Here is a 72,089-nt window from a genome sequence, read left to right on the forward strand (position 1 = left end):
AAAACCAGTCTGCCAAGTTTGTGGTGTTTTGAAATTTTGGATCTTTTGGGGAATAAAAACTGGAAACTCAAATGTTTTCGATTCAGATTTGGAAACTACTACAGATGCCCTGATCAACCAGAGACTGGAGCTGGTATCAGTTTCCTTCCTTATTTTGGTTCCGATCGCTGATCAGCAGCTGATATACTGAAGCTTCTCTATTTTCTTCCTGTTTTATAAACGTTTCTATTCTTTAAAGCAGCGCATCATCCGGTGTTTTAGTTCTTCCCAGGTTCAACACACCTGAATCAACGACCGGTCACTAGCGGGTCTCTGCAGAACTTTATGACCTGCTGCGGATATGTTTGGACCCTTTGAACACATCAACACTTCTAAAACTGGCAGAACAACCGGCCCTGGAGGACTGAAGCTGGACACCTTTGCTATCGAGCATAAAAAGGGGGGGGGGGGGGGGTTCTTAAATTTGCTGTTTAAATAACTACTTTAATCAAAACACCTGCAAAACACGTTCCTTTTCCCCCCTGATGTCTTACAGTCCTTGGAAGAAACATCAGAATCAGTCAAATTTGGCATCTGCAGGTCAGACCTAAAAGAAATCCAGAAATCTCACCCTGCTGAGTTCTCCTACTGCTCTCCAATCTGCATTATTTGTTGTTATTTCAGCTTTTCACTTTTTGTTCTCTGTCATTTTTTTTGTCATAAAAGGTACACCTGGTCTGGTGTTCTGTTAGCTGTGACATCATCAGGGGAGGCAGATCATCCACTATTACCATCTACCATAGAAAGTACTCCTGGGTCAATGTGAGCTTCTGTGCTTTCTGTGTCTCTGCTCTGTCTTCTCTAACATAGAAAGTACTCCTGGGTCAATGTGAGCTTCTGAGCTTTCTGTGTCTCTGCTCTGTCTTCTCTGACATAGAAAGTACTCCTGGGTCAATGTGAGCTTCTGAGCTTTCTGTGTCTCTGCTCTGTCTTCTCTAAGCCCCAGTGGGTGGAGGCAGATGAGCGTTCACACTGAGCCTGGTTCTGGTTCTGCTGGAGGTTCTCCTCCCTGTTAAAGGGGAGTTTTCCTCTCCACTGTCGCTTCATGCATGCTCAGTATGAGGGATTGCTGCAAAGCCATCAACAATGCAGACGACTGTCCACTGTGGCTCTACGCTCTTTCAGGAGGAGTGAATGCTGCTTGGAGAGACTTGATGCAACCTGCTGGGTTTCCTTAGAGAGGAAACTTTCTCACCAACCTGGAGGATCTGATGGAGTCTGACTTTGGAAAGCGCCTTGATGATGATGTGTTTCATGAATTGGCGCTATATAGATAAAATTGAATTGAATCGGGGAAGCCTGATGGGAAACTAAACCTCAGTCTTTTAAAAAACACCCGCGGATCGCCGACCCTCCCGGGATTGAAATAAAGAGCCGATGTTCCGTCTTCCTGCTTAAGGAATAATTTTACCGCGCGTGCACGCCGGGCCTAAACACGCGTGGAAACATCATTTCTGCTCCACACACAAAGTGAAGCGGCGCTTCCAGACCGCAGGAAGAGACGCTGAGATGTAGCGACCGCATGCAACACTATTCATTATTAACACACTCAATATAGCAGCTCTGGACACACACACACTCTCAGAGAAAGACAGAAGCCCTCCAGGACCCCCCCCCCCCCCCCCCTGACCCTGCGACCTGGACGCCATGGCAACCCTCTGACCCATCCTGCTGTTGCTGTGGTAACAACCTTGGAGCATGTCTGACCACTGCCCCCCCCCTCCATCTAACACACACACACACACACCCTATAGCCCTGCAGCTGCCCCCTCCTCCTGCTCCACGCCGAGCCGAGGCAAACCGATCGATATTCTATCACACAGAACAGTGGAGCGAGAGAGAGGAGGCCACGGGCCAGCCAGATTACTGGGAGGGGGGGGGGGGAGGTGTGTGTGTGTGTCAGAGGAAGCAAAGAAAGGTTTTAGGGAAGGTAGAGTGTTGGGGAGGTGTGGAGAAAGGGGTTTTAGAGTGCGGGTGTAATCGGGTAGGAGATTGAGAGATGGTGAGTGTGTGTGCGGAGGATAAGAGGAGGATGTGTGTCATAATGAGAGGAGCTGCAGCGCTACGAGGCGTCTCCTCTCCTTTTTATATTCTAACAGATGTTTGCCGGTGGATCTGTGGCAGCGTGAGGGGCCAGGATGAGGAGGAGACTTGATTTAAACCACATTTCCCTCCCAGCTTTGCTGCAGGCTCGTAATGAGCTCCTGGTGTTCTCCAGAATTCACCTGAAGTTTTGGTTTAAACTTGGAACAAAAACCACGGCTGCAAACTCTGCGATATGTCTCAGTGTCTGGCAGAACTGGGCAGGAGGAGAACCAAAACGAGTTTTTTTTTTAACATGGTCTAAAAGGAAAGTATGAGCAGAGAAAGGCCAGATTCCTGTCTTTAGGAGACGGGAAGAAATCCATTAAGATTTCTGAAGCTGGAACGTTTTCTATCAAACTGCCGTAATTCTGGGAATAAAAAAACAGGATAAATATTCTCCTTAGAACGTGCTGTCAGCACAGCACAGGTTTATCCCCTGAGTTTAGTCTTTTTATGCCTGAACGATTCATAGATCAGAAAAGACCTCCAACGATCCTCAAAAACACGAAGAGAAAAAAATAGAGGTATTACAGAATGATTAATATCAACATAAGCAGCAGAATAACTGAGGAAACACAACTTTATGCAGGAAATAACACCAAAGATTAAAAGTAAAAACAAATAATAAAATCCATGGAAACATTATTTCAAATCTATGATTCAGTGAAACGGTTACAAACCCAGCGTTTTATCCCACATGGTGGCTGGAGCCCATATCTGGAGAAACTGGGCGAGAGACGTTGTCCACCCTGGACATGTCTCCAGCCCAGCGACGCAGAGACACACAACCACACCTAAGGATAATTTACAGACCAATTAACCTAACAGTCGTGTTTTATGACTGTGGGAGGAAGCTGGAGTACCCGGAGAGAACCGACGCATGTACAGGGAGAACATGCAGACTCCATGCCGGGATTCAAACCCAGGACCTGCTTGCTGCAAGGCAACAGTGCTACCAACTGCATCACTGTGCAGGCTTGAAGGAAAAATACTTTAAATAAAACATTTTAAAGAACCGAGGTACGATCCAGTTTAACAGAAACACTGAATATAAAACGGGAGAAGATAAAGAAACTAAAACGTTGCTGCAGATTAACTACCTTCCACCTACTAACTAACATAACTACCAACCTCTCTGGTATAAACGTGCACGCAGAAAAGAGCCGCTGCTAATCACCACATGTCAGCATTTTCTCTGCTTAATTAAGGTCAACGACCCCTAAACCTGACATTTAATCCTAGGCAGGATTTTAACTCTTTGCAGGTGAAATATTTGCAGTTTTTGAAATTTTATCATGTAAAAAAAACACCAAAAGAAAGCAAAAAAATGTAAGCATTGCCCTACAAAACTTTAATCTGTTGGAATATTGTAACAATGTTAATAATCACTGCGTTAAAAAAAACAGTCAAATCAGTTTTATTCTCTATTTTGGACATATTTAAGACTGATCCCCACAACAGCCCCACCCACCTACTGTTTATTTTATGGAAAACAACCTTTTGTGTTGCAGTTTTTAAATAAAAAAATAATTCTATAAATTGGGATTTAAAGGATTTTAAGTGTAGTTTTGAGCTGGTTTGAAGTGCTTAAAGAAAAAAAGCTTAGAACTGTTGACTTAAGTAGAACTAACATGTTTTTAATGTGCTTAGAAAGGTGCTAAATGCATCACTAGCACATAAAAGTCGTGCATTTCCCAAATAATTATAAAAAATTAGAGTCCCTGCAAGGATTTCACACATTAAATTGATCCACTGGCAAAAATAATAACCAGACAAAAATATCCCACATAGGCAGGAGGGTTGAAATGTTTTAGCGTCATAATAAAAGTGAGGATTTATTTCCCATTTTAATGTAAAGAGCTGAGCAGCAGCAGAGTGTGAGACCGACGGCTTCATACGTGAACATCAATTAACAAATAAATTAAATATTTCATGCACAACACGAAGCTCATTACAAGTCATCTCAGTGGTAAACTCCCTAATCCCAACAGTCAAATAAATGTAATCTAGAGGCTCAACATTTAAATTAAGATTATAGAGGGGGGGAAAAGACTTATTTGTCTCTTTCTTGTTTTAGGTATTTATTATACTTACAAAAAATGCACCATAAAGGTTTGTAGTTAAACATCAAAAGCATGGGATTTGGACATTTTGAATTAAGAGGAGCTACCAAAAATGTTTACATCAGAAAAACAGGCAAATATGATTTTAGTGTTGAATACTGTCATAATATCGGTTGCAATTAACCCATAAATCCCCACTCTTCCCTATTTTCCCAACATAACAATGTCCCTGCTCCCTTTATCATCTCAGGCACTTAAACAAATATCATGTTTGGGCATCATGGGCAGTGAGAGTTCCTCAAATTGGCCAAATACCATTTCAGCTCCATTTCTGCGCCATCTTTAGGTTTCTGAGGCAGCTGCGTTGTTTCTAAAACTGTCAAAGGATCAACGCAGGTTTTTTTTAAAGATCCACTAAGGAAGGTGTGTGTGTGTGTGTGTGTGTGTGTGTGGGGTGGGGGGGGTTTGGGACGCGGACGGATTGTTGCGGCGAGACGCTGGGAGATGGGATCTACGTTTATCTGTCATTTCCAACAGAGCAGGATGTCGGGAAGACATTTTCAGCAAAAGCTTAAGTCACAGATCGTTATCAGAAGGAAAGTTCACATCACACAGGTGACCTTCTGTCCTCCTGCCGATGGTAAATGTGCTTAATAAGACATCCATCCTTCCATTATCTACACGGCCTTATCCTTCAGAGGAGAGCAGAGGGCTGACACTGGGGGGGGGGAGGAAGGGGCTTTATCCCTTTTTTTTTATTGTCCTTATCTCATATTTATTTTAGTTTTATAAAAGACGTCCGATGCTGCTGATTTACCTCCCACCTCTTGCGGCTGAGCTGCCGCACAGAACGAGGCGTGTTCCTGTGGTAAATGCGTTATTAGCGGCGAGAGGAACATCACAGCAGAACCTATAAAGAGGTGACCCATTTCCCTAGGTTACGTGTGCCGAGCGAGCAGCAGCACTCATTTGCTCTGTGAGCCCTGTAATGGTATTCATGAAACATGAACACCGGCGCTCCCAGCCTGGGAGTGTGTGTGAGTGAAGAGATCCTGGAAAAAAACAAAAAAAACACCTGATTCCCTCACAAGGGCCAGAGCTGTTCTCTCCTTAGATCCAGACTTCTGCTGATCCTCTGCCTCCTCGTGTCTCTGGGCAGAACGTCGGCTTTGGCTCCTGCTGGAATACCCGGAGACTTCCTGGAAAGTCTACTAAACGCCAATGGCTCCCTCTGGATCAGCGGCACCTTCTCACGCCAGCAGGTCAGCCACGGCCTCCTCCACCTTTACCTTTGCTGAGAGCAGCTGAAGCAGAGAACCAGCGTCCACCGTCCTCCAGCGTTTCCGTTCCTCACGCACGCCTTCCCTCTCGTATATTTCCGGATGCCGGAGCCGATGGTTACCGGTTGGGTCGCGGCGACTTGATGGTTTCACCCTGAGCCGCTTCAGGCCTCAGGGGGCGACTAACATGGTCGTTCCACAAAGAGATTCCAGATCCAACTTGTTTTGTAAAGCATTTGAAACAAACACAGATGGCAAAGTGCAATTAAATTCCAAACAACAAATTCAATCAGGTCCTCCAGGTTGGTGAGAAAGTTTCCTCTCTAAGGAAACCCAGCAGGTTGCATCAAGTCTCTCCAAGCAGCATTCACTCCTCCTGAAAGAGCGTAGAGCCACAGTGGACAGTCGTCTGCATTGTTGATGGCTTTGCAGCAATCCCTCATACTGAGCATGCATGAAGCGACAGTGGAGAGGAAAACTCCCCTTTAACAGGGAGGAGAACCTCCAGCAGAACCAGGCTCAGTGTGAACGCTCATCTGCCTCCTGAAGTGACGTAGAGATAAAGACAGAACCAGTAAAACGTCATAAAATAAGAAATTACACGGACATAAACCCAACACTATGGATTAAAAGCCGGAGAGGAAGCTGAGTCTTAAAGCCAGCAGCAGATGAGTCCAGAGTTTAGGACCGGCTCCAGAGAAGGCCCGGTCCCCTCTGGGCTCTCAGCTCAATTACTCTGAGCTATCTCTATAGTTATGCTGCTATAGGCTTAGGCTGCTGGAGGACATCAGGGTCTATTTCTCTCTCTCTGCTGAGTTCTCCTACTACTCTCCTATTTACATTGTTATTTCAGCTTTTACCTTTTTGTTCTCTGTCATTTTTCTCTTCATAGAAGGTACACCTGGTCTGATGTTCTGTTAGCTGTGACATCATCAGGGGAGGCAGATCATCCTCTATTACCATCTAACATAGAAAGTACTCCTGGGTCAATGTGAGCTTCTGAGCTTTCTGTGTCTCTGCTCTGTCTTCTCTAAGCCCCAGTGGGTCGAGGCAGATGAGCGTTCACACTGAGCCTGGTTCTGGTTCTGCTGGAGGTTCTTCTCCCTGTTAAAGGGGAGTTTTCCTCTCCACTGTCGCTTCATGCATGCTCAGTATGAGGGATTGCTGCAAAGCCATCAACAATGCAGACGACTGTCCACTGTGGCTCTACGCTCTTTCAGGAGGAGTGAATGCTGCTTGGAGAGACTTGATGCAACCTGCTGGGTTTCCTTAGAGAGGAAACTTTCTGACCAACCTGGAGGATCTGATGGAGTCTGACTCTGGAAAGAGCCTTTAGACGACATGTGTCATGAATTGGCGCTATATAAATAAAATTAAATTGAGTTGGGCTGAAAAACCAAGTTGAAGAAGCTGGTGTGACAAACGTTCAGGATCCCTGCAGCTTTGGTGTTAAATGACAAAAGTTTTATTTCATTATCTACATTTTAAACAACTGGAAACTACAGGGTGGTGATCCTTTTTGTTTTTGAATTCCCACATTTTAATTTATCCTGTTTGGTGATTCTGTTTTATTGAAACCACCCGTACCGTCGTAGACGACTGGTGACCACCAGGTTCAGGGATGGAACAGTTTCTAGATGATTTATGAAGCGTCTGAAACGGTTCCGGTCTGTTCCAGGGTCGTTTTTCTCTTCATAGAAGGTACACCTGGTCTGGCGCGATTCAAACGCTGCAAAGGTCCAGGTTCTGTTGGTTGTTGTTTTAGATGTGACTGGATGAAAACTGGTTTCGAGCTCAAAATAGTAAGCAGTGGGTTTAAAAATGTCAGTGTGCCTGGAAATAAAAGCATTTAAAGGATTTTAACTAACGCATCTGGAACCTGCCCAGTGAAGAAAACTTTATAATTTTGTTAAATATTTCATAAAAACTGTTAAATATTTACGACATTAAATGAAACATTTGAAGATTTCTGTGTCCTGTGCATCACAGTTTAGTACGACCAGTTTGTGAGAAGCGGGTCGCCTCTGTGCTGCCTGGAGGGGACCGACCTCTGGGTCCGGTTACTCCGGCCCGGGTCGACCGGACCGTTTTCCACGGCTCAGAAACGACGTTTGGTGTTTCTGCTGAAGTCCAAGATGTGGCTGGCTGCTGCGTAGCAAATATCTAGTTGCTAACTTACTGGTCAGTTTGGGTTTGTTATTCTGTTAAAACAGAATTTCAAAGGCCTTTTTCTGTCAACAGAACCTTTTCAAGTGTTTCTGGTGAGTTCAAACCTAAACGAACAATTTATCTTAAATGGATAAATGTTTTGTCTTTAGGGCAGTATGCACGCCGTTTAGCCCAGGAGGTTCTTCTTTAAACTGGACTTTACGCGGGTGGGGGGGCTTCACATGTACCTGGAAACCTTCTTTATCAACCTGCTGCTGATCATTGGCTGAATTTTTATTATTTCAGCTGTTAAATTGTGATTTTGAATTTGCTTTCTTCCAACTTTCTGGTTTTAATTTCCATTTTAAAGCATTTAGCTCAGCAGTGTCTCACTGCCCTTCTTTTAATGCTTTTATCAATCTAATTAACATTTTAATCAACATATTCTGCTCTTAATAGTAAATGACTTATTTACAGGATGCAGCAGAGTGTTTATCATATCTATTGCTATTAAAAACATAGACCGATCTGCTTAATGAAGTTAATGAACTATTATTCTAAACCCAGTAATAAAGAGGGTTTTTAATTTTACAGGCATCTTTTATATAAAGGAAATTACTGAAAGAGTAAAGTGTTCGAATTAAAGACGATTATCTCCATGATGAGATTGAGAGAATTAAGGAAATTCACAGTTTTAAAGCCAAGAACTCCCTTTGAGGTTTATTAGGAGGCTCAAGTGTTTTTCTCTAATAAATAAAACACAGACAACATTTTCAGGGCTCCTGGTCAACGCTGCATTAAATTAGAATTGACGGTTTATTCCTGAGGAGTAAACCGATCCTATGTCTGTTTGTATGAACTTTTTGAGCTATTTTCCTGAAGCTTTTACTTCTTTTGATGTTGTTCCTTCATTTTGTAACCATGATTAAATGCATCTTCAGTCGTGATGCGTTTAATCACCAGATTTCTGCAGAATCTAGTTAGTCTTAAGGTCTTAATGTGAAAGATTTAAGAACAGACAACTGAACACTGCTGCCACACACGAGAGTTGGTCACAGAATTTATTTCCATTTTCTGACATAACTCCACACAAAAACAAACTGGAGACCAAGCTGAAAAAGAGAGATCCTTCTGCTTTATTTCATTTTCTTCGTTTTTTTAGTTGTTTGCTGCCGTTTCAGGAGCTAAGGTACAAGGACCTTATTCCACGTTTTCCACAGATTGAAAGAATGAAAGTGGAGAGAAATCTCTTTTTCCTAGGACACAGAGAGGTTGTCGTCTTTATTTTTTTTAACGGGGGACGGAGGTCAGGTGAGGGAGAGGAGGAGTGAAATCTGGTCAGGGGGACGGAGGGACGCCACAGAGTTCACAGACAGACAGACAGGGACAGATAGACAGGTGTGGGGGGGGGGGGGGGCAGCTAAGACAGGGGATGGAGGGAGAAGGAGGGACGTGTGCTTTGTCATGTCTGAATGAAAACAAGCAGCTCTCAGACCCACTTCAAACTTTAAAAACAAAAAAAAAAACTCCACAAAACTTACAAACAGTTGAGTTTTTAAAAAAACATGCAGTCTGTTAGAAAACGATGAACAGAAAGAAAGACGGGAGGAGGACAGGGAGGGCAGGAGGTGAGCTTTTCTCTCCACCCTGCAGGGGGCGTGAGTGAGCGCTGCAGCTTACTGGTTCCCTCACAGGTAGGGGAGGAGGAGGAAGAGGAGGAAGAGGAGGAGGACGGCAGTGAGTCAAGAGGAGGAAGGAGGGAGGAATGGCAGTGATTACCGAGCTGGATCTGGCAGTTTGACTCCAGGAGGGAAATAAAAAAAACGCTCCGGATGCCGAGCAGAGAGCCGCGGTGGTTCTGGAGAACAGTCGGGTTTTGGTCCTTAGTCTTGGAGTCGGATGTTAGTCGCGCGCAGCAGCGATGAGCGGCTGCAGCCGGCGGCGGAGACACGAGACGGACACCGGCAGCGTTTCTGGCCGACGGTGCTGAACAGACTTTGGATAGAAAAACGGGGACAGAGGGGCGGAGAGGACGGGCATCCTCACGCCTCCTGCTGCTGGTCCTCTCGTTGTCTTGGCAGTTGTGTTTTTAGCTAGTTTAACACATGGAGAGGCGATGGGAGGAGTAAACGTCATTTTCATGTATATTTCAGATATAATGAAAATGAGAGAGATGAAGGGAAGGAGGAGGGAAGAGAGGGAGGGATGAGTTCAGGGAAGGATGCTTTGATTTAATAGTAAGTCTCTTTTTCCACCCAGCCTGCAGAGACAGAAGAAGACAGAGGAGGAGAAGAGGGAGCAGAGCGTTACCGACCCAAACGTCTGATTCTGTCCGATCCGCTTCTACCACAGAAATCAGCTGAACGACATCAATCTCTGTTCAGTCTTCTGTTATCGGACATATTCATCTAAACGCTGCGGGTTCCGCTGGGAACTTACCTCCAGGGTTTCGGCGGAGGATGAGTTTTCGGATCTCGTCGTAAACAAAGATGAGGAAACTGTAGGGGAACGCACAGAACCACCAGCTGGGCCTGGAGGAGGAGAGCATTAAGTGTGAGAGCAGGCGGGCCTGACTGCTGACGAAGCACAGATCCTCTGAGTTAGAGTAAAAGTTTTTATTCCTGGTCTGTTAAACATGAAGCAGGAGAGGATTTAGGACGACAGCAGCTGGCTTAAAAAGCCTTTAGCATGACGTATTGATTTAAACTCGGAGCATTTATCATTCCTTTAGTGATGGTGCTGGGTGTGACGTTGCGTACTTGAGTGGGTACATCCGCAGCGCCACGTCCATCCCCGGGCAGTAGGACAGCAGAGCAGCCAGAGCCGTTTCCTCAAACAGGCCGAAAATCAAGATTTTATTCCTGCAGAACAAACGGAGGACAAACAGTTAAACACGTTTCCATGTTTCCCACAGATTTAAAGAGTGAAGCTGGAGAGAAATCTGTTTCTCCTGGCACACAGAAAGGCTGTTTCCTTTATTTATTACCAGGGCAGGCAGGTTAAAAGCAACTATAGACGTAACTGAGTAAAAAGATGTGTTAGAAAAACCACAACCACGGATTCAGCTCGCCTCTTAGATCTGCTGCTTCCGCCTTTAATCACAAGCTTCCAGTTATAAACGCTGCTCAGCATGTCTGGTTTCTTACTGCCACCAAGTGGCTGCAGGGAGGAACTGCGACGTGTGAGAAGCTGCTTCATGCGTCCAGATCTCTGACCTAAAGCTAAATCTACACGCGCTTGATGCTGATCTTTAAACATAGTAACAAGAATTCAGCATCAAACTACAGAAGTTTTTTTGATTCACACAGTAACCATTTAAAGGCGCAGTAGAGATAAGAGGTTTAGATGATTTTTCCACTCACTTCATGCCCTGCTGGAACACAGAGTTGCGTCTGGTTTTGCAGATAATGACGTCTGCCCACTGCACCACCACGATGCTGACGAAGAACGCCGTGTGGCAGGTGAACTCCACGATCTTACGCTGCTCGTACGTCTGTGCAGAAAAACAAACAAGATATTCCCGTTTCAGAGGCTGATGATCAGACCGCCTGACTTCACACCATCGTCACGTTGAGGTTTTGCTAAAATCACGACTGTAACGTGAACACAAAAGGCATCGTGTTAACAGACGGCTTTGTATTTGAATCAAATGGTTGGAAATCACTGCCTTACAGGAAAGAAAGAGGACAACAGATCCTGCTTCTTACCCACTGCTGCCCATAGCTGTCCTCCAGGTCGTTGTTGGAGCGATCGTCCCAGTTCAGCCGGATCCCAACAAGCAGAGAAGGCAGGAAACCATTTTCAGCCATGATAACAAAATAGGCAAAGAAGCCACCAAGAGCTTGGATCATGCCTGCAGGAACAGAGCGGAGCACGCGTGTTAGCTTCCTGAGGAAAGACGAGGCAAGGCAGCCTTTAACCAGAACTGATCAAAGCAAAAAGACGATTTATTCAACTAAAACTGTCATTTCTGATGTCTGCAGTTTGGATATAGTTCATGTGAACTGGGATCAGGGGTGTGGAGTTTACAGAGTTCTGCTGTGTGGGAAGTCGCTCTTTATTTCTTCATATTTAAGAATTAACTGAGTTTTTGGGAACGAATGTTTGATGCTCTAAAAGTGGTCAGATATTTTCTAGCCAAACGAATCAGAAAGGTCAATTCTTCTCTCACCTTTACTTTCAACCATCTGAATCTTCGTGTTGCAGAACATAAAACAATGTTCTCTGTGCTGTTATGATAAGGCTGTAAGAATCTGTGGTAGCCTGCTAGAGAGTTATTTACCGAGGCGGAGTATCTTCCTACTTCTCTGGAACCAAGGTACGTGCACCGGTGTGATTTTTTCTGTTTTTAGTCAGTTAGCGTGTTTTCTCAGCTGATCCCTGTCCTGCAGAGGAGACCAACCCACCGATCTGTCCATAGGCGATGCTGATGAGTCTCTCGTTGACCAGTTTGTCCCTCAGCGGGTTCCTTGGCTGCCGCTTCATGATGTCGCTTTCTGCTGCTTCATAGGCGAGAGAGATCGCAGGAACCTGAAACAGAACAAACGTGAGCCGTTTGGTCAGGAAGCTTCACTTCTAAAGCCCAAACTACAGAATCAACATTATTAAAATATGTTCACAAAACATTTCATTTACACAAAAAGAAACTACATATTTCTAAAATGCATAGATGAAATAATTTAAATTAGCACAAAAGATTACAGTTCTAGTATTTCCTGCAGACCTTAACCAGCTGGACTGATTTGATTGAAAAAATGATAACTTTTTTGAGAACTTTCACCAAAACGATTCAAAGATTTCTAAGGCTGCTATTTAAGGAAAACATCTTGATGGTCATCAGTCAACTTTCCTCTCCTCACATCAGTGTGGGGAAAAGAAACTAAAGCTGTAAAAACACATATGGACATAAACTGGACCTAATGTTTGTAATAAATCTATAACTATGTGTCCTAACAACTAAAAACAACTAAAACACAGAACATAACCTGAAAGAAGTGACTCATTCACTGCTGTAAGAGCAAATTAAAACCTGCCTGATGAAGAATAATGTTTTTCACATGTCAGGTTCTCACATGAATTCAGGCTGATGTAGAATAAAGTATTAAGCTTTTCATTTTAGACCAAGTTCAGAAAAAAATAACAAAACCAAAATGTAACAAAGTAATTAAATTAAAACAATTTAACAAACTGTATTTTAGCCAAGGTTGTCCAGGTTGGTCCTGTAATTAGTGACCCACGCTGCCACCTAGTGGTGCTTCTGTGTAATTCCTCAGGTGTCATTTATAACAGAGGACTTTGACATAAAGATAAAGTTGCTTTTGCTTCCCTGTGCTTGTGTGTTTTCTACTGAACGCTGTGCTTCCTGGACGTTTACGGACTAAAACCGTTTGCATGTTTGTTTACAGCTCAGATATTCAGATTCTCTGCATGCAGACGCTGAGGTGCTTAGAAACGTTGAATCTTTGGACCCTTGTATGATCTGAACCTGTGAGGGCTGACAGGACGTGAACATGTCAAAGGCTGGGTATCCTGGCTGAGTCGCTCTTACCATGTCGGTTCCCAGGTCGATGCAGAGGATGGTGATGGTACCCAGAGGCAGCGGGATGTTGACCAGGATGAAGAAAAGGAACGGCGTGATCTCTGGGATGTTGCTGGTCAAAGTGTAAGCGATGGACTTCTTCAGGTTGTCAAAAATCAGCCGTCCTGAAGACAAAAAACATGATGAGTAATAATTTAGTCAAGGTTGGCAAACATGAAACATTTGCACAACAACATGCATTTTTTCTTCAGCATTAAAGCAGTTTTAATTGTGTTTTTTAGCCTATTTCTTTGCCCATTTCGGATCACACACACCTTCTTCCACTCCGGTCACAATGGAGGCAAAGTTGTCGTCCAGCAGGATCATGTCTGCTGCTTGTTTGGAGACGTCGGAGCCTGAAATGCCCATGGCCACACCGATGTCGGCCTTCTTCAGGGCAGGAGAGTCGTTCACTCCGTCTCCAGTCACGGCCACGATGGCTCCCTGAGGGACGGGAACAGATTCACATCAGAGCCTGAATATCCAACAGCAGGACTTTTCTGGTTCGCTCGTCTACGTTTGGAACAGACTGTGACGTTTGCCCACTTCACCTACCTGTCGCTGGCAGCCTTCGACTATGATCAGCTTCTGCTGGGGCGAGGTTCTAGCGAAGACGATCTCCGTGTGGTTCTTTAAAATGTCGTCCATCTGGTCCTGACTCACATCTTTAAGATCTGTGCCGTGGATCACGCAGGCCTTGGCATCCCTGCAGAACAAAACCCAGCCAAGCGTCCGGATCAACGCGGCCGTCATGAATCCAGCTGAACTCACTCAACTCGTGAGTTTAGATGTTTGCTGCCCGTCTTACCTGGGGTTGACTTGGCTGACGGGAATGTTGAGACGAGCGGCGATGTCTTCCACGGTTTCGTTGCCCTCAGAAATGATCCCCACACCTTTAGCAATGGCCTTGGCTGTGATGGGATGGTCCCCAGTCACCATGATGACCTGCAGAGGCAGAGGTTAGGGGACATACTGTAGAGAATAGAAACGTTTATAGAAGGGCAGCAATGACAGAGGAATGAGAAATGTTAGTTTTACTTTATTTTGACGTTTTATTGCACAGCTAGACTTTCTAAGTGCATCATATACCTCAGTCTTTACAGCACTTTGGTCTTTTTGTGCTTTATGAATAAAACTAAACTGAATTGGACTGGAAACGGTGTCAGGGTAGAACTGACATTAGAGTAATTGCTTCTTTGAACCTTTTTAATTGTGAAAATATGTCTAACTTCCAAAAAAAGTAAAAAAAAAACAACAACTGGACCTTTTTCTGAAGTTTGAAGATGTTTCGCTTCCCATCCACAAAGCTTTCTCAATTCAAATGTCTGGAGTAGTGTGGAGTTCCAAGCTTTATATTATTGCCCAAAAAGGCCTTGTTCTAGCTTAGATAACATGCAAATTAACCCAAACTGGTCCACCTTACTAATAGGGAGTTGTTAGGGTCATTGTTGGCCTGGCTTACAGGGGAGATGTTGTGATCACCTGCATGGAGGTGAGGGTTGAGGTGAAAATTGGAAGGAATCAACCCTGTTAGCTGTGTTGTAAGTTTTTAAAAGTTGAAACCCGAGTCCTTTTGTTTAAGGTTGTTTTTTTCTCTCTTAACGTAAATGGCTTTAATTGTCCTTTGTCTAACTTGTCTGACCTTGATGTCAGAGCTGAAAATGACCCACCTTGATGCCAGCGGAGCGGCATTTCCCCACAGCGTCGGGCACGGCGGCGCGGGGAGGGTCGATCATGGACATGAGGCCAACAAAGCAAAGGTTGTCTGTCTGGAAGTTGACGTCGTCCGTGTCAAAGGCGAACCCTTTAGGGTACTTGTCCTCCGGCATGAACAGGTGGCAGAACCCTGGAGGAGACGGAGAACAGTCTTTAGTTAACGCTGTTCTCAGTTAATCTATTAAAACGGGCATTTTCATTCATAACTTACAGAAGACGTCTGTAGCAAACAAAGTAATCCACACACACTAAGAAATTTAACTGAATCTGTGCTCGAGTTTATGCTTGGCTTAGTTAAACCTGGGGTTGGTTGTATGACCTAGAAATAACAGTTTTGCTTTCAGCAGCCTATTAAATATTGTTCTTTATACCAATCAATGTGTTCTTAGCAAAGCTGTTTTTAATAACGGGACTTTGCAGTTGTTCTTGTGGCTTCACAGAGGCGGCGTCTCACTCAGGGTTCCCACACCTTGGTGAACATCAAATTCAAGGACCTTTCAAGGACTTTCCAGGACCAATTTCCTCAAATTCAAGGACCACACGTGGCGGCATTTACCTACTGTGACCGCTGAATAGGTTATCATATTTTAATACAATGCAAATTCAATAAAAGACTAAACGGCATAGAAGTTGTTGGGTCAGAAGCAATGCAAGAAAATAGACTTAATTTATAGCCTACATTGATATTGATCATATTCATAGCCTACATTTATATCCACAGTACATGGCTATGCCATACTACATTACATATAAGATGTACATTAGCCTACCGTTTCATGGAATTTTATGGAAAAAAGTGCAGCATTGAGATGTTCAGAATTATATCAATTTGTTTCACTTACTTTCATCTTTGATTAAGCTAGTTTTTGACTTTGACCCTGAAAAGTCGCTAAATATAGCGACAAAGTCGCTGAGTTGGCAACACTGGGTGAATGTAACCTATTGGACGCACGTAGGCCTAAACCGTAGCCTAGCAACTAACGAGGAAGAGCAAACGTACTTTTGCAAATTAAAAGTCTGCGGAATCAACATAATTTTAAAAGATCGTGTGGTAGTAAAATAATGACACGAGTCGTCAACCGTGTGAACCCCACAAAAAAATTCAAGAACTTTCAAGGGCCTTCAATTTATTTTTTCAGATTCACAAACTTTCAAGGATTTCAAGGACCCGTGGGAACCCTGCTCACTGCCAGGTAGAGCTTTTATCAATCTGTAGCTGATCATCGGGTCTTTTACTCAACCTTTTAGAGATTAATGCGTTTAACTTTGCTGTAGAACATCTGCTACCTTCGTCCTAAAATACTGACGGAGACGGGATGACCTCACTGGTTCTCCATGATGCTGAAGATACAGAGAACAGGCAGCAATTTAAGCAAAAATGGTGACTGATCTGATTTCTGACTGCTTTCATTCATTTTTCAGTGAAAATAAACAGGGAACTCAACCTCAATGGCCTCTAGTCATAATCCCTGCAGAAGGAAAAGCGTCAGCTGCAGCTCATTGAAACATTTGGACACATTATTGAAAGAAAGGGAAGAACATGGTCCAGGCATAGCAGTTTACAGCGCTACAAAACCATGAGGCCTGGGCGAAGTTTTGGAGGGAAGAACAAGATGCTGTTGAACTACTTTTAGCATTTAGTACGTAGTAGATTTGTTACAAATCTGAACATGAAACCAGGGCAACTTTTTCAGCGAGGCATTTATTTCAAACACGAAACGCTGCTGGTTTCAGAGAAAGTTTCCCCATTAATCAGACGACCTGGACCTTCATCTGAACGCAGGGAAATGATCAGCAAAACGTTCAAGGTTAGATTGGAGGAACGAGCAGGAGGCGCGTTCCAGCTGCTATTACAGGAAAAAAGGCCTAAATACTAATTTATTACACATCATTTATAGACTATGTTCCTAACAGAGCACTTCTCTCTCAGACTGCAGGTCTGCTGGTGGTTCCTAGAGTCTCTAAAAGTAGAATGGGAGGCAGATCCTTTAGCTATCAGGCTCCTCTCCTGTGGAACCAACTCCCAGTTTTGGTCCGTGAGGCAGACACCCCGTCTACTTTTAAGACTAATCTTAAAACTTTCCTTTGTGACAAAGCTTCGAGTGGCTCATGTTACCCTGAGCTACCTCTATAGTTATGCTGCTATAGGCTTAGGCTGCTGGAGGACATCAGGGTCTATTTCTCTCACTCTGCTGAGTTCTCCTACTGCTCTCCAATCTGCATTGTTTGTTGTTATTTCAACTTTTAGTTATCTGTCATTTTTCTCTTCATAGAAGGTACACCTGGTCTGGCGTTCTGTTAACTGTGACATCATCAGGGGAGGCAGATCATCCTCTATTACCATCTAACATAGAAAGTACTCCTGGGTCAATGTGAGCTTCTGAGCTTTCTGTGTCTCTGCTCTGTCTTCTCTAAGCCCCAGTGGGTGGAGGCAGATGAGCGTTCACACTGAGCCTGGTTCTGGTTCTGCTGGAGGTTCTCCTCCCTGTTAAAGGGGAGTTTTCCTCTCCACTGTCGCTTCATGCATGCTCAGTATGAGGGATTGCTGCAAAGCCATCAACAATGCAGACGACTGTCCACTGTGGCTCTACGCTCTTTCAGGAGGAGTGAATGCTGCTTGGAGAGACTTGATGCAACCTGCTGGGTTTCCTTAGAGAGGAAACTTTCTCACCAACCTGGAGGATCTCATGGAGTCTGACTTTGGAAAGAGACTTGAGATGATATGTATCATGAATGGCAGCTATATAAATAAAATTGAAAGGAATTGAATTAACTTGGTCTGATCTCTTTGCACCTGTAAATAACTTGAGTTTTTACAAAGATCTGGTTTAAGTTTGTCAACAGACCCCTTAGAGGTGTTTGAATTTGACCCTTTTTCCCCGTTTGCTGTCATGCTTACCCAGTACTCTCTCGCCCAGCCCTCCCAGTTCCAGGTAGGCGTTCTGGAAAGCCTCCTTCAGCTCGTCGTCCATTGGCTGCTCCTTGCCCTGAATCATGATGGTGGAGCAGCGGTCCAGGATTCTCTCGGGGGCTCCCTTCATCACTAGTAGGTAGCGGTTGTCATTTTCTTCCTCGGTTTCATGAATTGAGAGCTGGACAGATCGGGCAGGTAATGTTTTAACGGGGGGCAGTTTGTGGCTTCGGCTCCAGGCTACTCCGTGAGGTATTTAGACGTGTACCTGATACTTGTTGGTGGAGTTGAACGGGATCTCGGCGACCTTCTTGTTCTTTTCCCTGATGGCTTTGACCGAGCCACAGGAAAGCTCGATGCACTTGAGCAGAGCCGACTCGGAGGCGTCGCCGGCGACGTCGCGTTTGAGGATGGGGAGAGATTCCTGACCGGCCTTGAACACGGCCCGGTTGCACAGCGCAGCGATGCGAGCCAAAGAAACCCATGTGGTCGAACTTTTGTCGAAGGAGCAACCTGAAAGAGTTAAAAAGAAAAATTTACCGTATGTTTGGGTGTTTCACGTTCAACTAGGATCTGATTTATCATCCAGCCTCAGCTACACCGACCTCTTCAGGATTTAATGTTCATAAACAAACATGAAAACTATCATTTTATTTTATAGTTTGTTGAGAAAATTCTAACTTTGCGGTGAAATGTTTGGCTGTATGTAAGCTTAATTTTAATTTCACGGATGGTTAGAAATCAAGGATAATATACGCTGTGTGTGTGTAGCTGACAAGTGAGAGAAGAGTTGATCTTCAGTTTTACTATGAAGAAATTACTGGACAAATACGTCTTCTGTCAGCAGCCGGTGGGACTTATGTTTATTTTTTTCCTCTTTATGACGCATTTTTTGACTGATGTGACCTATAGTCTGAAAAATACGGTAGTTGTTGAAGAACTGGCAGCAATTCTCCGCCCGGCCCAGGAAACCAGGACTCCTCACCAGACTGGTCCTCCGTTGTGTCGGCCTCGTGGATCTGGTTGTCGAACCACATGTGGGCCACGGTCATCCTGTTCTGGGTCAGGGTGCCGGTCTTGTCGGAGCAGATGGTGGAGGTGGAGCCCAGCGTCTCCACGGCCTCCAGGTTCTTCACCAGACAGTTCTTACGGGCCATTCGCTTGGCAGTCAGAGTCAAACACACCTGGGAGAACGGAGGGATGCCGGAGATGATAAAATGAATCAGTGTTTTATGTGGCGAGCTAACATCACTGGAGCAACTCTGCAGGCATTAAACGTCTGCTAATGAGCAGAGCCATAAGTAGCGATCGAACCCATATAAGACCCACAAGATCCCTGAAGAACTTTATTCTGATCAACATATCAGCAAAATGCACTAAAATCAAGATTCCCTCTGAGACTTAAAACAGCCAATGAAACAACGCAGAGGCGAGAATGAGTGAGGTCATGCAGCAGAGCAGCATGGTATCAAGCCAAGTACGGCAACCCCAATGAGCCAAACTAGCCAAGCAGGCTGAGTTCAGACCATCGAGCTAAAAAGTAACGAGCCTAATGTCTTTACATTAACTAGCTGTTGCCATTGGAGAGAGCCCCGCCCCCGGCCTGGAGAAGAGGGGAGAGACACACAGAGAGGAAACGGGACAAAGACTCAACACACGACAGCTCAGAGAGATGGAGCACAGATTCACCACAGCAGACAGATTATTAAAGCACGACGACACAAACAAAGCAGCAACACAGAGATACACAGAGGAAAGTCACACAGGACAGAATCAGCGTCGCCGCACACGTCACAAAACAACACGAGCCGCAGGTCCACCCAGACACAACAAGCCCACGGTCACACATACTGACTGTCAGTTTTAACGCGTTAACTTTGTTAGACCATAACGCCGACATTTTTTTTAACGCGCATTAATCGCGTTAATGTTTTTTTCCCCCGCCGGCGCTCTCCAGACTGTGTTTTTTTTTTTAATCCTCGCCGCTTTCCGTAGTTCCAAGAATGCTAAAGACTAGTAAAACAGACCTGCGCTCACTGGGCTTCTTTTTTCTAAAGTAGCTTGTACATTTTATGAGTTGCGGGTTGCATTTTTTGGGCTCGTTTCTGAAAGAGAAGTCGCTTATTTGGGCTCTAAAGTAAGTGACGCTGCCGCACTACAGACACAGTGAGTATGACCAGCTGAAATATCACGCTGCAGCGCATCTTCCTAGACTGACATAGAAGCCGAGGGAGTAAAGGCAGGAAGAGAAGCTCTGCCCGTATTTTCTGCAGTTTACGGTTGCAATAACATGTGATAACATGTGAAAGTAGATTAGGCTGTGCAGATCACCATTTTGAGCAGAGATTGGTTCTGAAGGTGATTTTATTTTATTTTTATTTTTTTTTTTACACGCTGATAACATTGCAGAAACCCAACCCATAAACCGTACTTTAATGCTTATTAATTTGTTGTCTTTTTTGTCTCTAAAATTAGTATTACTTTATATGTAAATGCTTAATACCATGTCTGTCTTAGTTTAAGAGACAAAAAAAATATTTCGTAATGAAGTGTTTATTTATTTACACATTGTGTAAACATCAGGGCGTTATGATTAGTGATTTAGCCATTTTAGGCCAGAGTTTAACATTTTATGACACCAGGATGTTTTCATTCCAATTCTGAAAAGTGCTTGAAAATAAAAAAAATTAAATATTTTTTGTGCAAGCATGTTTTTTACTAGTGTCATTTATTGCAAAATTGCATATTAAAATGCCCAAATAGGCTTTTACATTTTCAGAAATAAAAAGATAAAATATTCGATTAATTTTTGATTAATCTTGAGTTAACTATTGAAATTATGTGATTAATCGCAATTAAAATTTTTAATCGTTTGACGGCACTAAAAATTTTTACTTTTTTTTAAACATTATCTAAGAAAGTGATTTTAAAGATTGATATTTGCTTTAATGTCAGAAATCATGATCAAGCGGCTGATTATGTAGAAGTTACACCATTTTATAAACGTATAAAGTATCGATTTTCCTCAGATTCTGTGCAGTTAGAAGCCTGTTGCGTCTCTCTGACTAGATTCATTCTCTATTAATCACTGGAAGTTTTAAAGCAATAAATAAAGAAGTCGCGACATAAATAGGCGAGTAGAAATAATTCAAACTCGACAGACACCTACGGACCGAGTCGTTGCCACAGATTAAAGAGTGAAAACTCACAGTGACTGTCGCCAGCAGGCCCTCAGGAACATTAGCCACAATGATGCCGATGAGGAAGATGACGGCCTCCAGCCAGCTGTAGCCCAGGATGATGGAGAGGATGAAGAAGCTCACTCCAAGAAAGACAGCCACGCCTGTGATGATTTGGATGAAGTGCTCGATCTCTTTGGCGATGGGGGTCTGAAAAAGGATGAACAATTATTTCATTTTTTCCAAGATGGCTGGCGGCTTTTTGGTGTAGAAACCAGTTTTAATCTAAAATGAAACAAGTTCTCTCTCTTTTGTAAGCTCTTCTAAGCTCAAACTCATCTGTCTTGGTTGAAGCACAAACATAAAAACCCCTTTAAACAAAGATTTAATTGAAGTGAGAGAATACGTCCTAACAACGTTTTGGTAAGCAGGTCGATGCTCTGCTGTTTTGGTAACAGGTAATGAAGACGTCACCTTGCCGGTCTCCAGGCCTGAGGTAAGGGTGGCGATGCGACCCATCACTGTCCGATCCCCGGTACACACCACGATACCACGAGCAGTTCCTACAGGACACGTTAGAGAAAACATCATCAGGTTTATGGCTTTAAACAAGTTAAGAAACTGATCAAAATAAAAAAAAAAACCCTGATAGAATAAATGAAAGCATAAACAGAATTGACAGTTTTATCTCTTGGAAGTCAGAACTTGTGTCTCACTGAAACTACATGTATAAATAAAGGTTTAATTCATTTATTCAACTTGGAGGCACAAGACATGAATTTCTGAAACCACTAGAGGGCGCCAAACTTCCCATAACGCTGAACATCATGAGAAGTAAAAAAAAACACAAAGAGGAAAAATCGACATTACAACCGGGGGTCATTCATGGCGTGGCCCCCTCATTGGCCCTCCAGCACAGATGGCTGATGCAGATGGAGACTTTATTTTTTAATTTAGGGCGATAGTATTACAAATCAGAACATTTCTTCAGCCTAAAATGTTTGGTACAACACAAAGCATTCATCTTTTACTAACTTTCTAGCTTCTTTTAAATGTTTTTTTAGTTTGTTGTCTGTATATTTTTTGGCGCTCGTGAACTTTTGACAACTCTGGTTCACGTGAGGAACGGTTCTGACACCCCCGGCCTAAAACGAATAAACAGAATCAACTGGTCCAGACTCCATCAGGATCACAAACTTAGATGTCATCAAACTTCTTTAATCTGAATATGAGATCTGCTCCTTCAGTAAATTCTGACAGTAGATTAAAGTAGATTAAAGCGCTCTTTGGTTTCAAAGCCTCGTTTTTGTCTCGTCAACTAGATTTTTACCTGGAATCTGGATTTAATTCTCCACAGCTACAACATTCTTTTCTAACTGCTCCCATTTCTCACTTTTAACCACAAAGTAAGTATCTGTAATGTAAAATGAATTTAGGGTTAATAATCCGCTACAGAACCCCACCAGAACCTACTGTTTTCCCGCTAAACCCCATTTTACCATCTGCAGACAGGAAAAAACGTTAAATAAAGACCAATTTTCAGCTACCGTCAGAGAATGAAAATTTCGCTAAAAAAGGAAAAATCTATTCAAAACTTAATCAGCTGTAGAAGTTTTACATTCTGACTAAATATTCTCCGGAGTTTAAATATTACACTTTAAATGCAAACATTTCTCTGCCTCTTCTATGTATTTAGAGTGAATTTAATTGTCTTTATAAAGAATATTGAAAGAAAAAGAACTTTAACTGAAAGTGGTATTTTATTCAATAAATCATGATAATAAGTAATAAATTATTCAGTGATTAAAAAGTGTCCTTCATAAACTTTACAAGGATGGTAGCGACACGGGAAAAGGTGGAAACTGTTGCAGGTCCACAGCATCCTGAGGCATGAACCCATAAAGGTGGGGACGTTACCCTCGACACAGTTGGTGGAGAAGAAGGCGATGTTGCGAGTTTCCAGGGGGTTGTCGTGTGTGCAGTCAGGAGACCTGGTCTGAGGCTCCGATTCTCCAGTCAGGGAGGAGTTGTCCACCTGGAGGCGCAGGGAACAGGTAATCAGAGCAAATATGAAAATAAATGACAGAGAGCGACCCAGAGGAGAAACTTTAGAGGCGCCCCACTGAGGAGAAATGATTTCCAGAGTTCAGTTTCTCTAGGGTTCTGCTCACCTTGCAGCCATGGGAGGAGATGATGCGGAGGTCAGCGGGGATCCTGTCTCCTCCTTTCACCTCCACCAGGTCTCCTGCCACCACCTGCTCAGCGTTGATCTGCATCTTCTCTCCCTCTCGGATCACCAACGCTTGCTGGGAAGAGAATCCGGGTGAGAGACGATATCATGGAGCTAAATCTCATTACTGACATCGTTTAATGAAATGAAGAAAGCGGCGGCAGAACTGATCGACTGCTAAAAAAAAAAAAACAGGTTTATCGGACTCATGAAGATGAAAGGTTTTATTTTAACAGCAGCAGAACATAAATTACAGGGTCAGAGAATCAGAAACCAAATCCAGGTTTGTTGTATTTAGACAAATGTCAGATTGAGCGTCTGGTACCTGAGGGACCATGTTCTTGAAGGATTCCATGATCTTGGAGCTCTTAGCTTCCTGGAAGTAGGAGAAGCAGCCGGTGATGATGACCACAGCCGACAGCACGATGCCCAGATACAACTGCAGGGAGAAAACACGAGACTTTCATCCGTTCTGCAGCCCAAACCAGTCAGGTTACATCGCTTTTCTCCTCTGGTAGCAAAATCATAGAATCCATGGAGGACAGATAATCCTGAGAGTAATGGTGTCATTTCAGGACAATGTGAAGTTATCACTGAAAGCGTGGAGCTGTCAGCGGTTATTTGTCCGTCTGTGGTTTTTTAATTATATTATAACACGTTTAATTAGACCGGCACGGATAATTTAACTAATTTCTCCTGAAGCCCTTTCGTCTGTGCTCCATTTCTCACATAAAGTCATGTTTTGCTGGGTAAGTCAGCTGCTGTTTCTCAGCCCTCCCTGTGAACTCAGCCAAATATTTGCTCCTGCCATGCTGAGTGCGTCAGAGCCGTTTAGCCTCGGCTCTCTGCTCCGTCCTGCGCTCTGACCCGAAACAGAAACGGTGCTGACCCGACAACATCCTTCTCCTAGCGGCCCGTTACGAACACCAGGAGTCACGAACAGAGCGCCGTGTGTCATCCTGAGGAGGGGCCAGCTGGCAGCGTTTGGACTAACCGCTCATCCCAGAGGAGGCTGACTCCAATCTGATCTCTGAAGAGACGCCGGGGAGCCTCGGCCTGCATCACTGAGACAGATCCTTCTACAACACAACCATCAGGCATAAAATCATGACCCCCAGCAGGTGAGTTGGAAAATGCTGACTTTCTTTTCCCACCTGTTAGAGGGCTGCGTGTATTCAGCAGTAAGTAAACATTTAAAACTCAGATTTGATTATTCAGCATCAGGAATTGGGGACATGGGCCGAACCATGACGGCTGGTCAACTCGTCTAAAGTGTTCAGTCTCCTAAAACTTAAAACTGGTCCTGGGAAGGAGCAGAGGATGTTAATTTTATATAAACCACCAACTCAAGAGATCGTGTCTCTTTCAGCTGGATAACGGCCCAGATGCAAAGCAAAATGGTTCAGGAATGGTTTAAGGAGTACAACAGCCCGATCTAAAGCGCTGATTTAGCCTCCACATTCCCCAGAACTCCATCCAGTCCAAGCATGTGTGGGATGAACTGATCCCTGCGGCCAGCTTCCATCCCTCCATATGAAAGCTCGTCCAGCAGTGCGGCGTCCACCGGGGAGCAGTCATAATATCGTGTTCAGGCTGCATTTAGTTTGAGGAAAGAGCTGCAAAGCATGTTGATAACGTGCACAGCAGCCTCACGTTGAATTGGAGATCAAGTGAGTAACAATTAAAGCAAGCAAGTTGAACAGAATTCTGACTAGCTGGCTTTAAAACTGGCCAGCAGGTTGTGGTTTATGGTTTATATATCAGTCTAACAGCACCATTCCAGTAAAATTCAATCTTAATAATGTCATGTTTGCATTTAAGGCAGAAAGCTTTGCATGCATGAATGTTTCCCCATCATCTGCCGAGCTTTAGGGCCAACCTTCCACTTACGTTATCCCCAGCCGGCTCGTCCTCTGTCGCAGCCTGGATGGCGTAGGCCAGGAAGCAGAGGATGGCGCCGATCCACAGCAGGATGGAGAAGCCGCCAAACAGCTGCCGACAGAACTTGACCCACTCTGGGGTCGTAGGAGGTGGAGTGAGGGCGTTCGGTCCGTCCCTGGCCAGGAACTCGGCCGCTTTGGCGTTGGTCAAACCCTGGATGTGGTGAAGGAGGGGGGAGGGGTGGATTATCAGACGCTGGTTGATTGCAATCAGTTCAGAACAGAAATAAACGTGGTGGCCACAGAAGCAAAGAATTTAGGATGGAGATTGTTTTTTTTAATCCAGAATATTTATGTAAAAAAAGAGAGGAATTTGTTGAAATTATTTCTTGTTGCTCTGACTCCAGGAAGAAGCAAAATGAAAAAGAAGCAAAAGTTTTCCACCTGATCTGTGCGATGTTAATATCTCACCTGCACGATATCCGTGGTGTATTTCCGGCAAACCTCCTCTACAGACATTTTGTGTTCCGTCTGCAGAGGAAAAACAAACACAATGTTTCATTTAAAGACCCGAATACCAAATGGAAACACTCGAAAGACATTTTGAAGTCTTACAAAGCGCTTAAAAGCATTTCACACAAACATGGACACATTAACACGCCGAGTTAGGGACTGGAGGCAATCTGGGATTAAATGTCTTTCCAAAGAAAGCTTCAAACGCAGGAAGTGGACAAGTTTACATACGATGGGGACTTCTTTCTTCAGGTCATCCAGATCCTTGCCTCCCTTCTTCTTTGGCGACTCCTTGTCATCCTTGTCCTGCGTGGTGGCCACGCGGTAGCTGTCAGAGCGGCCGTACTGTAACACAAAGGCCAGACAGCTAAGATCTTAGTCCCTCATGTTAGGGGAACCTCTGACTAAGACACAGTGGTATTTTTAATAACATTAAGATAATTAGTAGTACAAGTTAGACACAAACTGGACTCAGACATGAGACACCAGACACAGAGAAAACAGTAAAACTGATCCACAGAGAATATTTAATCTATATTCAATAAAGTTCAATGTTATTAAAAAGGTTATTTATTTCAGTAACTCCATAACTATGTGAAACACCTTATGGACATTATTTACACACAGACTGATGTTTTCAAGCCTTTATGTATTGTTAATTTTGATGATTTTCTAAGAAAAAGCTAATAAAAGCACAACTTTTAAAATTAGAACATCGCATCAGACCAATAACAAAAGTTAATACAGACGTGTTTGCTTAATGAAAAGTATGTTTAAAATCTGCTTAAAAATTATTTTAAAAAGGTAATTTTAATCTGATGTCTGATCATAATTGGACCACGTTCTGACTGAATACTACTGCAGTATGAAAATCTAAACCCTATGAATTTTTTAACAAAGTAAGACCTCATGATAAATGTGAAACAATGAGAACGGGAACTAAATGTTTCCTGATTAGATTTAAGCATCATTACAGCAGAAGAAGGTCTCAACAAACTGTACAATTTATCCTTTAGACTTAACTCTGTTTTGGTGTCTAAACTACATAAACACACAACAAAGATCTTCCTCGTGTTTAACAGTAAATCTAAGTTTCATTTGTCAGTATGCTGCATAACGTTGTGTTCAGTAGAAACATCTAGTGTTAAAAGAGGATAAAATGATATTTACTACTTTATTTATATTTACTACTTTATTATATATATATATATATATATATATATATATATATATATATATATATAATATATATATATATATATATATATATATATATATATATATATTATATATACACACACACTCAATATTTTTTTCCTTCCAATAGCTACATCCTCAAAAGCCATAATTGCTTATTTGCCTCTTTGACATTATTTTACTGTAAATCCCTAGAAAGACTTGATTAAAACACTGAACTTTTGCCGACATTCCCAGTGAGACGTCGCAGTAAAATCTTATCACTTCGTGTTCCTGTGAGATTATCTCCCAAAGGAAAAGAATCAAACCTCCTCCAGAAAAAAAAAAACATTTTTTTTTTACTGGTTTGCTGGAACCTGAAGCCTAGAACTTCTAAATATGGAAGTACTAATACTAGACATCTAAAATATTGAAAACATTGCTTCAAAGCTGCAATAAAACTTTATACGTTCTCCCCTCTATAAATATCTATGAATAAAAAATAAATCACGCAGCTTTTTGTCAGCTGAAGGCATCGGGGTACGCCGTGCAGGAAACTCATCTTCAGTCCACTTTCTTGTAATCCTTTAAAGCGCTTCTGATCAATAGTTCTCCATATTTTCTGAAGATCTTTCAAACATTTTCCTTGCATTTTGATTTTGGTAATTCCTTTTTCCAGTATCTAACCATTTTTTGAGGAACATGTTTAAATCTATATTACTTCTGCTTTTATACTCAAAGTATGGACTATTGTTGTTTCTACATAAACAAGTTAGCAAAAAGAAATAAAAACTAGAACTTTAAATTCAGTTTTCATCCAGTGAGCGCCATGTGAAAGATGAAATATTTTCCCAGAGTTATTACTGATTACAGTCATTTCTTCACTGGGTATTTTCCCGTTTTTTTGAAGACACAACAACAGGAATCTCCTCATCGGCTGCAGGTGGTTTATTGTCTGGTCTGACTTTTTTTTATTTTTTTTCAGCATTTAACTTATTATTCTGCTGCACTATATGCAGCCATGGTCAGGTACAATGGCTGGAGGAAAAATGAGGGAGGAAGAAGAAAAACAGGAAAGTCTTGCTAACCACGGCATAAAATAAGTTTGAAGGATTGTGCAGCACTGTGTATTTTACTCAATGCATTAGATTTAAGGGTTTTGAAGTAGCTTTTATGTTGATGAGATGCAAGTCTTGAAATCTTTGTTATTAAATGCTGCTAGTGAAGTTTTGTCAATCTCTCTTCTGTCTTCTCTTTCTTTCACCTCCTCTTTTTTTCCCCCTTATTTTCTCTCCTCTACTTTTTCAATGTAGTGTGCACATAATATGAATTATTCCCTACATAAATCATAAAACTATTTACATATATAAATCAAGCAGAGCACTATGGCGATAATAAAATCTGTCAAACTCTTTCTGGCATTAACTCAACAATTCTTATTGCCACATTGCCAGACAGGACACTAGAAAAAAAAAAAGGAATATGTCAACTAACTAAGTCTTTCCAGTTTAGTAATAATAAATAAGTTGCCTTTTTCAGGTTGCATTTAAGAATTTTCCATCTTTCAGTGCAACACCAATGCTGTCACATAAAAATTGTGATATTTTACTAAAACGTGTCATATAATCAGTCCGATGGTCGTACATGTGCAGAATAATTAAAGTTTACCTGCAGTTTGGTTGCAGAGAACAGAAAGGGTAGAAGTTAATGCATAAAGAATTTATTTCTTCACCCAAAGCAACCAAAGAATAAAAATATACTGTAACTCCATGTGCCCCCCCATGCTTGTGTGTGAACACGTGGATTTACAAACGGTGGGATCACCTACAGTACTTCCTGCCATCTGTCAGGGAGAGCCCTGAACCCTGGACAGTTGCATCCAGCAGCAGACCATCAGATTACTGCTGTTTACTACAGCCAGGGATTAACCCACTGAACAATAATAATCCCCCACAGTCACCCTCCGCTTTGCTGCTTCTGCATTTGGAGCAATCAGCCATATTTGTGCAGGAACTGCAGAACTGTGTTATAGCGTTTTATAGGGAAAAACAAACTAAATAATTCCACATTGTGTAACCATTAAATGAACACTTTTAAAAACCTTTTTTTTCCCCACCAGGGAAAAATGTGAATAAAAAAACCCAAAAAAAACCAGCATTATTAATATGAAAAGTGTCCTGACAAAGCATATGGTTACAGATGTAAACAATGTTAAACAAGCACGCTGAGACAATATCCTTTACTGAAGAGATAATAAAAAGGTTTCTGGTTTTGCCCTGGGGGTTTATCGTGGTATTTTTTCCAGGACAAAATGCAGCGTTTTTACCAACCGGCCTTATTTCATGTCTTGCTTAGAAGAAAAGCTGTTTTTTCCTTCCATGTTATGAAGCTGACAGTGAGCTTTAGAAGCCAACGCAGACGTTTTGTTTGCAGACATTTAAACAGAGCCACAATGGAAGATGTTAAAACACAGAGAATCAATCGTATCAAACAGGGTAACCGCGCCAGTGTTAGCTTACCAGCAAAGTGCTTCTGGTGAAAACATGGTCAACAGGAAGAAGACGTGATGAAGCGAGTTTAATATAACAGCTTTCTAAACCAATTTGTCCTAACCCGCAGGATTGGGATGAAATATCTTTTACCGTCAAGGAAAAGAGAGACAGCAGGATCCTGCCTGTTCACAGTCAAATGTGTCGTTTTAGTTTAATTCCTGTAAAGTTCATTGATTTTACCAACTTCAACAAAGCATTGGCCTGACTCTGCATCCACCGTTGAAACTGATAGTTTGGATAATTTAAAGACAACCAACATGCACAAAGGTAACCTGACAAAGTTAAAGATTGTAAAAGCAAAGAGGTGCATGGAGGTTGTGGGTTTGATTCCTGGCCAGGGGCCCTTCTGCTCTGAATTTACAGGTCCTCCTTGTTCATGTGTCCACAAATGTGACTTAACTTAATTGGTCTCTGTGAGATTCCCTTCAACCGTTGGTTGTTTTAATTTGAGGGCAGAGATTAATAATGTCCTCATCAGGATCCAAACCATCAGCAGTAGGCAACAGGGTGAAACCTCAGGGAAATTTAGGGTCCTTTGCTAGTCCACACAAGACCGAAAGATGGGCTTGTGTACATGGTTGCCTCCGCAAACTGTCCAGGATGTACCGGCCCCGCCAGCAAGGATAAGGAGGTAAAGACGGCGGATTTATGTAGAAATAAATAAGTCAGGTACAGTAACCCAGTACTGACCCAATTTCCAGCAAAACAAAGACGGTTCATGAATCATTCTCTGACTCACAGAAATCACAGCAGCCAGAAATCTGAGAGGAGGCAGGAAAAGGAGAGAAATCATCCATTAGTTTAGAAGTATAACAAAGTTATACAAAGAGTGTACATGTTCTCCCTGTACACACGTGGGTTCTCTCTGGGTACTCTAGCTTCCTCCCACAGTCCAAAAACACGACTGTTGGGTTAATCGCTCTCTCTAAATTACCGTTGGGTATGAGCGTGTGCACGGTTGCTAACCTGTGTTGGCGGCCTTTCTGGGGCGCCCCCGCCTCCCACCCAATGACAGTTTCAGATAACTACCTGCCCCCCAGCGATCCTGCATGGATAAACATTACTGGAACCCAGTTTGAGCGAAGCAGAGTTTAGAATAACTATTCAGTACCAGTATTACATCAGTGGACAGAGTAAAAACAGCGTTGTTGGTGAAATATCTGCCAGCTGGCACTGATTCATCTCAGCACTCTGTTCCCTCCTCAGCATTTGACATTCAACCCATTTTTTAAACTTAATCTGATGATCAGAGCGTCATGTTTCTGGCTCTAAGTTCTGAACGGAGGATCCAGTCAGTATAGCGCTGGCTTACCACACAGCTTAGCGGACTCAGCGACCTAGAAAATATTGAGGGACTGCCTGTTAACACACACAGAGCGGAGGAAGAGCGGTACTTCATCATCAGTGCCTCCCTGACCCTCCACTTTGTTTACATCCTCCTCCCTCCAGGCTGCCCGTCTGTTTCAAGGCTCTCTTCCACTCATCAGCTCTGAGGTTTAATCCAGAGCAGAAAGTCTAGACTTTAAAGCAAAAGGTTTTTCATTTTTTAACCTTTGCTTTTGAGCAATAAAGTAACTCAGATTAAATGTGTGGCAGGACAGACATCGTACCAAATAAAATGTGTTCTCACTGTTCCCACTTCTGCCAGAACCCTCTGACAGGTTCATCTGCAGCTTCCAAGCTAGAACCAGATGTCTTGATCTTGCTGACTTGCATCTTTGAAGAGAACTTAGATCCAAAGTAAGCGGGATCTGGACCTGAAGATTGTCCCCGACCAAAAGTAGGACAAGCTGCCTGGACCTGGCTAGTCCTGACCTCCTGCAGAAAATCATCTGCAGAGATTTGCTTTGTTTGAGGTGCTTAACTGCTTGGTTATTAACAGAGAAAAGAGCCTGATGGTACAAATTTGTTTTATAAAGTTGGTAACTAGTAAAAAGTCACTTTACTCCCATAACAGGAGATGATTCCACATCATAAAATATGTTCGCACTGTCCTTATAAACTTACAGAATTGTGTCTTTGTTATTCCCAATGCCAAAGCTAAGAGCTCTGCTTATGCTAAAACGGTAGCCATCATTAGTTTTGTTATATATCCACTAGCTTTGAATTGCTGTCTTTCTGGTCATTTTGCATTATATCTTATTTTGTGATCAATTACAGCAGCGGTGTAGGTAACTACTGGTTCCTACTATTTTCTGCTCTAGTTGTCAGCTTCAAGCTAAATTTATACTCAGTGCACTGAACAAAGATGGAGGGTGCGGCCGGCAGAAGTGACAGGATCGTGCCGTTCCCGCCCAGGGGGCCGCGTGCTTTAGCGCCGCGTTGGGTTCCTCCAGATTTCTGTAACTTGTCGCGGACCGTGCGCACCTGTTTAATTAAAAATGGGAGAATTCAATGAAGCCGAGCAAGTTCGCCTGTACCGTCATCAAATGGCACATAAGTTTCGAGCAGCACAACTTTGTTAAAGGCTGTGTTGCTCCTCATTCTGTGGCTGAAAACAGCAAATACACACGTCATTGGCATACTTTCAATTTATTGGTCACAGTTGTGGATACAAACAATGATTTTGAGTTCTGTTTCCATCAACTGCAGCATAATCAAGTCCAAAACACCAACAACCCACAGTATACAGTGAGATTTGGCTAAAGGGAAAAAAAAAAATCAACAATATCTTTCACATGGTACTGATAAAGGGACTAAAGATACAATTTTAAGTTGTTTTTATTTTTTATTCTTTTTGCTAAATTGTTCAAGTAGAAACATCGTAAAGAAGTTACAGAAGATATGGAATGTTTAGGAGAACCTTCACCATATCACTTCATTGATAAATAGGAAATAAAGGCAAAGAGAAATCTCAGCGCCTTTTAAAAGCTGCTGCACTGAGAGCAGAATCAGTGACGTTGGGGATCAACCACGGCTGATCTGCAGCTGTACTGATCGATGTGGTTTCTTACACCCTGGCTCACAGATGGAAACTACAGCGGGACCCGAGGCTGAGAGTAGTATTAATGAAATATTGACTGACTGAAACAATTACACAACAAATTATATGAGCGAAAGAGCATCCACTAGTACATTATGACCCCGGTCTGGCATTGAATGGTTTGTTCTCATGCTGTGAGGATGTGCTGCAGCATCTGACGTACATTGGCAGAGTCTACCTGCTTACCCATAATGCTTAGCGATTAATTAGAACCAGGTTTGATATCACAGAGCAGGTTTTCCAGAGTAAAGCTACTTTATCACGCCTCCTAAGAAGTCATATTAACACACTGTACTCTGAGGTTTACTAAATAACAAAATAAATGTATGGCAACGCACAGAAGGCATGCGTGAATTCTTAAACTTTAAACATCTTGAAATGGGTAAACTTGGACTTATTTCTACTTAAAATTTAATCTGTAAAATTCTTTTTTTAAATGTAAATTGCTATTTTATATCTGCTGCAAAATTACTAAGAATTTATGAATTTCTAATGCTTTAAGAACAGAAACAATGGATATTTAGACAAAATATAGAACTGTTTACCATGTTTATCTAATGTTTTATTCTCACGCTATTATGCCAAAAGGGGAAGGAAAAACAAAACAGAAGACATTTATTTAAATGAACAAAAAGAATTTAGTAATGTTCAAATATGAAACGTGTTATCCTGCTATTTTTATCCTGACTGATTTCTGCAGTTAAGCTGCAGTTAATATTGATTATTCACGCTGGCAGAGGATTTAGCTGTAAGTGAATGGGGTTGGGCATGAGTCTGACAGAGATGCTTTCATACCCAGGGCCATGATGAATAAAGCTTGTACCGTTTGAACCAATAGGAAAAACTCAACTGCAATAGCCACCTTTCAATCTTAAGAGGGCAGCATTATGTTTTAAGACAAATATAGCAGAAATAAACAAGTTCACAAATGCTCATTAACATTAAAGTAGCGCTCTTAGGCCCAGTTTATCTGCACTTTTTTTTTTTTTTTTTTTTTTTGAGGTAAGTTACACTTTATGTCCAGTAACAGGTTCCCTCTGACTGGAGGTAATATTTATGCGTTGGAGCGGCCCAGCCAGTCTTTAGTGTGATGCTTTCCTACCTTAAAGACTTAGAAACCTGCTCAGCATTTATACGACAGGTTTGATTGCTGTAATGACAATTTTTCTCCATCAATTGTTTAAGAGGATTAAAATAATGTTTGACATTCTACTTATTAAAAGAGCAAACAAGCAAAAACATATTTACTTTAAAAAAAATGATACTCCTTTCACAATGTTTTATTTTTGGAGAGATGTCATTTAATTTCAGAAACAAATTTTGTGGTTGAATGAAAATGATTTTAAATCTAAATCTGCCAGGGGTAGGAATAATTTTGGGCTACGATGTAAATGTCAAACTTTTTTTAAACTTTAATTTTCCAATCAAGTAGGGGACAAAGCAAAAATAAATCTAAGGTTAAAGAAATACATGGATTCTACAATTAACATTACTGACATTAGCATTATGTGAACCCCCCCAGTGATTAAACAGAGCAGCTCGGTCTGGAAACACGTTGATCTAAAGGACTCGGTTCGGTGAAATGAGAGTCATATAACTTAATGTAGTGTAAGCAGAATGACGAGCATTACACCGTGGATAGTGCCCTACCATTAATTCTGGAAAGACAAAACTCACTAGTGGGAACACATCTGTGCACAAATTCTTTTTTGTAGTTTAAAACTCACTAAAATAAACATTTGCAAACAAAACCTCCTAAAAAAAAAAAAAAATTGTTTATGACCTATATGTTTGTATTCCATTAGAACTGATATAAAATACTAATACAAATATCTAGAGTTGGGCAATTTGAACAAACAAATTAATAATTAATGAATGGTTTTAATGATTATTTCATATTAGATACGTACTAAAAAGGTAATCAGGAACTCTTCAAAAGCATCTGGAAGCCATTTATTGATTATGTCAAAGACTACCAGGTATTAAATGTTGTTTGTAATGTCTGTAATGTATGTAAAAAAAAAATTTAAAAAATCAGAAGAAGACCTTAATAAACATTCTGGCAACAACACCAAGGAAAAAAAGAGCACTTTCTCATTTATCAATATGTTGATTTTTAAAACAGTTTTAATACTCTTTAGGAGAGCAAATGTTTCGTACAATCGGGAAAAATACAAATCAAGTTGACACTCAAGGTTTCACTCTCCTCATTATCCCTCGAACACCCTGAGAGGACATATGCATCATCCGTCAAATTGAATTTTAAAATGTACTTTTATCATTGCTGCCACTTTCTGCTCAGGAAAACAATGCAGCCATTTTATTGTCTGGAGCAACTGTTACCTGTTGAAATGCCCATCATGCAGGTAAATTTTTCATTAATTTACAGAAAGGACTTCCTGTACAATTCTGCTGCTTTTGCTGCGGTCACTGCACTGTAGAGAAGATGTTTTCTCTGCAGCAACGTGTTTAAAAGAGGTTCTGCAGGGAGCACTGTGCATTCCAGTGTGGAAAAAAAGATACCTCACCAGAACCAACGTGTAACTTTCATCCGACTTCAACCAGCTGCTTTGATTAAATCACAGACATGTTGCTGCTGTTATCACCCTGGTCACCTTGTATAATGGCAGGATAGAACCTGTAATAAACTACCTACAAGCTGAAAAGCTTATCCTCAAACCACTTATGCTCCACAGCAGCAGCACAGATCACTGGACATCAGTCTTCTGTTTTTTGAATCTGGCAACCCAGCAAACAGAACAGCATCGATGACTCGACCCATGGCGGATCGGTCCCTTTAGCAAGAAGAAGCTGTCCGTTTAGATCGATGTTTATGTGTTTTGACCTTCAGTGAATCCCTAAAATAAGACCGTGGGCACACCTGACTGCACCAGAGAACTTTTCACGCGACAGATATTTAACACCCAAAGATCAGGTACTGAGCTAAAAGTCGGCTACATCCTCTGCTCAGACATGATAAGGCTTGAAAGATCCTGTTTATTCTACAATGTTACTTTGCCAATATGAGCCTATTAACTACGGTGTATTGTTTAAATTGATTTGTTTCGTGATGCAACTGAAAGTGTAACAAACCTTTATATTATATGTAGAAGCATAAACATCCCAAGCCTATTTAAGAGCCTCAAACTGTCAGGCAGCCTCAGTTCCTTCTGCACCCAAACAATCTTTACATGTTTCACAACGAGTCAGTAGCTCCACACACCGGATCATGAGAAACAGTGAGATCCATTGTTAACTGTGCACTGGTGCAGAATCACGACATTTACTGCTCTTTAACCACAATAAAACTACATCTTTAGGAGTTTTTTTTTTTTTTTTTTTTTTATTTTGTGTGCAAACTAAAACTGATTTAACTACAGCAACATTAAAGGTGCATGAAAATCTCCCTTGATTTGAATTTTAGCACAAGCAAAGATTTTCTAAATGCTTATATATTTTGGACCTTTTAAAGGTGAGAAGGAACAATAAGTAATATTAACTTAATAGAGTAGCCTTCTTTCTCTCCCACACACACACGGTCAGCCACAACGCTTTGATAGCTCCTTAACATCTATTTAAAAACTAGGACTCAGCAGCTACCTGCAGAAAGTTTCCTGATCTTTCTGCCAGCATTGTCTCTTTTCTTCTCATCTTAAAGTTGAATATCTTATCCAAGCGTTCTCAAATTTGGGGGAAAGTCTTCATTCTGATAAGTTAGACACAAAACAAATACCACTGTTGCCAATAATACGATAGTATAACAAATACATTTTAAAAATACATTGTTTTTCTTATAACTCTCAGATTTTTTTTCCCATTCAAACTGTTTCAATAAATGTTTCTTTAGAAATGTTATTACATAAATAAAAAAAAGGGATTTTTTAAAATCCTAATTTAATTGAAATTGAAACATTAATAACAGGATTGATGTGGCTCAGACATATTGGTAAAGTTTGAGCTGAGGATCAGAAGCAGGAACAAAGGGACTTAAATAAATTTAAAGATGATATGTTTGCTGTTGGCAGACAGGCTGGTCAGAATATTTTAGAAAACTGTTGAACTTCTTTCATGCACAACCAACTCTCAGGTTTGCAGAGGAGAGGAAACACAGACACCAGATTTAAATCTAATACAGGTGGAGCCACTTGCAGCTCCAGAGCAGCAGGTTTCAGACCGTGGTCCTAACAGCCCAGCGTTATGCTTGCAGGCTTTCATGTGGGATTAGTTTTTTAAACTGTGGTGGCATTTTTTTGGGGGGCGTGGGGGGATGATGTCATCATCTAATTTGCATAGTTGTTTCCAGGCTGTAAGAGAGCTTTTGCCAAGTTAATAACAACAGAGATTAAATGTGTTTGGAACTAAGAGTTCTCATTATAAAACGATTTGTGAATTTTAATACATTGCCTGAATCCACACTACATGAAACAAAGTGTGCCAAAAAGACATTTATCAGAGGCACACAAAGTGAACGAGGTGAATAAGTGATTGAAGCTCTCTGTGTGAATCAAATTCAAGGAATTATTTTAGTGCAACAGCTTCAGAGACAAAGAAAAAGATTACTTTAAAAAGGTACATAGCCTAATTATATACTTAAAAAAACATTTAATCCTGATAAAATGAAATTACATACCCCAAGCCTCCATCCTGATAATGTTTTGATGGTCCTTTTTGTAGATAAAAATGGCCTCAGATATAAACAGTGGTGGCGCCATCTAGCGACAGTATCGCAGAACTATCATAATGCCGGTTTGCTTAATTAATAAAACAGTATTAAATAACGGTGGACTGAGCCTGACCCTCTGCAATGCCTCACAGTAAAGCAGCAGCTCGGCGTGATCAAAAACCGTTATTAAATAAAACGATCTACAGCAACTCTAAGAGCATCATATCAGAACATTTACTCTCGTCAGTCAACTCTGCGTCACATCTGAGCCTCGGCAGATTTAGCGTCCGCTTCAGTGAACACCAACATTCAGACTGGATTCCCAGAGACATTCCAGGATTTTCCCTCTTGGGATCATATTTTTTTTAGCATTTTTTTTTCTTCCCCCCACTGGATCTTGGACCTTTCTTCATTGATTTGCCTGGAGATGCTAATAGCCGTTAACTATAATAATAATGTGGGTATGCACCTTTAAAAACTATATCTACGTGACGAGGCAGCAGCAGCTGTGGTGTGCCTGTAAGACAGCGCTGAGGGAAGTTTGAACCCTCATAGCAAGAAGCTCTCGCTGATGCATCAATACAATGATTCCAGAACGACTGTTGCTTTCGGTGCAGTAGCCATTAAAACAAAAGATTTCCAATATTTTCATTGCTTAGAACACAGAATTTACCGTATGTTTCGGACTATAAGTCACACCGGACTACAAGTTGCATTTATTTAGAAATTTATTTCACACAATCCAAGACTAAAAACTGACATTTAATCTGGTAAACCAATTTATTAAATTACACAACTGCATCCACAACAGGCTGAATAACGTGGAACATACCTGGGAGGATGAATGGGGTAATTAGCATAACAAGCTAACAACTCCAACTGGCAAGGGTCTTGCTAACGCATTTCACTGCAACGGGCCGGCTACGTTCACTCCGCAGGTCTTGATGCTCAATTCAGATTTTTTGCAAAAATCAGATTTTTTTTGAGGTGGCTATTCGTGTAACTAATAAATACGACCGCCATCTGAACGCTTCAAGGCTGCAAAGCGATCGACGTACGCAGATTAAAGAAGGAGATGTCACACAGCAGCACACTGTTTACGGATGTAATGGTGAGTGTAATAGTTTCTAGAAGTGTTCAATAAAGTTTTGTAAAAAAATTAAAATAAAAATAAAAATAAAAAATAAACACAGATGCTGGCCGGCATCTCTTCTTGTTCTTATTAGAAAGTTGTTGAGCGATGGGAGCCGACAATATTAAGACCACATCATAAGACGACGTAAGGTAAGAAGAAAGCAGCACACTGCAAAAAGAACTAAAAGTAAGTAACATTTTCTCACAATTAGTGTATTTGTCCATGATTTGAACAGGTAAATAATATTATCTGTCATTGAAACGAGTATTGTTACCCCTAATATAAGATAATTAGTATTCTGCACTTGAAATAAGATGATGGAGATGAGTTGTTTATATTTTTATTCTATTGGCAGATCATTTAAACTTGCTGCTCAAATCAAGGAAAAATAACACTTAATTTTACTTACTTTTAGTTCTCTTTCTGCAGTGCACAGCTGTCTTTTGGAGCTTTAACTCCTACTACTGTCTCACTAGTGAGACAGGAGAGTGATGTGAAAGACGGATAAAATGCAACATGACCGTTCAGACTGTGAATTTGAATTAGTACCACAGATGGAAGCGGCAGAAATCACATTTTTTGGGGGCTGAAAGGATCGGAACTGGGCCGTTCACACTGCTGTGAAAAAGACAGATGTGGGTCACATGTGGGCAAAAAGATCGGATTTGGGTCTCAGTTCCCTGCAGTGTGAACATAGTCCTAGTCACTGATTACTGTCCACATAAAAAACTATTTTTCCAAAATGGAAGCTGCGCAACCAAAAAAAATATATTATGTGAAATGTATTAATTTCTATTTCATTTATTGTGCATGACAATATTTACAAGTTGAATACGGTATAATTGATAATCATCATCAGGGTTTTGTGACATAGCAATAAGGGGAATGCTGCAGCATAAACCTCAGCTTCATCTTGCATGGATGACATGTTATCGTTTAAATTACGTTTAGGGATGAAAGAGCCAATAGACGCGTTAAATAGATTCACACTGCTCAGCGAACGCCACAGTGATTGGCTCTCATCTTAAAGCTTCCTCACCAAGTGCATTGTGGGACTTGAGCAGAGCTAGTCTCTGCTGCGTCGTCCTTTTCCTCTATTATCAGCGCTCGTTTCTCACCGTTTGTGATTAAACCTTCACAGCACTGCATCCTACACCAAAAATGTATTCCACCACCAGCTTTTCCGCTTCCTCCGACCTTCCCCAGCTTTCACCCGTCTCAAGGTGACTCTCCACAAAGCCCCGTGCGTCTTCCTTCCTCGTCCCCATCACTCAGGGTCTGCTCTGCAACAGGCTTAACCTTAAGCTCATCTCCTCCTTCCTTCCTTCCTTCCTTCCTTCCTTCCTTCCTTCCTCACATCCTAACCCTGATCATTAGCTCCTGCCCACGTCAGAAGCTCCTTCCCCCGTCAATCGACTGGCCCAGCCGCGCTGCAAACCAACCCTCCCCCTGGTTCCATGACAGCCCATTCCACTTGTCTCCTCTCTCCCTCCCTCCATCCATGCGATGGTAAATCGCAGAACACGGGAGTTTCCACTCACCCCCCCATGAGCAAACAAAGCCCTCTCCTCCTCCTCCTCCTTCTCTCTTTGACGAAGCAGTTGTGTGCGGTGTCCCCCTCCGGCAATCTAGTGGACACAGTTACAAACAGTGACAGAGCAGCAGCCATTCGCGGCTTGGTTTCCTCATCCTCTAGAGCCAGATGTGGAGTCCATCCATCATTCCCCACACTATGTATTGTCCAGGATCGATTCACTAAATGCGGGACATTCTAAAACGCTTAACGTGAAAAAGCTTAACGTGGCTTAAGGTAGGAAAACAACGAGGAATCATCACCAAGTTTCGCATGGCCATATCTTGTCATGAAGACTTAAGCCTGTCAAAAAAAAATAAATAAACCGAAATCCAACGATTATAGAAGATATCTCACATTAACGTTTTCTTCTAAATTGGCGCCTATGGCGAGAAAAAGGCTTAATGTGGTTTAATGTACCTAATCAACAATCACCAAATTTCTATTTCATATTGTTCCTAATAAGCACATAAAACTGCCAAAATGTCAAACCCAAAGTCCAATTATTATGGACGTTATCTGACATTAAGCGTTGCTGCTTCATTGAGGCCTATATTAAAAGAAAAAAGCTTAACGTGATTCAATGTACTTAAACGACGCTCAGTGATCACCAAATTTCTCTCATATATTGCTTATCATAACCACTTAAAACTGTCAAAAAATCAAACCCAAAGTCCAATTATTATGGACGTTAAACGACATTAAGTATTTCATAGGCATAGAGGCTGGCTATATGAAAGCAGAAACGCTTAATGTTAGATAACGTCCATAATAATTGGACTTTGGGTTTGACATTTTGACAGTTTTATGTGCTTATTGGGAGCAATATGAAATAGAAATTTGGTGATCATTGATCGTTGTTTTCCTACCTTAAGCCACGTTAAGCTTTTTCACGTTAAGCTTTTTTACGTTAAGCGTTTTAGAATGTCCCACTAAATGCAGATTTCAACACGACAACAGAAGCGCTGATGAATGAGCAGACGAGCTGCCAGGCAGAACCAGAAGAAACACATTCCTCATAATAACGGCACAGGAATGTGAAAGTGATTTTTTTTTTTTTTCAGGAAAGACATCGTAAAGCTTAAAAATCCAGCGGCTGGAACAGGCTGTCCTGAGAGACCTGACAGCATCCGTCCACTTTCACTGGGCTTCTGGGATAAAACGAGATGCTGGAGGGCTAGCCTTCGATGAGAGCGTTTTCCTCTGGGACCCATCAGCCGACAGCGGGGGTGGGAAGCGTGGGACGAGGAGGGGAGGAACCATTTTGGAGGCACTTGGTGCCCAAACCTTGTTATCATTCACCAAACCCACTCTCCTGGTCCGCTGCTGTATTATGTAAAGAGTAAATTACTGTAACAAACAGGGTTTGAGGGAATTCAAGCGGAAAAAAAAAGCCCATCAAGAAGCTTAATTTCTAAAGCTAACACATTTAATCCTCTCCGTGTAATTTTATAAAATGCACCTGCTTCAGTGACAATAACTGGAAAGACTCACCATGTGTGACCATGAGCATCAGGAGCCAAACACACAATTCCCTCCACTTTCAGGTGTGTAAGTGTGCGTTTCCACTTTTATGGGATCCGAAATATTTATTTGTCGTTTCTGGGAAAACGCGTCCGGCTTTTGAGTTCGTGACCAGCAGCGTCGATCTTTTTTATTTATTTATTTTCAAAGGCGGCATATTTGACCCCGGCTGCTAGATTGAGAGTCCGACGCCCTGCTCGGGATGGAGGGGTTGAATCTGGGCGAGGAGAGCCGCCTCATACGGAAACACCTTAATTTGACTGAGAATGTGACAAGGCTGCTTAGCTATGAGTGAGATAAGAGAAAAATAAATCCAGAAAAAGGACCAGACAAGCCATGCATCAATCTTTTCCTCCCCGCCTCCATCTACCCGCTGATTCGGCGTTATAATTAACAGCAGAGAGCCTAATGTAATGGCTTTTCTCAGAGCAATTAGATCCGTACGACTACACATTAAACGTTTTGATAAATGCCTAACCCGCCGTGTTCAATGTCACTCCAACATCATGCCTTCATCCCGTGTTAACCTACCTCTGCAGACTCACCTTTCAACACAGCCCAACCTGAGCAGAATAAAAACAGCCGACATTTTTTTAAAGAGCTTTACACAAATAAATATCGTTTCTTACCCCCATTTTTCTTACGCCGTCAGTCGGTTCTGCTCCAAGATGATCTCAGACTTGACTTAAAACAGAATACCTGTTTTTTTTTTAAAGCCAGTAGAGGAAGGTGGGAAAAACAAAAAGAAAAAAAAATCCTCTGTGAGCTGTTAGCTAAACGTGAAAAATCGGTTAACTGGCTAAAATACTATCCTGTAAAATGACATTTTTTTCTGTGATGATTTGACACAGGGTAAGCTGACAGGATAAAGTCTCACGGAAAAAACTCGACAAAAAGCTTCACACACATTTAGTTGGAAGTGGAAAAATTAGCTGGTTGTTATATTTTTCGGTGTGAAATGTTGCGGTTTTTGTCGCAGCCGTTGGTGACAGTTCACCAACCGTCTCCCCGCGAGGCGAAAATGATGCCGGTGGTAAGTAGAGCCGGCCGGCAGCCTTCTCTCTCTCTCCTAGGGATGCTGTCTCCCTCCGCGCCTGCGCACAGGCTGCCCTGATACTAGAAGATCCCCGACAACCACATAACGCTCCGCAAAGAAAATAGTTCCTTAACTAAACGGTAGCGATTTTCCTATTTACGTGCGGCAAATTGTCTAACTTTAATTTATAGCATCATTCATGCTGCATTAACACCACTTTGACATGTTTAAACACTGATATCTGAACAAAAATCAAACAGTATCAGTAACGGTATTTTTGAGCATGCCTGTGGTGTGCTGTCTGGGTCAAGGGTCTGCAACATTTACAATCCAAAGCGCCATTATTGCCTTGAGTCCAGGTAAATAAAACTCTTTTAGAGCCGCTAATGTTCCATTACCTTTGGAAAAATGACAACGTATCTTTTTATTATTATTTTTTTTTTTTACAAATATCTTCTACAGGATATTTGTTGCAATTTTTAAAGAACCACTGTTTTAGTTCTATTTTTAGATTGCAAAATAAAGACAATCATAAAATCTTTGCAAAAACAGGTTGGATACACTTTCCGCTAGGGCTAAGGATGTTTATCTGTGGAAAATGATGTTCAGACCGTTTCCAACCAAACAACAATAAAAACGTTTCATTTTGGTGTGAAATTTCAATGCAATTGTTCCATTAGAAAAAGTAAAACTTGTTTTATTATATCTATATTAAAATAACATTATATGGTTAGTCATCATTTTTAGCCATAGTTGTTAAGAGCCATTGTGGAAGGTCCAAAGAGCCACTTGCGGCTCTGGAGCCACAGGTTGCAGACCCCTAGTCTGAGTTGATTTGTTAGAAAAGCATGATTTTTAATGTGCTGCAAAGCAAGTTCAAGGTCCAGTTCGGGTCTTCATGTCCATAAGCACCATTTTATGTTTTGAGCCTTGAAGGATTTATTTGAACTGTTATTTTACTTGGATGGAATAATTATTCAGCACACGACTGAAATGCATTTTAAAAAACAGAGGGGGAAAAAAACAGGCTTTTCAGTCTGAATCTATTAGGGGTTTACTTGAATCCCGACAGAGTCAAATTGTTACATAAAACGTAAAATACATAAACCTAAAAAAACTTAAAATATTGTGAAAAAGTTCAGAATTTTTTTGTCACTTCAGCATGAAATATTTCAAGCTACTTCTTGTAATTCTAGATGAATAGATATATAGAGAAGCCAAAATCTTAGAAAATTGGATCGATATATGGGATCAATTAAAAAATATACTTTAAACTAAAATGTCTCGTTTCTGAAAACTCATATAATCTATTTGCTCTCAATACTTGTTTTGTGCTCCTTTTGCATGAATTACTGCAATAATGCGGCATGGCATGGAGGCGTTCAGCCTGCGGTTCTGCTGAGGTGTTCAGGAAGTCCAGGTTGCTCTGATAACAACCTTCAGGTCATTTGCTTTGTTAGTTCTGGTGTTGCTCATCTGCCTATTGACAATACTTAGAAGTCTCTAGGGTTCAGGTCAGCCCAATCAAGCACAGAACCACTATGGTACAATACGATGTATTGCAAATGGAGCGTTCTCGATATCACTGCACACAATATGCAAACTGTAAAGAAGTGCCTGGAATGCAATGAATGTTAGCTAATTATTTAAGCATGAAAACTGCATGCATAAAACATTTGGTTACCCTGGATTCTTAGTGAAGCACACAGGTTTAGAAGGTAAACAGGCTGTAAGATGATCAAGTCTGAGGAAATAAAATTTAAAAAGTTGTGTCATGTTTCAACTGCTGATCTGGATCACTTTAAAGACGAGTTGTTGCCCTTTGCTGCATTACCCTTTAAACAGATTACAACCCGATTCGCTAAACTAATCATATGTCATCTTCTCTGGGAGAAACCCTTGCTGAAATTTTAATTTAAAACCCTAAAAAAAGTAAATTTCCATTTTTTTTAATTTTTTTTTTACTGAACAACTCTAAGGTCTCTAAAGCTAAGTTGTCTTGCTAATACAGCTAGTTTTTAAATTCCAAATTGCCATTCTCCAGTTGTAAGGTCCTGTATTAATCAGAATTCAGTGCAGCTGGAAAATGTTTATCACACACGTCATTTGGAGATTATACCTCCTCAATGCACCTGATCTTCAGGTTTTGGTTACTTTGCAGCAGCTGTTAGGAGCCCTTCTCTGTTGTTGTGAGCAGAGCCAAAGACCAAATGCAGATCCTCAACCTTTGGGGCATTAGAGAAAAACCTGCAGCATACATATCGTTCGTCCTGCATCCTAATCAAACAGATGTGAACAGCAGTGGTGCAGCATAAAAAAACAAGCGATTGTTTTCTGATGAAGCCTGGCTAATACACAACCACGGCATAATTGGTATGAAAAAAGCTCAATGCAACATGGAGACTATGTCATATTCATTGTCTGCTGTCACACAATGGTATCCAACAGGTTATTTCTGTGTGCATCACCTGCTGTAGAAGATGACAGACAATTAGGCCCCTGATATCAGACACCATAAGGATTTATGCAGCTGCATAAATTTACACAAGCATTTATCCAGCCTGATACAGGCGATTAAACACATTTGGCATCTGAATACAGGGGAAAATTTTCAATATTGCATCACATGTGAGGACATTAGGCAATAATTATTAAACATACATGTTAGTGTGAAAATGTCTGAATGTGATTGTCTGCAGGCATTTCTGTGCCCAAGTAGGATCTATATTCACCTCCAACATCGCTCCAAGGGTGACTCTGCAACTGTACTGCTTGATCATTAATCAAACACATACAAAAGCTATAGTTTTACCCTGAAAGTTCTTGAAATGAAAAATGAATGTTGTCAGTCTGCTTTTTTTGTTTTACAAAGAAATGTAAAAAAAAAAATAAGAAGAAAAAGTGATGGTTGGCAAAAGGAAGTCTAAGATTAGATGCAGCACCTTCTTTATATGCAGCAGTTATACCAGCAGATTTAGCTCAAAAACAAACATTAAGGATGATACAGTGATTTAATTTTCTGTGTGAACATTTCATCCTTAACTACAGCTGCATCTCAATAAATAAGCATACCAGAATCAGCTTTTTTCGCCTGGCATGTGTACACAAACGAGGAATTTCACTCTGGATTGTACAACGCTCACAATGTGCTTACCTTATATACAATAACAGCAAAGTGATAGAATACCAAAAAGTGTGGATTTTTTAAAATAAGTTAATCAAAATATAGATTCATTAAAACACATTGAAATATTTCAAGTCTATGTAAGTCTTGTTGAAAACGCAAAATTCAGCCTTTACTATAATATCCCATGAAAACCAATAAAACAATGTCAATAATTTTTTAAAGCATAATCTTCCCTTGCGGTTAGATATATGATGGAGCTTGATTATTAAGGGCACACATCTAATCCACACAGTACAAATGTTCCAATTATCAAACTTACTTTATGACATGATATGTTGAACCAATTCTTATGTTTACTGAACACATTTTTAAGAATATCAATAGCAAAGCATCTTGATGTTGATAGGTGAGGTCGCTTCTCGGCTACAGAGGGCTTTACCTCAATTTACGAGAACACGGTCATAAAAAAAGACTTCAAACGTAAACCTCTACCAGCAATTAGATGATAGTTTACGGATTTCCCACCATGATGGATCACTTTGTCAAAAGGCCAAAGTAATAAAGTGGCTCAGAAATCCAAACTATGATGTTTTAGAGCTATAGTCAGAAAATCTTAAAATGAACCTGTGTTCAGTCCACTAAAAAGCAGGAGGAGAATCAGACACCAACAAAACCGACTCTAAATGTTAAGAAGACAAGAGCCGGTCAATATGCGTCAAGAATTAATCAATAAGATGATATCCATCATCAGGAAACGTCAACATTGTAAATACTGAAGGCGTTTTTTAGTCTCAGGTATGATATAGAAAGATGGACAGAAAAGACTGAAGTAAAAACACAACCATTTATTTCCTTCTCTGCTTGGAGAAGATACTGCAACTGCTCCAGATCTAAATTTAGAGAATTTAAAAGTCCATTATTTTATTTTTGTTATTGCTAAGGAACATATCTTGTTCCAAAGTTGTTGTCTTCATCCGCTTTATAACAAAGAGCTGATTTCCCATTGATCAACCCATTGTCTTGTGTTTCAGGGCGCCTGAAATGATCATGATACTTTATCAACAGGACTAAACAACAAAGGGTTTATTTTAAGCCTGAAGAAAAAACCGTATTCTCCGGAGAAAGGCAAAAAAGGGGGAAAGTTTAGACATTTTGTAGCCACAGCAATAACTGTCACGTATCAAAGGCTGCCCAATTATTTGTCTGCCTCAAAAAACAAAACCGAGAAAATTGGATAAATAGATGAAGAGAGACAACAGCAGGAAATCAGAACTCCTGATGCTGATTGTGGTTTAATTTTAATAACTGATGAAAAGATTTGAGCCTATTTTAGGAAGGCGCTGTGTCATTGTTCCAGTTTGTGTCCAGACTCCCCATTGCACATGCTCATAATCAACCAAAAAAGGTTTTCTATATTTATACACATAGTATTTATATCTGCAGAACCAGACTTCTGAGAAACAGACGAAACAAGGAGAAATAAAATGTTAGATCTTCAACCTTTGACTTGTTGTAGTCAAACTGCTGTGTTTTGTGTTTAATCAACTCTGGGTAGCAACTTAATGAAGTATCTATAGGTGTCTGTTTAAGTCTCAAATGTTAAAAAGTTGTTCATCTAACAATTAATTTACTAATTGAAGTTATTAATTAAATGTTTGGTCTAGACTTGTGACCAAAAGGGAATTTTGACAGACAAACTCACTGCTGGGTTCAGCCCAGGCTGTAGTATGAAAAGATTTTCATTAAAAAATGTAAATCTTAAAGATTTATTAAAGGAGCTATAAGTAAGCTATAAGCTATAAGTTTCTGTGTCTGTCTCTCTCCGAGGTCGGTCGTGTCATTTCTCTCTCTGCAGCTTTTCCCCCCCCCCCCCCCCACCCCCTCTCCTGCTTTGCTATGTCTTGTCTTCTGAGCACTTTCTTCATATCAACCGAACTCTGAAAAACATGGATCTGGTAAGCTGATCTCTCAATACTATTGATAAATTTTTTTCGACGGGTACGCAACGGAAGGGGTACCCGTCCGGTCCTGATTTGACTTATTTTGTGAGATACACCGTAAATTCCTGGAGGAAAACGGTGTGTCTTTCGACCTTGTCATTCCTGGACGTTTGAAACTTTCACATTTGGATTAAGGATACTGGGATCTCTACTTATTGGTTTTTGTGGATTTTTTAAGTATCGGCAAATACAGCGGATGTCGGAGCCATTTGGCCTTGATCAGGCTGCCGGCTGCATGATGCGCTCACACAGTATTAATCTGTGAGAATTTATCAGAAATTGACCAGGAGGATGAGACAGGCCCCCAGATATCAAGCAGTCTATGTCTTAACATGAAGCTGGAGCTGCAGGATGATACTTAAATTAGGTCGGACAGAAATAAATACAACTAAGTCCAGAATTATTCAAATCCCCGGCTCCTATCCCTGATCAGCCAGAGTCATGACTCAAACCTGCAGAGAATCTGCAGGGAAGGTATGGATTAGGGTGATGGCAAAGAGCCCTTCCAACATGAAAAATCCAAATAGCTGTGGAAACATATGAAAAGATCCTCAGCAATTGTATAGCGTTTGATTGATGTAATGCCAATAAAGACATGGAGAAGGTATATTTATTTATCTTTTTTTTGCAACAGCCTTTTTATTAAAATAAAAGCATTTTTCAAAATTTATTTTTTTACATTATTTTCTCATTTCCAATCAGAAACGATCTTCTTGTTTGAATGAAACTGGATTTAAATCTAAATCAAGGGTGGGGATAATATGGAGCTTTTTGGGCAGTCTAGTAAGTCTAATGTGTTTTCACACAGTGAATAAATAAAAATGCTAACACTGTACCCCATGATTGTCCGATTTGTTATGGCAATATGCTCCTGACAGCGTAGGCCAAAGGGCACATAAAGCTTTTTGCATATTATGCAACATCTTTGAACATCCAGTTCAGACAAACAGCATCCTCAGAGCATCTCTGCAGGAGCAGCTGTGCTAAATGCCTTGCTCATGGGGATCTCTGCGGTATTCATTAATGCGGTGGAGGAAATGACTCATTTGCCTCACTGAGATTTCCTCGGCTTCTCCGGGGACCCTTGCTCTAACCTTTAGCTTGAACACTTTGCAAATGCCACAGTGTGAATGCTGGTGCAACAGCTCCAGACTTCAGGCTTAGACAGAATTAGGATTCAGCAACCGAAAGAAGACAGTGCTGTTTTTTGTTCAACATAAGGATATGAAGCCTAACAACACTCAGTTATGTCACTTTTAGCATCATTTGCGTTAAGATCTTTGTGTTTATGCGTGAGGCTGCACCTGGAAACGGGTCGGAGGCCACGCATGTTCTCATTAACTTCATCCCTGCGTCACCGAGCACAGGAAAAAACACAAATGGGCACAAGAAGCGTTGCAGCCGCACTTACACGACCGGGGTGTGCAGTCTGGTGTGATGACTGAACAGTTTAAGACTCACAGGAGCTGAAGTCCTTGTCTGCGCACAGATCTACAGATGTTTGTTGATCCTGAAAATACCAACCAAACACAATACCTCATGTCCGGTTACAGTAATATCATGGAGGATTGCTTTGATTAAAGTCCTAATATCTCTTCCAAATATGATAAAAATCACACATTTTAAAGAAATTATTATTTCTTTAACTAATCTGTGGAAAATATAGAGTTAGCTCAACTGGAGATCCACAGGGTGTTGTAGTTGATACCTGCACAATATCTACACACATCCTTATATAGTGAGCAGAGATGAGGAAAAGGTTACATTTTTGAAAACTGGAGAAGGCCAAAAGGCTTAAATGTTACAATTAACTAGTTGTGAAGATGAATGGGAGTAAAGGCTGTAGGGACTGGTTTAGTTAGGAATGAACGGTTGTAGGGTTATCTCACCTGGACCTCCAGATGCTTAGCTGTCCAGTACCTCCCAGAGTAGTCAGCCCCAGTCGAAGGTTTTCAGTTCAGTTTTACTTTAAAAGGTGGGGGGGTTCCTCTGGGTAAAACATTTGGTTTAGCGGTAACTGATTTTCTTCAGGAAAATCACCAAAACTGTGTATCCTCTCCATTTTCTTCTCAGCTGTCTGTCCTTGTTTACATGGAACACCCACAGGTGAGAAACACCTGTCCAGTCAAGGCAGCTTCCACCTTTCTACGGTGGAGGAACAGAAATAAATTGCTGCTGCAGGACACATGAGCGCCAGGCAGGACAGCTACATTGTTCCTCAGCCAAAACCAGTCCAGAATGTAGGAGATTTTCCAGTCCAGTTACTCTAACATGTTGACCTTCGAGAACCTGAGGATTTGATGGAGTCTGACTTTGGAAAGAACCTTGAATTGTGAATTGACGCTATATAAATAAAACTGAATTGAACAGAACATTCACAATAAATTGTCTGATCTCTAATCTTGTCCGATCCAGTGCTTCTGTGTTTAGCTGTGAGTCATTAACAAAACTATTTCTGACATTCATCTTGTGTAAAGTCTTTGTTTTGCTTATCATAGAAAGTACCCCTGTCCCTGTACCACTGCATTTTTTCCCCTGTCTAATATCTGTCCTCTCCACCCCAGACCTTTAGGTAGACCATGTTTGGTTCTGGTCACTTGCTGTTAATCAGAAGTCTTTCCTCTCCACTGTCACTGTATGCTTGCTCTGGATAATGGTCCATGAGCAAGCTCACTCTTCCTCAGATTATTTTTTACAACTAATTTGCATTAAATGCTAAACTGTATTTGACTGATTTTTCTTATTATTTTTGTCTTAATTAGTAATTGGATCTGAAACCGACAGGATGTATTTGCACATAAGTAATACATTTGGACAAAAAATGGATAAATAAACTCAACTTAATTAAATTATTTTATGCTTGGAAAACATTTACTGTTGTGTAGGTATTAAATCGGAGAGCTAGTGTTGTTTTTTTATTAGCTGAAATGTGAAAATTATTGCAAATGAACATTTTCACCAAAAAAAAAAAATGGATTTATTAGTATAAAATCTCCCCTCTAAGCTTTAGATATCTAGACTTAGAAGATGCCCATATCTACAGTGAAGGCTTGTCTATGTTGTGTGAGAAAACGATCACTTCTTTGATTACCGGTCAGAAGTCTCTCCAAAGACAAACTGCACTGGTATTTTGATAGTAATGAGTGCTATATAGTCTTACATTTTCAGCACAATGGACCAGGCTGCTGCAAAAAAATTTATATGAATAGAATATGTAAAACTATCCATTTTAGACTCATTTATAAATAAGCGCAGAGCCAGAATGTATGATAATATATGCATACTCATCATGGAGACATTTATGCAAGCTCCGCCCGTGTTCATTGGGCTCCTCTTTTCAACTTCCAGTCCTGAAGGTAGATGGTGTGAGAGAAGAAGATGCAGAAGACGGGGTTAGATGGAGACAGATGACTTGCTATCGAAAGACGACGAGATTTGTAGGTCATGATGGTTTTATTCATTTCTGTGTCTGAAATAGAGAATATATGAGGAAGAACATGAAATTAATAATATGAGAATGCAACGAAAAGTTGCCAAAGAGCAATGATGTTTTGGTAAAAATTCCATTATTATAATTCATTATTATATTTTATTCATTAAGCGAGCAGGAGGAAGTAAGACAAAATGTTGTAGGTTGGAGAAATTGGCCAAGTGTCGTTATTATTCACCACAGTGATGAAGTTGCTTCAAACTAATGCAATGCTGCTTTAAACACCGAGATGGCAATTTGGCTCAGGTACAGAAAGACACTGTTTTCTCTGTGGTCTGGCTGTTCACTCCCTGCTTGAGCGGTCACAAAATAGCGGAGGCGTCAATTTCTGGTTCCTTATCTCTGAGCTTTGGGGTTTTGCTTCCCTGAAGACAAGATTTTAGTTTTTTCATAGTCCTGAGGCAACATGTTATACCCGCAGAAACAGTTTTTATCCTCATTGTTTTAGTCATAAGGTTCATTTTGTTTCAGAAAAGTGCTTCATAAAAGCACTTAACCAGACTTCTTCAAATACAAGGAGAAATTCAGAAGCATTTCCAGGGTTGTTTACTGAGATTGTTATAGAGGGACATGATTTAGTGACAGGTGAATGTAATTAACACAAAAACATGTTGGACTTTTAATATAAATGTCTTTGAGTACTGGTGTTTTTATGGGGTTCAGCTATGGAGATTTCCACACACCCCATAAAACAGATTAGATGTTTAAATTGCAATATTAGTCAGCATAAAATCAGATTTCCCAGATGTTTCTGAATGGTCTTGACCGCAGCATCATCTTGTCCACAGTTTGTAAGAAAATTATTTATTTATTTGTCCAAGGCACCTGACTGAATAACATTTTAAGAAACTAAATTTAAATGACATAAAAACATTAAATACATCACAAGATATAACAACTATAAAAGCCTATATTATGAACGCAGTAGCTGGAACTGTTTTCTGTAAATTGAAGTTGAAAATATTTAAAAACATTTTTTCCTACTGTAAATATTTTCTTTAATTTTCTGCCTGGTTTTTCTGATCCCACAACAACACGTTGCCTCTGATGGTTCACATTTTGCAAGAGCAATAAGTAAATATAATAAATAATTCAGTCTGCCTTACAGAAGTTTCTATTTGTGTGTTGGTGAAACTTGATGATCCCTCTGCCTCCCACCCACTCAGTGCAATTTCTGCTCCAGTCAGATCTCAGATCTTTTAACGGAAACACTGGAAGGTAAGGTAACGGTTGGGATCGCAGGGGTAATGTTTTGTTTTATAGTGTGGGCAGGAGAAAAAAGGAGAGTTCTGGAGCAGTTTTAAACCAAAATGTCCAAATGTCCATCCCCTGGGTTGTAAGACATAAACTCTCTACAGGTCCTGTGCATCGCCCCATTCAGGCCTGTCTTAAACAGCATCCAGGTAAGGTGACTGTAAGGTATTATGTCCAAAAAACATCTTAAATATATCCTAATATTTAACTATATGCACACTTATGTTGCATACTTTTCCTTCTCTGCAGCTCATTTGAGATTTCCAGGAAAAATTATGATGCAAAATGATTCCCAAAAAACTAAACTTCAGATATTTTCTTTTCTGAAAATTAAATCATCCCTTTTCAGTTATCAAAAGATAACATTTTATATATAATTGTTGTCATTGAACCGCTTCTTGAGTTTAAATCAAATTTTTAAATTAAACAGTTTTCTTGTTTAAAGTTACTAAATATATGTTTCGAACATTTACACATCGACTGTTTTTCAATCTCTAAACTTTAATATTTGAATATTAGTCAAATAGCTGCAAAATTATCATTTACAAAACCAAGTTGGAGATTTTTTTTTAACACAGCATGAAAACATGCAGAAATGCCAGAAATGTGATTGGGAAGAAATGCTTTGCAGACGGTTCTGGGATCTATCGCTCAGGCAAAGAAATGTTAACTAAACCAATACAACTCCCAACATGTCAGGATAAATTATGCATGATCTCACCAGCCAATAAATCTTTTTTTAGGTTTGCACAAACACTTCATGTCTGAGTCTTCCCAAAAGATTCAGGATTTCTGTGCGCCAATCATCGTTAATTTCTACTACTCGTGAGATTTCAGAGAATAAATCCGCAATCAACCAACCATGAGTCTTATTCCCTAATCCTAAATTCATCCATAATAATTTACTCTTCTATAAAGAAAATCTACCTACATGGAAATAAAAAAAAAGACTAATTAATGTTCATAAAGAGATAATAAAAAGTTTACCTTCCAAAAAGAGAAGAACATTAATTGCTTTGATAGCGTGCTGATACAGATTGTATATTGTGGGACAGATACTGTATAAACAGTTGAGAGTGGCTCATTACAGCCGATCGATACCGAACCGAGGGGCAGGAAGTGAGTCTGACCTCGCTTTTTATTTGGAGGCATGGAGAGATCAAAAAGCATGGATCTGCCGGCTACTCGGAAAGCTATTTTTATAGTGCGTGATTAATATTTCAGGAGCAGGGTGTGAGGTAGTTTGGGAAAAATCCATAAGGGAGAGAACAGAAGCTGTCAAACACTGCCACGCCTCCTCCAACTGGAGCTTTACTCTGGCAAACATGGCTGACAAAATTTACTACGCCGCTGTCTCTTTAAGAACGTGCTCCACTGTGACAGCCAATCGCAGGCCAGAAAATGTGTTCAGCCTATCCTTGTGAATGACCTTGATGGAAAGAGGATGGGGGAGACGAGGATGCATGAAGAGTGAAAGGAAAGAGGTTTAAAAAAGGTTTTGCCTCTTCTCTGCTCTCACATAAACTCAGACGTCTCTCTGTTCGCCCAACCACCGACCCCACCGTCACCTCATCCCGCTCACACAGTCCTTCCCTCCATCCTCTCTCCTGACATCCCTGCAGAGTGTTACATAATTCCCAAAGTGGGGGAGGGAGGAGAGGATGGAGGGGCTGGAGAGAGAATGACTCACGATGCAAGCCACACTCATCCCAAGCTCCAACAGCTCCTGCTCCATCACAAGCAGGCAGGGATTTTACACTCCTGCATCTCACACAACAGCTTTTCTGCAGCCCTACTGTTAAAGTGGGTGTATTAAATATTTTTGCATTGGTTGACTCCATTAAAATGTAACTTTAGCAAACGAATAAGATACCTGCTTTTATCATGGAACAGAAAGAAAAGTGCAAATAAGTAAAAAAAACAAAAAAAAAAACAATCCAAATATCTGATGAATTACAAAACATTAGATTAAGGTTAATTCAAAGTCACATAATGACAAAAATAAAAAAACAGGTCAGATCTTGATAACTATAGAAATTTATTGCAGTCAATTAAAAAAAAAAAAACAACTGCTGCTAAAACGCTTAATCGGCTGCTGCGCGTCTCCAGAGGTGCATCCTGGGTAAAAAGGTCTAGAGGGAAAATATCGAGTTACAAACACCAGAATCAAATAAAAGGATTTGAACTATGCAGTTTTCCTCAGTTTAACAAGAATTTTTAAATCAGACAATTTTAACAATTTTATCACATGCAGACTTTCTGCTTTTAGGCTCTTTGGGAATTGGTACTAATATAAGATCTGAGAAAGCGCTATTCCTGAAATTAAATTACCTTTTTACCTTTTTGATGAATGTGTAATTATTTTTGTTGTGTATATGTGGACCAAAGAAAAATAAGAGTTTATCTTAGCCCTGAAGTTACACTCTAGACGGGTTCTGTTGAAACTTTGTGTATTTTTTATTTGTGACCAATTTCACTACAAAGGCACAAGCACTGGGTCTGATTTAAAAATCTATGGTAAAATGTTTTTGTTTTTTAAGATTTCAGAACTGGAACAAAGACAAATTCCTTAGAGGTTCTCTTTTAATTTAATGGTTTTAATCATGTTTTTATGGTTTTATTATTTTTTGATGATGTTGCTTCTACATGTTTTTCATAACATAACCGTGATAATCTTTAAAAATGCCCATGAGTAAAATGTATTATCATTTCTAATTTTACAGATGCACAGAAAGTGCCAGTAACATGGGCCACAGCTTTTCAGTTAGAGCTGATGGTGAGTTCAGAACCAGAACCTGTTGAGAACGACTGATCTAAAGCTCTACGGGCCTCAGTTTAGGTCAATTTTCATAATTCAACACCAAGAAAGAACTGAAGATTCTAGGGCTGGACAATAATTCAATAATATAATATATATCGATCAACAGATGTATATTGATTAAAGAAAACAGTCAACAAGAGTTCAATAAAATCAGTTTTCCTTATTTTTTCATTCTAGCCATGTAGATTAATATTACAATCATTACATCCTCCCGACCAATCACAACTCAGACCCAGGAACCAAGCCCTGCCCCCTTAAAAGAGTTCAGAGAACACACGCTTATTTTTATTTTTTAAAAACTTGCAGTTTTGGTAAAAAGTTGTTTGAATAAAGGGTTAAGTTTGAATTCAGTGTTTCTGTGTTCTTTATCTAAAAACAGGTCATTTAGCAACAGCATCAAATGGACAGGGCTGCACTGAAAGCATATGTTTAGAATTTTTTGATAATTATCTATATTGATCAATATTATTTCTATTTTATCGATATGTTTTTTTTTCTGTATCGTCCAGCGTAAGAAGATTCTTTTCAGGTGCAGCACTCGGCGCATGTGGCCAAGCAACGCTTTCTGTGCCATTCATCAAATTAGATTAAGTCATGATTCCTGTCAATCAAAGTCAAACCCCAGACATGAATTCAACTCACACATGATGCAAACAGAAAAGTCAGACAACAACAAGACAGAAGGTCAGAGCAACAATTCAAGGAAGTTCTGCACTTATTTTCAAAATAAAGATGTCAAATAAAACCTTAAATGTGCTCAGGGGTTTGAGCATTAAATGAATCATATATAAGCACTTTATATTATTTTATTCTGTGTTAGAAAGGTGATATCGGTCAAAACCCCTAAACTATCATCTATCTAAGCTTCAGTTGTTTTTTTAGATCTGTCAACCTACTCGCCAGAGTAATGAAACCACCTCAGACATCCATCTTCTCTTTCTCCCTTTGCTCTTATCTTCTGTAATGTTGATGTTTCATTTGGCTCACAAACAAATACCGCCCCAGCTTCCCTGGGAATCCATGTCTGGCTGACCTTGTAGAGGAAATCACCGGCCATCCATCATGTAACAGCGTGGAGAGCATAAGATTTGATAAGATCTGAGGATAAAATGGGTTGATTTACTCCACAATGTGCTGTGGTGTGCCGAGAGAAATCTGTGGAGATTAAACCAGTCAGGGTACCCTAAATGTTGCATCTTTATATATATATATATATATATATATATATATATATATATATATATATATATATATATGGAAGGAAAAAGGTGAGCGTGAAGCTTATGGCTTCATTATTTAGGACCCGATAAGAACATAATGATTTTGGAATACAATGGCATTTTACCATTGTTCTTACACTTAGGATACAAGCTTTTAGTTCACATAATGTGATTGGTAAAACATAGATCCTGTTTGGGAGGATGTGTTTGCGTTCCATAGCGATCCCTGAAAGCTTTCTGAGGATGGTGGATTTGATATGCGGCAGGTAATTGAGATTATCAACAGAAATTCACTCACAAGTAAACAAGAGATGTGTGAAGACAAAAGGACTTTTCATAAAAAGTCTGTTTCTGCAAGTTTCACGTTTAAACATTTATACGTATAAATGTAAGAAGAATTATATAAAATAACGGCTCAACATTCTCATTAATCTGTAGATATGCACAGTAAAAACTCAGATGAAAAATCAACTGTCACACCAGGGTGTCGCCGTGAGTTTCTGGGCCTGATTTGCTGTGTAGAACCTTGGCATGAATAGTAGAACCATAAATTCTGCTCTCATCAGTTCCTTTCCTGGAGTCCAGATGCTGCTAGGTTCTGCAGGAAGATCATATTCCCAAACACAAGTCCACCTTTGAATGGGTCAAAAATGCAAATTACAGGTCTGTGGAGAGGCCTAGTCAAAGTCCAGACAGTAAATAGACGGTTCATGCTAGAAAAACTCCCAAATGTGACTCCAAGAAAACAATTCAGGAAAGCAAACTCGTTCCAAATCCCTCCACAGCAATGTAATTTGTAATAACTGGCATCATGGCTGCCAGTTATTAGAAATGTTATAACAAACCAGCTGCTAGGTGTAGTGGGCATTTACTTTTTAACATAAATGAAATGATTTCCTCAGGTTACTCTTGTCAGATAATATTTGTTGATGATCTGAAACATTGAAATGTGACCAAAAAGCAGTCAAATACGGCTGTTTATTTCTGTAAGTAAGCACACTGGTGACATGGCATGTCTGGTTTCGTTTACTACATTTATCTTTATGTTCACCTCTCTCTCTTTATGACATTCCTCCATCCTATTCCCCCCCCCCCACACATCAGTCACACTTTTCCTTTTGTCTCCGCTCTTATTCATCTCCCCCTTCCAGCCCGTCACGCCGTCATCTCACAGGCTCCATCCATCCATTACGCAGACAGCTGTTGTTACTCTCTCCATTTTAGTCCCAGGCTCCGGTACGGCTCCGTCTAAAATGGATCCCCCCCTCGCAGGACTCCTGGGGATGCTGAAGCTGCAGACTGATTTAACTTTGTGTGCAGGCAGCTCTGACAGCAAATTTAACAGGAATAGGCCATGATTTAGTGATTTAAGATTTGTCTATTATGGCCTTTATGATGTGAACTTCTGCCATTACGACTCCTTTAGCGTGAAGATGAAAACAAGAGCTTGTTAGTCTATAAATTTGGATTTCAATTAGGAGATTCGGCGGTTTCTGGATGATCTATGAGACTAATCTAAAGGGAGTTCTCTGTTTTGATCTCACAGCTGGATCATTCATCTTCTCACCCCCCCGTTCCTAAAGCACCCTGGTCGTCTTATCTCACCCCTCTTGCTGAATCCATGAATGAATCTAGCGGTAAAAAAAGCACGAGAGAAAAAGAGGAGGGGGGGGGGGGGTATAGTGAGTTTAATTTTAGGCACGACACGTAATTCCCCTTCTTTTTCCAGGGCTTCTATATATAAACTCTGCTCTCACTCTCAACCCTCCCCCCCCTCTTAACCACGCAATCACTGTTCGATGGACTGCATGGGAGGGTGGGGGTGTTGCTAAGCAACCGTATCCTGACTCGGGCCGGTCATGTGATTTAGGGATGACTGCCGCCATGATGCACATACATGTAGGCTGTGAAACACGGGAAAAGCACGCAACAGAGGCCCATAAGTCAGCGGGAATAAGTTCAGTATGGACGGAGTCAGCGTGTCAGTCTCTACTGCAGTAACATCAGTCTTGCCTAAGTTCAGCGAGGTCGTGATAATTCAGCTGCAAAGTGATGCCCGAAGGGACGCAGGCGGGTTTTACTGCCGTCTGACTGCCTGATGATTTCTGTCTGGTTTAACTGCGCTGTTATGTAAGGGCTCATTCGGGCTTTTAGGTGGTGGGATAATGGGCGTGCAGGTCCTTTAATGGACGACTCGGAGGACCAGATGTACCGTCAACAGGGCCTCTCGGCGCGTCGCTTGGTGCACGAGAACAGGGTGACTGAGGAATCTTATTCCTAGGCCGGGTACTTAGTGACAACGACATCTTAAAAGCACTGAGTGAACGACAATGTGGATAAGCTGCTAAAAATGACGTGTGTTGTCCAGAAAATTCACCGGTGACGGGATTTGCGATTTGGTGAAAAGATTCCAGGTGATCTGAAGTTTTTTAATAACTGCTCTAACAGTGGATTTAGGCTTATTATTGAAGAAATCCTTAAAATGATCCTTTCATTGCCTGAATATATCTACACTCTTAGCCCACAGCCTCCACCAAGCCAAATAAAGTATGAGATGTCCAGGTTTTTCTTATCTGAATCACCAAAGGGTTCTCCAAAACGTGATTTAGACCAACTAAAAGTCCTTCTTGACGCTCTTTATTTAATTATTCTCCTGCCGCATTTTTCTTTTCTGCACTAAAACTGCTGACTTTCCAGTAGGTCTGCTGTTTAAGGAGTCCCCAACCCCCTAAACACCTCCTTCTACATGATGATGGCTTCCATCATCAGAGTCGTACGAGTCCTGCTGCAACAGAAGCCAATCATCTAAGGCACACGTGTCAAACTTAAGGCCCGCGGGCCAAATGTGGCCCATCAAGGCAATTTATCCAGTCCTCAAGAGCCAAAAGAAGCCATACCATGTCATAAAGTAGAAGCATTTATCATTTTAAATTGTCTGAAACTGTACCTCCTGTAGCGAATGTTGTTTTTAACTGTGTAGTAACAGCATCCTGCCACTAGATGTCAGTTTTCCGACAACACATTAAAATGACCAAGAAATGTCCAAAGAAATAGAAGAAGTGATGCAGAATTATGAGTATAAAGTGTAACACACCCCAATATCAACTTTTTTTTGCAAATAAACTGTTTAAACTGGGCATAAGGGGCTACTTTTATGCTACTGTGCATTTTTTTAATATTTCTATGTGAACCAGGTCTGACAGTCTCTCTCTGTCTCTAGACCCAACAGGTGGCAAGGAGAGGTGACGATAAATCGATAACTTTGCTGTTCTTTTCATTCAAGTGTTGAAAACATAATCCCGCCGTGTCTGATATGATTATAAAAAGGATCAACATAAACCTTTGGTCAAAGGTGGCCTGATACCAAATACACTTTTTGGACAGTGTTGTGGTTGAACCTGGTCTTCTTCCGGGATGTCCCATACTTAGCAAAATGAGTTTAGAAAAAAAAAATACACCAAACGATTTAGATTTGGGTGTTTCTTTCCTTTTCCTTACAATCCCCTCTAGGTGGCTCCATCTTTGACCACATGAGCACTGAAATCATCCAGAAGCACAACAGAAATCCCAGAAGACAGCGCCTCCAGTACAACATCCATTGATTTCCACAAAGGCAGGTAATCTGAGCTGCTGTTGGGCAAATGGGGACAAACAACAGTCAGAAAATCCTCTCCTGCAACCCAAAGACACAAAGGGGAAAACCCCAACACCGAGTCACTGAGCAATTTCATCGTAGTAATTGTTAAAAGTATTCACCCCTCCCTTGGCGTTCTACACATGTATTTTAAGTGAAGGATGTGCACACTATAGTCTACGTAGGTAAAGTGAAATGAGAAGAATTTATATGTAAAAAAGGAAAAGGAAACATTGATATGGCCTGATCCATCCCATTTTGCTACAAAGCCTACCAGTTACCTTCAAACGTCCCATGATTACTGAAATTAAGTCCACCTGTGTACAATCTAAGAGTTACATGAAGTGTCAGCATAAACACACCTAAACAGGGCAGTGAAACATCCCCACAGTGAAACGCGGCGGTGGCAGCATCATGGTGTGGGGATGTTTGCCAGAACCAGGGACTGGGAAACTGGTCCAAGTCGAGGTAAAGATGGATGGTGCTGAATACAGCGATGTTCTGGAGCAGAACCGCTGTCAGTCGGCCTGTGATCTGAGACTGGGACGGAGGTTTACCAGCAGGACAACTACCTGAAGCAGAATGCTAAAGCAACACTGGAGGGGATGAAAGGGGGGAATATTTAAATGTATTGGAATGGCCTAGTCAAAGTCCAGACCTCAATCCAATAGGGAATCTGTGGTCAGACCTGAAGAAGTAAAAACCATCCATCCATACCGCTCACTCCCATGCAGCACAGCGTCCGCTGGATTCCTAAAATGTTTATTTTATTGTACTTAATTTTGTTGGGGGGGGGGGGGGTCTTTATCTGAATGTCGATCTGAACGCACAGCCTCGAGGCCACAGAGGAGTATGGCTGTCTTCCGACATATAAAACAGCAATCAGGTTAAATTTGTAACGGTTTCATTTAAAGTGGGCAACACACTGCAAAAACGGATCTAAAACTAAGTAAAATGCTCTTAAAATTAGTGTTTTTGTCCTTGATTTGAGCAGGTAAATAAGATTATCTGCCAATGGAATGAGTATTTTGACCCCTAAAATAAGATAATTAGACACCCTGCACTTGAAATAAGATGATGGAGATGAGTTGTTCCTATTTTAAGTGCAAAAATCTTATTCTATTGGCATATCATCTTATTTACCTGCTCAAATAAAGGACAAATACACTGATTTTAAGAACATTTTACTTATTTTAAGCTCCGTTTTTGCAGTGCATCTGTGCTTTTACCTCTGATGTACAAATTAAAAAAATCGCCTCTCTGTGAAATGTTTCCAAAGTTTCTTTGCTTTTTCTCCGTGGCTGCCATGTCACCATGATGAAAAGTTGACCCATTTTAATACATCGACCATTTAGTTGAATCTGGACGTGTAGAGGACAGAACCTGAGGTACCTGAGAACCAGGTATGCAAAAATCTTTAAAGGCAAATTGCGTGCTGGTGTGCGTGTGCATGGTGTTATAAATCTGAATTTGTTTTGCCATGCGCCATTTCCTTTTTCTTGCTGTAATTACACATTTAGTATGGATTCCACACAAAGTTTTATGAACGAGTCCCCAGATCCCTGTCCTCACCACCCGGACACCCTGAATAGTCAAATCCGGACCTACAGCCTTCTGAAAATGAACTACAAAGCGCGCGCTCTCTTCTTTCCTGACAATTTTGTTGATTTCCGTGAGGTGGCTGTGCTGATGTGTCATGTCCTGCTATGGATTGTGGGATACCTAAAGGGTTCTTAGCACCGGTAAGGGACGTCGCAGGGTTCCTGGACAAAACTAGTAGGACCCAATGAAGCATACAGGCTAACTTTCCTACATTCTTCATTCATTCATTCATTCATATATATATATATATATATATATATATATATATATATATATATATATATATATATATATATATATATATATATATATAAATAAGGATGGGTATATAGATACATAGAGTATGTGTGTTTCATGGATGATATGTAAATAAATAACCAATACAAGCTAACCAAAATGTAATTTGAAAGAATTTTTGATTTTTTTAGTTCAATTTCTTTTATATTTAATTTACTCCCTGATAAATAAAAATCTAATGAATTCTTCTAGCTGCAGGTCTCAGGTCTGTCCTGTGTCTCAATGAGGCTACCTGTATAAATAAAGGTTTAATAATTAAAATATCTGAGATGTTGACTTCCTCAGGCAAACGAGGAAGTGAGCTTCGATGATCACACCTTCCTGAGCATTCACCTTGATGGATCCACAACCCCCCCTCCCTTAAATCCCCCCCTACTCTCCCATTGGACGACAGACGGAGCTGGAGCCCGCTCTGATTGGTGCTGGGGCCAAGCCTGTTGCTGGGCTGTTTCCATGGAGATCACTATCGCCTCATCCAGGAACAGAGCGGAGAAGGATGGAGAAGGGGCGAGAAATGACGGCAGGACTGTGGAGCGTGTGAGAGTCGTGGTCCCGTGTGTTCGTGAGGCTGTTAGAAAGCCGAGAAAAAGAAGGGAAGGATTAGATGTTGAGGAATTGATGGGAAACTGCAGTTGTTTTACTAAAACGACACTGCCTCCTAATTCTCTACAAACAGGCAGCTAATTTAACGCTGCTTAACCCCGGAAATGACTATCCTCCTGCTGTGTGACACAGGAACATTATTAGCATTCGAAGAACATTCCCAAACTTTTTTTGCGATCACGTTATCAGGCAGACACAGGAGGAAACAAGAAAACTGCACAACTGTACACTCAAAGTACTTTTACTAAGGATAACGACCTATACTAACAAATGGTAAAGGAGCTAATGTATTGCTCTTAATTAAGAGACAACCTCAAGTATAGGTTTTTAATACTGAATATTTACTTAATATTAAAGACATGTTTCATGAATGGTTTTAGTCTAAAATGAAGGTGTGAAGAAAAACCTCTGCAGTCCTACTCTGCTTCTCTTTCTTCTTTATTTATCCTTCTTTATAGCGTAGTCTAAAAATACCCATCCGGCATGATTTCGTCTGAACGCTCTGCTCTGCACCGCTGGAAGAAACCTGCACGAACAATTTCAGACTTTAATAGTACTTTTAACAGAAAGTACACCTTATTTCATTGCTACTGTTTTACTTATAAATGTCTCATTTATGAAACATTGCATAGGATCGATACTAATGTTCTGTGTACGTTCTAAAGCCTAAAATGCTGCACCATCAAAATAAATCCTGATTTATTAAACCATCTGCACGCACACCAACAAGAAGTTTCCCTTTATAAAGCCCAGCTGCATCTGAAGGTTTGCCTACCAGGTACCGCCCAGATTCAAGCATTAATTTGGTCAATGCAAAGCAACTCACGAATGGCAATGTGTATTTAAATGGGTCAGCTATTATTTCATTGTAAACTATGACGAACACTGAGAAAAGAGCAAAGAAACTGTGAAAAAGTTTCCCTGAAAGGCCTTTGTTAAATGTGTAAAACAGAGGTAAAAGCACTTTAAAACAACTCGTTAAAAAGTTATAACCTTATTGCTGTCTTAAACGTGGGATTACGTCCCCATTGAGCCGTGAGCCGAACTTTTTCTCTCTTCACTGTCAGGTTACCTGCCTCTATCCAGATCTTCAGGTTTTTGGAAATAAATCTTTTAAATGCAACACCGTGCCTAGCTTGAATTTCAGATTTCCTGCCGTGTCAGATTGATTCACATAAAGAGAAGTTGCAATCTCATAATAAACAGGTTTCCAGAGTTTCCTTTTTTCACCTCTGGAATATCGCCAAAATTAGAAACATTCTGTCCAGGGGTGATGCTGAAAAACTAGTCCATGCATTTGTTACTTCAAGGCTGGACTATTGTAATTCTTTACTATCAGGAAGTCCACAAAATGCAGTTCAAAGCCTTCAGCTGATCCAAAATGCTGCAGCAAGAGTTCTGATGAAAATCAACAAGAGGGATCATATTTCTCCAATTTTAGCTTCTCTTCATTGGCTTCCTGTTAAATCAAGACTAGAATTTAAAATTCTTCTTCTAACTGTCAGGATGCAGCTTATTGGCTGCATGCTGAGCCTCTCTCCCTCTCTCTTGTTCCTGCGCAGCCTGATCAGTTTCACCTGGCAGGCTGCAATTAACCCACAACTGCTTCCACCTGTTCCCACCGCTTTATCAGACTCACCTCTTTCTGTTCCCGTCGCCGGTCCATAGCGTTCACTCCCGCTCAGTCCCTGCCAGTTTTTCTTGTCAGCTCCGTTTGTACCCGTCAGCCTGAAGATTCCGTTCACCTGGTCTTGTTACAGTCAGTCCATAGACTTTCCGACAGTTTTGTTTCCTCCAGTATTCAGCTCAGACGTTCAGACCTCCATCGTTCGGCTCAGATGTTCAGACCTCCACCGCTCGGCTCAGACGTTCAGACCTCCACCGCTCGGCTGGGACGTTCAGCCCTCCACTGCACGGCTCGGACGTCCTGTGCTCCACTACTCGGCTCTGAGGTTCTGCTCGCCTCTGCTCGGCTCTGATGTTCTGCTCGCCTCTACTCGGCTCTGATGATCTGCTCGGCTCTGCTCGGCTCTGATGCTCTGCTCGGCTCCGATGCTCTGCTCGCCTCTGCTCGACTCCGATGCTCTGCTCGCCTCTGCTCGACTCTGACGTTCTGCCTCGCCTCTGCTCGGCTCTGATGCTCTGCTCGGCTCCGATGCTCTGCTCGCCTCTGCTCGGCTCTGACGTTCTGCTCGCCACTGCTCTGCTCGGCTCTGATGCTCTGCGCTCCACGGCTCTGCTCAGATGTCCTGCTCTCCAGTGCTCGGCTCCAGAGTTCCTCCCGGTCAGTCTCTCCACACTCCTCCTGCCAGCCAGCTTCTACACCCTTCACCTCCGTCCGTTGAAAGACTCTGGTCTCATCCTCCATCTTCCAAACTATTCAATAAAACTCACTCATAAGAACTGACTCTGTGTGTGCGTGCTGTGTCCGGGTTCATCCCAGAAAAATATATCATAACATTATGGACCGGCCAAGGGATGAACCCGAGCACGCACAGAGCCTGGTGTAGAAGCTGGTAGGATCTGCCTCGCCTCCGGTTCGTCTCGCCTGGGTCGCTAAGTTGCGACGCCACGCTTCCGTCTCGCCTGGGTCGCCGTGCGGCGACGCCTTGCCTCTGTTTCGCCATGGTCGCTGGATTGCGACGTTACGCTTCTGGTTCGTCTGCCGAGGTCGCATCCGCGACGCCCCGCTTCTGACTCTGTTTCCTGGTTCGTTTTTTGCAAGTTCCGCCTCCTACGCTGCGCAGCCGTTAAAGACGGCGCTCCTCGTCGTCGCTGCCCAGCGTTAACTTTTGCTGCTGCCCAGCAGATTCAGACTTTGCTGCCCAGCGCCTTCTGGTTTTTGTTTGGAGTTATTTTTTGGTGTTGTGTTCTAGATCTGCTTTAGTTTCTAGTCTTTTTGTATATTTTTTATTGTTTTAGAAGATTTATTTCCGCCTTCTGTTCTTTGTTTTGGCTCAACCTTAGTTTTTGCTTTACTTAGGATTTTTTGAGATTTATGTTGCTTTTGAGTATTGTGTTTTATTTTGTTGGTTTTGTCCGGGTTTTTGTGTCCCAGGTTTACTCTAGTCGTTCGGGTTTTTTTTTTAGTAGTCTAGTTTTTGGTTTTCTTAGTCAGCTAGTTCGGGTTTTGTTCTCCGTCTTCTTGTTTTAGCCATAGCCCCGATTTAGTGTTCTAGGTTCGCCTTAGTCTTCTGAGTTTTGTTTTTGAGTTCCAGTTTTTTATTTTAGACTTCTTGCTTGCTTCTGTACAGATTTCTAGCTTTAGTTATCTAGTTTTTCATTAATTTAGTCGTACTTGCCCTCATCTCCCTGTTCTGTTTCATTTCATAGTTTTGCTTTAGCTTTTGGTTCCTTTCCTAGTTTACCAGTCTTGTTTTGATTTTTCAGTTTGAGACCCTGTAGTTTCGTCAGCCCTGTAGTTTCGTTAGCTCTGTAGTCCCTGTCTTGACCCTGTAGTCCCTGTCTAGCCCCCGTAGTTTCAGTCTAGCCCCTGTAATTCCAGTCTAGCCTCTGTAGTTTCTGTCCTAGCCCTGTAGTTCTAGTCTTGTTCTGTATTTGTTTTTTGTTTTTTTTTCTTATTTTTAGTTTTGTTTTGTCCTTATTTTTCCCCCCTTTAGTATTTAGGTGTCAGGGTTCCTGCGCCATCTGGGTTCCTGCGCTGTATGGGTTCCTGCGTTGGATGGAGTCCAGCGCTCTTAAAGGTCCCTGCGTTCTCTAGGTCCCTGCGCTTTCTAGGTCCCTACACCCTTCTCCTGTTTTCGTTGTATGTTTTGCCCTGTTTAGGTTAGTTTAGTTCCCTTCCGTAGTTGTTTTGTTCTGTCTTGCCCTAGTGTATCTGTGTTGTTCCCCTGTTTAGGCGCGTGCAGGTCGCTGCCAGAGCCCTCCGGCGCACCCATGTCGCCGGCTGAGCCCTCCGGTGGGCCAGACTGTCGCTGCCCTGCGCATGCAGGTTGCCGCCAGAGCCCTCCGGCGCTCCGATGTCGCCGGCTGAGCCCTCTGGTGCGCCAGCCTGTCGCTACCCAGTGCACGCAGGTCGCCGCCAGAGCCCTCCGGTGCTTAAGTCGCTGTCTGTGCCCTCTGGCGCGCCTGGCCTGTTACTGCCTAGCTCACCCTCTTGTTGTTGTTCCCTTGTTTAGGCGCTGCCAGAGCCCTCCGGCGCCCCTATGTCGCCGGCTGAGCCCTCTGGTGCGCCAACCTGTCGCTGCCCAGCGCACGCAGGTCGCCGCCAGAGCCCTCCGGTGCTTAAGTCGCTGTCTGTGCCCTCTGGCGCGCTTGGCCTGTTGCTGCCTAGCTCACCCTCTAGTTCCCTGGTGTTTAGGTCTTGTTTTCCTGGCGTTTAGATTTAGTGTTCCCCGGCGTGTTAGGACGCCCTCTGATTCTCGGTTCCCCAGCGTGTTAGGACGCCCTCTGATTCTCGGTTTCCCGGCGTGTTAGGACGCCCTCTGATTCGTGGTTCCCCGGCGTGTTAGGACGCCCTCTTTTCTCGGTTCCTCGGCGTGTTAGTACGTCCTCCGTTCTTGTTCCCTGGTGTTTTAGATATTCCTGTTTCCCTTGTGCCCCGGCGTTCCCTTTGCGCCCCGGCATTCTTCTTCCTGGCGCCCCGGCGTTCTCTTCCCCAAGCCCCGGTGTTTCCCTCACGCCCCGGCGGGTTTTCCCCTGGCGTTTCTGTACACCAGTCGTGTTCCAGCAGGAGTTGTTGAGCCTTGGTGTTTTCGTACGCCTGTTCTTCCCTCTGGCGTTGTCGTACGCCTGTTCTTCCCTCTGGCGTTGTCGTACGCTTGTTCTTCCCTCTGGCGTTGTCGTACGCTTATTCTTCCCTCTGGCGTTGTCGTACGCTTATTCTTCCCTCTGGCGTTGTCGTACGCCTGTTCTTCCCTCTGGCGTTGTCGTACGCCTGTTCTTCCCTCTGGCGTTGTCGTACGCCTGTTCTTCCCTCTGGCGTTGTCGTACGCTTGTTCTTCCCTCTGGCGTTGTCGTACGCTTATCCTTCCCTTTGGCGTTAAGTACGCCTGTTCCTTCCCTTTGGCGTTAAGTACGCCCGTTCCTTCCCTTTGGCGTTAAGTACGCCCGTTCCTTCCCCTTGGCGTTAAGTACGCCCGTTCCTTCCCTTTGGCGTTAAGTACGCCCGTTCCTTCCCTTAGGCGTTAAGTACGCCCGTTCCTTCCCTTAGGCGTTAAGTACGCCCGTTCCTTCCCTTGGCGTTAAGTACGCCCGTTCCTTCCCTTGGCGTTAAGTACGCCCGTTCCTTTCCCCTTGGCGTTAAGTACGCCCGTTCCTTCCCTTTGGCGTTAAGTACGCCCGTTCCTTCCCTTTGGCGTTAAGTACGCTCGTTCCTTCCCTTTGGCGTTAAGTACGCCCGTTCCTTCCCTTTGGCGTTAAGTACGCCCGTACCTTCCCTTTGGCGTTAAGTACGCCCGTACCTTCCCTTTGGCGTTAAGTACGCCTGTTCCTTCCCTTTGGCGTTAAGTACGCTCGTTCCTTCCCTTTGGCGTTAAGTACGCCCGTTCCTTCCCTTTGGCGTTAAGTACGCCCGTTCCTTCCCTTTGGCGTTAAGTACGCTCGTTCCTTCCCTTTGGCGTTAAGTACGCCCGTTCCTTCCCTTTGGCGTTAAGTACGCCTGTTCCTTCCCTTTGGCGTTAAGTACGCCTGTTCCTTCCCTTTGGCGTTAAGTACGCCCGTTCTTTCCCCTTGGCGTTTTGTACGCCCGTTCTTTTCCTTTGGCGTTAAGTACGTCCGTTCTTCCCTCTTGGCGTTTTCGTACGCCTATATTTTCCCCTTGACGCTGTCATGCGTCCGTTTCGCCTCGGCGTTTCCCTCACGCCCCGGCGATCTCGCCCCTTGGGCCCCAGCGCTCCTCTCACGCTTCGGCGTTGTTTCTCCTTGGCGTTTCCACACGCCCGTTCCTTGCCCTTGGCGTTTCCATACGCCCGTTCCTTCCCCTTGGCGTTTCCATACGCCTGTTCCTTCCCTTTTGGCGTTTCCATACGCCCGATCCTTCCCTTTTTGGCGTTTCCATACGCCCGATCCTTCCCTTTTGGCGTTGTGTACGCCCGTTCTTTCCCTTTTGGCGCTGTGTTGCGCCCGTTCCTTCCCTTTGGCGCTGTGTTGCGCCCGTTCCTTCCCTTTGGCGCTGTGTTGCGCCCGTTCCTTCCCTTTGGCGCTGTGTTGCGCCCGTTCCTTCCCTTTGGCGCTGTGTTGCGCTCGCTCTTTCCCCAGCGCTGTCAAGCACTCGCTTTTTCCCCCCGGCGCAGTCAAGCGTTCGTGCCTTTCCCTGATGTGCCGCCCCCTGATTGTGCTTTGGCACATCAGTGTTCTCTAGCTCCTTGGTTCCCCCGTGTTCTTTGGCTCCTTGATTCCCCGCTGTTCTCTAGTTCCTGGTTCCCCGCTGTTCTCTAGCTCCTTGGTTCCCCGTGTTCTCTGGCCCCCTTTGGTTCCCCGTATTCTCTGGCCCCTTTTGTGTTTGCAGGCTCTTTGGGTCCCTCAGTGTTCGGTTTCGACTCTTGCCCGCCTTCCTGGGCCCCCCTCCACCCGCCCGGCGTGGGGATTCTGGGCCGTCCGGTGTCCGGCCTTGGGGGGGGGGTACTGTCAGGATGCAGCTTATTGGCTGCATGCTGAGCCTCTCTCCCTCTCTCTTGTTCCTGCGCAGCCTGATCAGTTTCACCTGGCAGGCTGCAATTAACCCACAACTGCTTCCACCTGTTCCCACCGCTTTATCAGACTCACCTCTTTCTGTTCCCGTCGCCGGTCCATAGCGTTCACTCCCGCTCAGTCCCTGCCAGTTTTTCTTGTCAGCTCTGTTTGTACCCGTCAGCCTGAAGATTCCGTTCACCTGGTCTTGTTACAGTCAGTCCATAGACTTTCCGACAGTTTTGTTTCCTCCAGTATTCAGCTCAGACGTTCAGACCTCCATCGTTCGGCTCAGATGTTCAGACCTCCACCGCTCGGCTCAGACGTTCAGACCTCCACCGCTCGGCTCAGACGTTCAGACCTCCACCGCTCGGCTGGGACGTTCAGCCCTCCACTGCACGGCTCGGACGTCCTGTGCTCCACTACTCGGCTCTGAGGTTCTGCTCGCCTCTGCTCGGCTCTGATGTTCTGCTCGCCTCTACTCGGCTCTGATGATCTGCTCGGCTCTGCTCGGCTCTGATGCTCTGCTCGGCTCCGATGCTCTGCTCGCCTCTGCTCGACTCCGATGCTCTGCTCGCCTCTGCTCGACTCTGACGTTCTGCCTCGCCTCTGCTCGGCTCTGATGCTCTGCTCGGCTCCGATGCTCTGCTCGCCTCTGCTCGGCTCTGACGTTCTGCTCGCCACTGCTCTGCTCGGCTCTGATGCTCTGCGCTCCACGGCTCTGCTCAGATGTCCTGCTCTCCAGTGCTCGGCTCCAGAGTTCCTCCCGGTCAGTCTCTCCACACTCCTCCTGCCAGCCAGCTTCTACACCCTTCACCTCCGTCCGTTGAAAGACTCTGGTCTCATCCTCCATCTTCCAAACTATTCAATAAAACTCACTCATAAGAACTGACTCTGTGTGTGCGTGCTGTGTCCGGGTTCATCCCAGAAAAATATATCATAACACTAACGTATAAAGCCCTTAATAATCAAGCTCCATCATATATCAGAGCTCTGATTACCCCGTATGTTCCTAACAGAGCACTTCGCTCTCAGACTGCAGGTCTGCTGGTGGTTCCTAGAGTCTCTAAAAGTAGAATGGGAGGCAGATCCTTTAGCTATCAGGCTCCTCTCCTGTGGAACCAACTCCCAGTTTTGGTCCGTGAGGCAGACACCCCGTCTACTTTTAAGACTAATCTTAAAACTTTTCTTTTTGACAAAGCTTCTAGTCAGAGTGGCTCATGTTACCCTGAGCTACCTCTGTAGTTATGCTGATATAGGCTTAGGCTGCTGGAGGACATCAGGGTCTATTTCTCTCTCTCTGCTGAGTTCTCCTACTGCTCTCCAATCTGCATTGTTTGTTGTTATTTCAGCTTTTAACTTTTTGTTCTCTGTCTTTTTTCTCTTCATAGAAGGTACACCTGGTCTGGCGTTCTGTTAGCTGTGACATCATCAGGGGAGGCAGATCATCCTCTATTACCATCTAACATAGAAAGTACTCCTGGGTCAATGTGAGCTTCTGTGCTTTCTGTGTCTCTGCTCTGTCTTCTCTAACATAGAAAGTACTCCTGGGTCAATGTGAGCTTCTGAGCTTTCTGTGTCTCTGCTCTGTCTTCTCTAAGCCCCAGTGGGTGGAGGCAGATGAGCGTTCACACTGAGCCTGGTTCTGGTTCTGCTGGAGGTTCTCCTCCCTGTTAAAGGGGAGTTTTCCTCTCCACTGTCGCTTCATGCATGCTCAGTATGAGGGATTGCTGCAAAGCCATCAACAATGCAGACGACTGTCCACTGTGGCTCTACGCTCTTTCAGGAGGAGTGAATGCTGCTTGGAGAGACTTGATGCAACCTGCTGGGTTTCCTTAGAGAGGAAACTTTCTCACCAACCTGGAGGATCTGATGGAGTCTGACTTTGGAAAGAGCCTTGAGACGACGTGTATCATGAATTAGCGCTATATAGATAAAACTGAATTGAACTGAATCTGTTACAATGTCAATGGCAGGCCAAAGGTAAATCAAAAGCTCAGCTTTCAGCCTCCTTACAGAGCTTCGCTCCTTGCTGGTCATTTCTTTGTGAGAAAATGAGATGGACTATTTTGTACTCCTGGCACAAACCTTCCAGCCTGACAACCCCTTTGCTGCAAGCGCCAGATTAAAGGCGAACGGCAACACAAGCAGCTCTGTAAGGGGAAACAATTTTCTGCACCACAGTGATTCAAAAATGAAAACAAAGTGGTGCCTTTGTAATCAGATGGAAACGGGTTGAAGCAAAGGGAGGAATGTCAGACAATTTATCAAGCCAAGCTCCTATTTGCCTAACAATGAACTATTTATGTGATGAAATAAACTTCAGGGATCCTCAGAAAGGCAAACAAGTTTTAAATCTTTTTGTTTAGGCAGACACAGAGGAGCCAATGAGCAGGTTTTCTGGAACAGCAGGAGGCAGTGTGGGAAGTACCGTCTCACATGCAGTTATAGACATGAAATAGTCAGCATGCAATTACGTAATCCTTCAACATGGTAAGGAAAGTAAATCCTTCTGCTGTTTGAAACGTTGCTGTGGGTTTCCAAACAACTAAAGAAAAAAGAAAAAAACTCTGCAAATGACCATAACCTTTGAATAAAGCAAAATTAGTTCTAATGCTCAAAATAAAAAAAGTAGATATCCACAATCCTTAACCAACTCCAACCAAAAAATAAACCATAAAAAGTCACAGTGCTTTATGTGAAAACACCATATTAGAAATAACTTTTAGAAAGTGCCTAAGATCAGGGATGTCCATCTGCATTCCTCAAGAGACGCTGTGCTGCAACGTTTGGACACATTCCTGCCGTAAGACACCTGAATGAAATGATTGACTTTTCTTCCTAGTCCATCCGAGAATAAAGCTTTTTTTTTATTATATTTCTAGCACTTGTGTTTGAAAACGTGTTTGCTTCTCAACATAAAAGCTTTCTCATTTCAAAGCTGGCGAGGGCGACTTTTTGAGCTTTTTTAAACTGTTTGGGATGTGGCGCTCTGCACGTCTAAATTTACCTGCAGAACGGCCTCTCCTAACAATCGGGTGTTTGTTAGAGCCGTTGTGAGCCTGGCTCACAGAGAGATGTGTGATCACAATCAAGGAGGTGTAAAACTGTTTGAAATTGAACTTAATGCTGAACTGTACATTTCTT

General features: G+C 42.0%; 1 protein-coding gene across 1 annotated transcript; it reads right to left on the reverse strand.

The window, feature by feature from the left end:
* Positions 1–8,662: 8,662 nt before the first annotated feature.
* On the reverse strand, positions 8,663–42,267 carry atp1a3a (ATPase Na+/K+ transporting subunit alpha 3a). The gene is made up of 23 exons (XM_036145793.1): positions 41,858–42,267; positions 25,854–25,967; positions 25,581–25,640; positions 25,120–25,323; positions 23,555–23,668; positions 23,171–23,305; positions 22,917–23,034; positions 21,474–21,562; positions 21,030–21,209; positions 18,806–19,004; positions 18,089–18,333; positions 17,809–18,001; positions 14,864–15,039; positions 14,002–14,138; positions 13,749–13,899; positions 13,469–13,637; positions 13,164–13,318; positions 12,022–12,145; positions 11,323–11,468; positions 10,978–11,108; positions 10,375–10,476; positions 10,055–10,146; positions 8,663–9,875 (listed from the first exon to the last, which is right to left on the reverse strand). Exons 1-23 carry the CDS (start codon positions 41,861–41,863, stop codon positions 9,847–9,849), a joined length of 3,069 nt encoding a protein of 1,022 aa, XP_036001686.1. The 5' UTR covers positions 41,864–42,267; the 3' UTR covers positions 8,663–9,846.
* Between the last annotated feature and the right edge of the window lie 29,822 nt (positions 42,268–72,089).

This window comes from Fundulus heteroclitus, chromosome 13 (assembly GCF_011125445.2).
Source record: "Fundulus heteroclitus isolate FHET01 chromosome 13, MU-UCD_Fhet_4.1, whole genome shotgun sequence".
NCBI classification, from domain to species: domain Eukaryota; kingdom Metazoa; phylum Chordata; class Actinopteri; order Cyprinodontiformes; family Fundulidae; genus Fundulus; species Fundulus heteroclitus.

Coding starts and splice junctions, on each gene's coding strand:
- atp1a3a (XM_036145793.1), bottom strand. Junction 25,641..25,853: donor TGAAGAAAGAAGTCCCCATC/GTATGTAAACTT, acceptor TTTCCTCTGCAG/ACGGAACACAAAATGTCTGT. Junction 13,900..14,001: donor GTCAGCCAAGTCAACCCCAG/GTAAGACGGGCA, acceptor TTTGTTCTGCAG/GGATGCCAAGGCCTGCGTGA.